This window comes from Lactuca saligna, chromosome 4 (genome assembly GCF_052625555.1).
Source record: "Lactuca saligna cultivar CGN05327 chromosome 4, ASM5262555v1, whole genome shotgun sequence".
Lineage (NCBI taxonomy): Eukaryota > Viridiplantae > Streptophyta > Magnoliopsida > Asterales > Asteraceae > Lactuca > Lactuca saligna.
In genome coordinates, this window is record NC_136420.1 from 58,114,085 (window position 1) to 58,175,032 (window position 60,948).

Consider the following 60,948-nt stretch of genomic DNA (forward strand, 5'->3'; position numbering starts at 1 on the left):
CTCAAACAATTAGTTTAGTTTTTATCTTTTTTATGTTACAATATTATTTTTATTGTTTTCTTCTGTTTAACTATGTCTGGCTAAAAACCCTAGTTTTCGGTTCTATAAAATACTTCGACCTTTTACGCTCTTGATTTAAGATTTGGTTTTAAATTTGTGTTTCTATATAGCGATTTCAGTTTTGTACTTCTTAAAGGTTTGATTTTTAATTTTTAAAGATTGAATACTTAATTTAGGATTAAATCATTCTAGTTAATCAACTGTTCAAATCCTTAATTGTTTTAATCAACTGGTAATAAGTAACAAACAACAAATTGGTTCCGTTTTGGGATTTAATTATGTTATAAACTTAAAATCACATATTTTTATGCTTCCAAGCTTGTGAGAAATATCAAATATCTCTAAGGATTAAGATAACAACATGTTTGGTGAATTAATTTGGTAAAAGATAACTTGATTGAGCTTATTAGTAGTTGTTGGATCGTAAATAATCAACAAGAAAAAAATAAACAAGAGAATTCACAAAATCTTAATCATAAACATATTTTAATTAAGGTTTTCACTAAGAAATTCTCACAAAAAGATAATACACAAAGCACGTGTTTTACAATAAACCCTGGCGTAACTTATATACTATGATAGAAACTAATATAAGGAAATCCCGACATATGAGGGATTTAAACAAAACTATACATAGATAAGATCTTAATCACTAAGATTGCAAATATGATACTTTGTGCATAATGTTACTTCATGCTGGTGATGATGAGCTTTATACAGTGTATGAGACGTTGTATGATGCTTAACATGGACCATTTGCCACTCATAAGATTATAAGGTTTTGGCCTTACAATCTCCCCTAATTGGATGATGTCAAAAACATTAGGGACTAATTATTCAAAGCTTTAAGCCAGAACTTTATCTGCATCATTGATAATCTCAGGCCTGATCCATTTGTAGTTGTCTGTGTAGTCCCACCCTTTTCTTACTAAGCTAAACATATAACAACCAATGGCAACAATCAACAATCTCTTTATACATGCAAACCATCCACAAATGGAATAAGTGATCAGTTGGAGCTTTGGGAATGTCAATAGATCGCATGAAGCATGTAATACCATTGTCATCCCTATAAAACATTCCATTGACTGGAGATTTGATAAAAATATGCTCTTCAGGGTTAACTCCTACTGGAAAGGAGTTGTTGATAAAAAATGAACCAAAGGGTAATAGATAACTTACATTCTTGAACCTTATTCTTTGCCTCATGAAATAGTGTGAGGATGCTTGGAAATAGATGTTGTAGCTAAGACATTTATAGAAGCACGGTTGAGATTAAGAACCTTATTCATCATTATGTTGAGTGCTAAGTTCAGCTCTTGGGAATGAATACCCTGATGCCCCTTTATGATGTTATCTATTTCAAGCCACTCGTTATATCCACACTTAATGAGATAAGGGACCAACACTTCTCAGGTTATTTGAATTTATCATCTTTCCTAAAGAGACACACCATCAAGATTTATTGACCTTTTGGCTTCGTACACCTTACTTACATGATTGGATCCTTGGAGAATCTCATTATAAACACATCGACGTATCAAGACAAGTTCATCTTGGTGTTAATCTCTTCTAACTTATTATTCTTCTCAACCACTGTATTAAATTGGTTTACTAGTTCCTTTTTTTAATCCACGGAACCCTCAACAATAATCATCCTTTTGACAACCTTGCCATCATGCATGTAAATAAAACGATTTTGCATGACAAGGTTGTATTTAACAACTAGGGATTTGAAGTTTTCTTTAGTTATTCCCTATTCAATAGTACGGGCCCATACTACTTGCCACATCTACCCATACTTTCCACACAGATCGTCCCAAATTTCCTAAGTAGCTGCTCAACCTTCTCGATCACCAATCCCGTTAAACCTGGTTGCTCCCCATTGAATACTCTCTTTTGTCAGCGTAATCATCTAACTAAGGTCACTCCCTAGGCTCTTCTTAGGTTCTCACGCTTCTATGCCATCAGCTGCTGAAGAACTCCTTATGATGCAAGGTATCTACCTCCTGAATATCATCATATTCACTTAGTACCTGACTCCTATCATCAAGAGTTCCACAAAGCACGAAGCAAGCAACATTCGGGCATCGAATAATCTCTACTAGCACGTAAAACCACTTTAGATTACAACTCTATTTGCTCTACTCACACTCAAAAAGTATCACCGAACTCAAGCAACCCTACCTCTCATAGATATCTAATGACTCCTTCAGTAGTCTTCTCCAATGCTCATCTAGGTATCTGTCCTAGATTACTCCTCTACTCAAATCTCTCTCTCTAAACGATTGTTGCTGGATACTCTTACTCCGCACATACTCAAAGCACATCACAAATAACAACAATTCCTAGGCTAAGGCATCACAAATCAGGCAACTCTAGTCCTAATATATGAAATACCTAGCCTATCTTCTAGCATGCATCACTAACATCTCAATAATAACTCATAACACAAATAAGTAAAGGTATTTTGGAAAATCACCGTTCGGGCTATGGCTGATTGTACACACTGCTCCTTCTCGTTTTCTCTTAGAAACTCTTGCTCTCTTTATAAAGATCATCTCTTTTAAAATTTTTTCTCAAATTCCCAGTTTGAGTCCAGACATACCCGAAGGTGCATCAAAATCCCTCAAACTAAGGCTCTGATACCAACTTGTAACACCGTAAATTTTCAAACAAAATTTTCATTTTAAAATCACATAATTCTCATAACACATTTCTCAAAAATCTCATTTGTTTAATTTACATAATGCGACTCTATAATTGTTTGATTAATAATCCAGGATCCTCAAAAGATAACTCTTTCTATGGTGTGTACAATTAAGCCGGTGCCTTCTCGCGATCCTGAGAAAAACCTTAAACACATATCACATAACACGGTAAGAAAGAAGCTTAGTGAGTTCCCCAAACTACCACACAAATATTAATAGCCTCTCATGGCTATACTCAGATAAGACCCTCCGGTCAATGTGTCTCCGTGGGACCCTCCGGTCCCAAAACTCGAGTGGACCCTCCGGTCCTAACTCAATAAGCTAATAATAATAATACTCAACATAAATATCAAAGACTAACTCAATAAGCTAATAATAATAATACTCAGCATAAATATCAAAGACATAATGCAGAATATCACAATACAGAGGTAAGCACGTAAGACATATCAATCACATAAAGATACCACTCATGGTAAGTATAGTGAGGAGACTCACCTCAGATGATGAACAACCCCTATAAATGTTGTTGTTGCGTACATGCCTCTATGTCTGAGCAAAACCCACAGTTAACCCAATTAGGAACTAAGTCTAAACTCTCACTCATTAGGTCTAAAGGTAGTCCACTATCCAGCCCATCAATAACCTAAAACCCATTGGGACCACCAAGGCCCAATAATAAATGGGCTCTTCCGAGGCCCAACTCTCAAATCTAAATGGCAAGCCCAACTTAAGGGCCCAAAGCACCTGTATATATCCCTCTGGACAAAAACTCTATTGCAACAAGTCTAAACTCCAGGCCCAACACTCAAGGCCCAAAATGAGACTTAGCCCAAAAAGTCTACAGTGAGGTTACACGGGGCGTACTTCCCTTGGTACGCTCAACATACTCACGATTCCAGATTAGCCATCAGGGACACTTGGTCAGTACGCGGGGCGTACTAGAATTATGATTAGCGTAATTCCCAGATTCACTATTTCTACTCATTTGGTCTGAATCCGTTAATACCTTGGCTCATATCACAGATTTGGACTCCCTAATAGCTCTTAGTCCATAAAGTTAGTGACTTTAAGCCTTGTCATGGCTGATAAGGTCACAAACACATAAAACTCTCGCTCTTCTATCACAAAATGCTCATATCTCATGCATGGCTTGATTCCAACGCCCTTAATTTTTATGACATTACACCTCTAAATACACTCAAAGGGGTTGATCAAAGTCTCTGGAGCTCAATATCTCATAAAGTCTCCAACTTTTAGGACAAAGCCCTAAAATACTCTACTAAGATGCACAAATCAAAATAGTGAGAAAGCATGAAGCTTTATACCTCTATATAAAGCTCCCAACATAACTATGCTCAGATCCAAGGGACTGGACTCCCACTCCTTCTTCACTCCAAGAACACACAAAACACTCAAAGGTTCTCAAATTCCCTCACAAGCTCCATGAATGAAAGTTTAGGGTTTAAGATGGTTTGCAATCTGAGGATGGTGGCCATGAATGAGGCCATCTCATTCTTTATATAGGGACACACCCAAAATTAGGGTTTTCACTCTGTGTCTAGTACGCCCAACATATGTGACATCCCCAATTTCACGGCCAGAAAAGACCGATTTGTTTATGCTTTGTTTTTAAAATCAGAGTAATCTTTTATAGAAAACAGTTGCGGAATTTGTTCCTAAAATAAAATATGATAAAACAAAATTTATCAAAGCATTTCTTAAAGAGACTGTACCTTTCATTAATTATAAAACCTCCGGATGTCATGTTCCGATACAGACCAAAAGCATAAACAATATAAAATAGACCTTACAACAGTTATTTATAACTACTGATCTATAATCCAAAATCTCTCGTCAAGTCCACCAACTTATACCCTTGTGCCATTACCTGTAATGCAAAGAAAACTAAGTGGGTCAGGCTTGGGAGCCTGGTGAGCATATAGGGTTTTCAACCCACAATAATATAATTATTATATTCAATCATCAAACAATCAACCCAATTACCCATCCCCATTATCTTCGTTTATTCTTAAGTACCTTCCCTAAGGAATTATCCTAAGGGTCATCTCCTACATCGTATTTACCTCTCATCTTCTTACATCACATTTCCTTTATATATATTCGTTCCTAAAGCATGAATACGCAGTTACAACATCGCCTGGAATCGTAACTCATAGTAAGGGTTAGGCTATCATCGCATGAATACGTAGTCACAACATCGCCTGGACTCGTAATTCATTGTAAGGGTTAGAGTGTCATCGCATGAATACGTAGTTACAACATCGCCTGAACTCGTAATTCATCACCTACAGGTTATGAGCCTGCTGGTGTTTCCACAGGGTCATCTAGAATAGTCCGTGGTCGCCATTTATACTCTGGTAGATGACTGCATCGCCAAATTGCCACATCGCTAGTCAAGGTTATGGTATCTCCTCTCATCTCACATCACCTATTTATTATCACCTATCTATCATCACCTAATTATCATCACCTTTCTATCACCACCTATCTCTCATCACCTAATTATTGTCACCTAATTATCATCACCTATTTCTCATCACCTAATTATCATCACATATCTCTCATCACCTAATTATCATCACTTATTTCTCATCACCTAATTATCATCACGTATTTCTCATCACCTAATTATCATCACGTATTTCTCATCACCTAATTATCATCACACATCATCTAATTTATCTACCCATGTTCTACCCAACATATTTGTAGATATAAAATACATATACAGATTAGCTCCTTTAACACCTATATAAAACATCCATTCCACACCCATCTCAAATAAACAACAATATATAAACACATAGCATGTCTTTCATATGAAATACTTAATATATATATGTTAGAAGAAAGTGATCACATACTTACCCAAAACATATACTTAATAAATTCAAACAATACTTGTATTAAAATCGTGTTATAAAAGGGACTATACACTCACCTGATCAGAAGATGATCGAGCAACACTACAGCTCTTCAAATAGTATTCTTCGTTGAAACCGGAATATCTTCACACACCGGTTTCTCGCGGACAGAGCTTCGTCTCTGAAACTCTTTTCTTCTCAGGATCTTCGGGCTTCGGGACTTGCTTCGGGTCTTGGGATGTTATAGGGGCTTCAGGGGGTTAAAATAGGGCTTAGAGGGTGAATCGGGAGTGGGAGAGAAGAGATGGAGCAACCCGAAACGGCTGGCCCTTCAAATCTATTTATAGGGCAAAATTTTCATTTTCCACGTCGTGGGCTTGATCATCACTGCATGCGTCATTGCAAGTTGCATCTGGGGGACTCCAGGAGGTTTCAGAAGACTTGCCACGTCGTGGTATCTGACAGTTTTGGAGTTTCGCGCCCCGAACGTCAGAAATTCATAACTTTCGCATACGAACTCCATTTTTGACGGTCTTTATATCGACGCGTAGGTAAAAACAATATCTACAACTTTCTTTTAGACTCCGTCGGCTAATTTTGACTATATTTTTATTATATTATTTTTAGTAGGCTGGGACAGAAAAACTCCGTTATAAACTCATAACTCCTTCGTTTGACGTCCGTTTTCGTCTGTCTTTCTGTCGTTGCACTATTATCGATGAGATCTTCAATTATCATTTAGATTGTTTTGGCTAAATATCACTCTAACGTAAATTCACTATTTACGTCGCGTTGTGTCGTGCCGGTTCTTTTGCGAAACTTCGATAGGTCATAACTTCTTCGTTATAACGCAGATTTCGGCGTTCTTTATATGCACGGAATCCTTGTAACATATACTATAACTTAGTTAAGATTAATCCTTCTAAATAATCTTCCATCAAAAAGTCACTTTTGATGTTTATCGTCTCTAAATTGACTAGCCCGAATCTACGGGCGTTACAACGTACTAGGTGGCTCCGCTTAAAAATCACACACATTAGTACGCTAAGCGTATACACACGTACGCCCAACATACTCAGCTGTCACCTTTCTTAAATAAGGGACTTATCCTGCCAAAACTTCAAACTTCCATTTCTTCCTCGATATAACTCTGTTTCCAATGTACCTCATATCTATGGAAAAATGACGAGATGCCCTACGCTTTTAGAAACTCGTTGTAACCCTGAGACTCCCTCATATCCGGGTTGCAGCCCATGAACCGTAATCACAAACGATCCGAAACAGGATGTTACAGTGATGCTCTTGAGGCATTTAATTAGTTTAAATAGAGTGGAAACCCCAAAAATTAGGATTTGCCTCAGGCTTGAGTACGCCGTGCATATGTATAGGCACACTCAACATACGTAGGGGCCATCCTGAAATGCACATGCATATGGAGTATGTCGTACGTACCTTATGTACGCGCAATGTACTATCGACTAGACTTTGATTCTAAATAACAAAAATGATTAAACTTATACCTGACGACTTAGGCATTACACATAACTTCATAAAAAGGCCAACAACTCATGCATGGGTGAACTATAACCCCCAAGATCCGATTTTTATGACTTAGTATCCTGAAAATGACCATAATTGATGCTCAAGGGTTCTAGAGTAACTTTTACTCACACGATCCAAGCCATGGAACCAAAACATAATCCAATTCTATATATAGTGAAATGAGTGATAAAGATTCAAACTTTATACATTATGAGGTTGAGGAGTGACAAATTAGTTCAAGTCCATGAGCTTGAGCTTCACCAATCTTTAATGATGGACTTCATATTCTTCAAGAGCTACCAAATGGGGCTAGGGTTTTGAGATGGATCTTTGGAGAGATGGAGGTTGAGTATGGAGAGGGTTTCCATAAGTTAAGTTGCTTAAATAGGGCTTAAACCCTAAAAATTAGGGTTTGCACCATGTGTAATTACGCCCAATGTAATCTACATATGCCCAACATATTGGGTAAAGTCCTACGTTTCATTTAATGAATTACGTCGTGCGTTCTCCCCATGTACACCCATCTAACTGCTAATTCCATATTCCCATCTAAACTTCAAATTTCCATACTTTCTTTGTTCCAACTCCGATTTCGACATTCTTTATACCCACAGAAAGGTCTTGAAGAACTCTACAGCCCTATCTTGTTAAAATTAGATTAACGCAAGTTGAAATCAAAACCATAATCCTTGCAAGATGTCACAACTAGCACTCTCGGCTAGGAAATTGTATCAATATGTAATCAAATTTTGATGTCTAAAAAAATGAGATTAATAATAACTTGACACATCATTATTGTATAAGGGTAATCTATGCACATTAACCCTCGTGTTTCTAGGTCCTAAATTGTTTAACCTACATGTGTTAACCACTTTGATCCTCTTTCCTTCTTCCTCTCTATTTGTGGCAGAGAATCACAAACCCACCACCACTCTCACCTCAACTTGAAACACATAAAACCTTTCCTCTCATATTCCTCCAAGAACTTGAATAAAATTCTTCCATTCCCTCTTCACAATTTTGTGTGTGCTAGAGGGTGTATCCAAGATTATTTCATCCAAGATTCACTCACATTGGTAAGCTACTTTCACCCAAGGGGTTTAGCTTCATGTTCTTGTTGAACCTACTTCTCTTAATATTTTATTTAATGCTTCATGCTTCTTAGAAACCCCATAAGTTCGAGGTCTACTCAAGGGAGCTTGCTAGGGCCGAAATCTCCTTTAATCTTCTCACCAAAACCGAAATCATCAACTAAAGTAAGTTCATACCCCTTTGTTTTTGGTTTTTACTATGTTTTGGGGTAGAATACAAGTTGCTTATGTGAATGATCTATGTATTTGTGCATGTTTAAGTGTGTTTTCTAGGTTATATGTTGTGATTATGTGATGAAACTTCATAAATCCTGAAAACTCTATCAAAAATTGACAATATTTGTAAACTAAAACACTTTCAACTTACCATAAAGATGAAAGTGTTAAACATGTTAAGGATGTTGAAAAACTAAACAAAATCTTGTAAAGGGACCATTTTTGACAAATAAACAAAAAGATGAAGCTTTTATGATACTTACGATTTTTCAAGGACCAATGAGTCATTTTTATATAAAACTGGGTCATTATGATATTCATGGTTTTAAAAGGGCCAAAAGAGTAAACTTTCACAAAGTGGGCTTAAATTGGGCATTCACGGTTTTATAGGCCAAATAGGAAAAATTATGACTTTTGTGGATTAAATTGTCATTTTAAACAAATTTGAGCCAAAGATGTTGTTTTTCGGTTAAAAAGGGCTGAAAATGTCAATTTCTATATAATTAAGCCAAAAATGTCAATTTCTGTATAATTAGGCTGAAAATGTCAACTTTTATATTATTAGGGTGAAGATGTCATCTTTCATGATATTGGGCCGAAAATGTTATTTTTAACAAAAGTGGGCTAAAGATGTTATTTTATTTGAAATAATCCCATAAATGTAAACTTTTGGTCTTAAGGGACCTAAAGTGTCAATCTTACCAATGCTTAAATTGTAAATTTACAACTTAATGGGCCAAAAATGTCATCATTACAAAATTGGGCTTTTTATGTCATTTTGGTAAACAATCAAGCTAAAACAAACAATGTAATAACAAACGAACTAAATACATCGATTACATGTTTATTGGACCTAATACTAACATTTCATGTTTATTGGGCCTTAGTGGTCCATTTACATGCTTACTGGGCCTAGATTATACATTACATGTTTATTGGGCCTTAGTGGTCAATTTACATGCTTATTGGGCTTGGATTATACATTACATATTTATTGGGCCTTAGTGGTCCATTTACATGCCTATTGGGCCTGGATTATACATTACATGTTTATTGGGCCTTAGTGGTCCATTTACATGCTTATTGGGCCTGGAAATAACTTACAGGTTTAGTGGGCCTTAGTTGTCCTTCTACATGTCTGTTGGGCCTCATATATTCACATACATACTCATTGAGCTTTGCAAATTTAAAATGTACACGAAAACATTATACACGATGTAATACAATATTCGCGTAAACCCAGTTAAGGATCTAGCGAGACATGTCGGTTGACACCTCTCGAGTGTACACTCGTTGCCTATAGTTATATCAAGAGTCTCCTGGAGGGAGAGCGACAGTTTATGTATAGATCTATACGGGGGTTACACCCTACACCTGAGTTGTTCGCTACAGTTAGACTAGGCCAATCTAGGGTGACAAACCTTACCTTAAACAACCCGACACCTGAAAACGCCATGACATGCAAACTAGTCATTATCAAGTATGGTTAAAATGACTCACATGGAGAGTAACTCCATCTTAAATTTATAGAATATATATACAATCTTGACGATATGAAAAGATACATACACTGATACTCATTCTTAGGGTTTTAAGACCACGATACTTTTATAAATAGAAAATATTGGATTTTCTAGGAAAACATACAGTTAAACAATACCTTCTACTTACAACATAATATACAGAATTTTCCGGATTACATTTTTAGATACATTTCCAAAGCAGAAAACACACATGCATTAATACTTGATTTTGATACATCACTTTCAAACCATTTTACAGAAAATATTGAATTTTCTAGTGTTTTACGAACAATACAAAACTTTTCATTCAAACATGCTTATGAATTTACCAACATTATATATGTTGACAATTTCAAAATAACTTGTATTCTTAGGGAATCATTAAGCAGAAAGGTCTATAAGAACATGTGGAATTTGTTGTTGGATTAGTTTCTAAGCCCGTAACTATATTTGGTAAATATTTGACCCGGTTGTGCATGGTCCTTTTCGGTTGCCTTCACCAAAGCAACTTGATAGGATGATTTATGAAGAGAGAGGTTAATTATGGCTTACTAATATATTATATGAATAATATATTAAAAGAGAAATCATATAGTTTAATTAATATTATACAATGATTAATTAAGAAATTAATTCTATGGCTAAAAGAGATTAATTAAACTTGCGGGACTGATATTGTAATTATAAGATAGTTGCATAAATGGGCTAATGGACCCCATAGAAGTTGGAGTGGACGAAATCTATGGGGAAGCCCATAAGAATTCGTCCAAGGATTCTAAGGAGGGATTCCATGAGTTGCTTAGAGCTTAAGAAGTCAAATTAGGGTTTCCTGATTTGATAACCCTAATAGCCTCACTATATAAGGAACCCCTAAGGACCCAAAAAAAACGTGAGGAAGGAATCCCTAAGGGTTCTTGGTCGTTTTTGGTACTCCTTCTCCATCTCTTAAGTCATTATCTTTTTCTTGGTGTTTGTGAGCCATTAGAGGTGTGACACTTGTGACGCTAAGCTTCTTGAAGATCAAAGAACTCTTGTAACCATTGAAAGGTAAGATCTAAGCCCAATTCTTATGTTAATATTGATTATCACATGCTAGATCTAGTGTTTATGAGCTTTAGATGATTATTTCATGTTCATTAGACAAACTAGATCCAAAGCTTTAGGGTTTGCATGTACACCATATGATTGGTGTTTTGCTTAAAACCCATCAGTGATATTAGAGTCTAGGCTGTTTGTTTAATGTATTTGATGCTTTACATAATCGTTCATGCTGAAAATCGCGAAAATATGCAATCTGGAGCCTGTACTCGCTGAGTTCATAGGTGAACTCGCCAAGTTCACTGGGAACTCGACGAGTCCATCCCTGACTCGACGAGTTTATAGGTCTGATTGCCGATTTTGCGAGATTTTGACCTGTTTTGGTTGTGGATAACTACCAAAAACATTTTTAATTAATAAAATTCGATTTTTATTGATTTTGTGTGATTATCCTTACCAAAATAGAAGATAATTGTCAAATTAACTAGATAACCATTGCCTTATATAATAAACTTGATTTATTTGATTAGATTATCTTGCAAGAAATTAATTTATGTCATATTTAGATAATCACCAATTATTTGATTAATTGTATTATTTGTAATTTGATCTAGATAGTTTTGAAAAGTCTCAAAACTTGCCCTAAAGTTTTGGAATTAATTTTTTTTGGTTAAAAGTTTAATTTTGAAAATTGTAAATTCTAAAACCCTAGTTGTTTGAAAAGTTCAAATTACAACCTTATGGTTTTATTAAGTTAATTAAATGTATAATTAAAGGAGATTTAATAAATCAATTATGATATGGTTTATATATAATTAAATTAAAAGTATAATTTTAATAAATTAGACCACCTAGTATTTTAAAAGTGTAAAATACACCCTTATACTATATATAAAATTAAAAGTCTAATATTATATATGTATGAGTAAAGATGTTAGTCTTACCGTTAGTAGGCCTCATTCACGAAGCCGATCTATAAGGGGGGTATAAGGTTATGGCCTATAAAATAGCCGTTTAATGGGTGTCCACTCTCACCCACCCCTTCCTTGATTGGTGGAGGGTCGTTAGCCGAACGGGTAGGATAAGGCAAACCCTTTCCATTATAAGTATAATGAAATTATAAAGTAACTAAATGTTTTACAAAATTCTAAATCTTAGTTACTTTAGGCAAAAGTGAATTTGATGCAATTTCATGAAATTACACTTTGTACCCTTGGTAAGACGATTAGTGGAACGTGTGTGGTTAACGGCACACTAAGTGGGCTCTAATAGAAGGTGGAAAATGGTGACTCTATGTTTGTCATAGATCGATGGAGTGTGTGTGGCTAACTGACACGTCTATTAAGTGGCTGTAATAGTGGGGGCATCGTGTATATTTGAATGGTTATTCAAACCCTGTTTTGTGATCCTCGGCATCCCAATCACAAACGAGGGGCATATCGACATTTAAAAATGCCATTGAAAAATTCAATGAATCTCAAAAGATCTAGGAGTTTCAATTCATTTAAAATTAAACTTCTTTTTTCGTTTTTCATTGTGGAAATTGGAAAATCGTCATTTACCTACCATCAAATGTTCTGCAATTTGGATTACGACATCCCTCTTCCAAATTGTAGAATATTGTGTTGGGACCTAGCCTTAATATCTCATTTAGGTGTTTTATTAAGGACTCAATCAACTAACTTGAATTTTCTCCCTTTTTGTAGATGTCAAAGTCTATCAACTTTGGTCTTCCTGAATCCATTGGAAAACGTTTTTCACATGAAGATGATGTTCCACAATTAGATTGTGAAAATGGAAATCATTCTTCACTTCCTTCATCTCCTCCAATAATTCTCCCTAACCCACGTGTTCGAAGATTATGTACTCATGTCTTGGATAAGAAGTTGCATATTGATAGACTGGAAATGTTAGGTGTCGATGTCTCGGAGAAGTTGGTTGTTGGCTTGGTTCATCGCTTACTTCGCAAATCATATGGTGAGTTCGTTAGAGAGTACTATATGATGGAACACTGTGTAACCTAATTGATTTGACTTATTTGCTTATTGCTGCTGAATCGGCAATGATTTGGCGTATTAGTCGAGAAAATTTTATTGGTAAATCAATATCCTAACCTTCTATGGTAAATGGCAACATTGGAAGTCCGGAAAAGTTTTCTCTACGCAAGAGAAAGGCTAAGTCTGATCGCGAAGAAATGGATTTCGATCGTATGATTTGATGATCGGATTTTTGGAGCTGCTACTTTTAGAGTTATGATAGATTGCTTAGGATTATGTAATAGCGTAGTTTTCATTTGATTTGAATTGTAAAGACAAGTTTTTCCGCACCTTTTTTAAATAAAATAAATTTTAGTTTTGTCTTATTTATATATTTCCTTGTAATGGCATGTATGAAAATTGGTGTTTATGTATTTCTAGTTTAAGCAACGATGAAATGGATGTGATTCTTAGTGGTAATGTCGAGAATTTACCAAATAGGGAAAGATTCTTGTCACCCAAGTTTCTATTGGATAGAAACTTGGAATCATACAACTTGTATTGTATGATGAATGAGAACCTTCATATTTGGAAAATTAAGACTTATTCCTTGACAAATAATCAAGTAAAGGACTAGGAGAACTGGTACACAATGTTGTGCACTGGTCAAGTCCACCACAAAGAATAACAAGATTATTCGTCATGCTTTACTAAAAGTCTAGTAAATATGGTTATGCTTACAAAATTAAGTATAATTTTGAATCATTAAAGTTTCAATGAATGGCAGAAGGAATAAGAAGAATCAATTAGGCAGAAAGATAAAGATTCTCCAATTTAAAAAGAAGGGGGGAGTACTTTTGTATTATGTTTTATGATTGTCTTATTGATTATGAAACCATATCACAATTAATCCTCCAAGGACATCTTAGTGCACTAGTGTGGCTAAGAAGAGGAATCAGAAATGGTTGAAATGGTTAAATCAAAAGGATGGGCCATACTTCGTTCCAAAATCAAGTCTTAGAGTCATACTCCAAGATTGTGACTTGAGTAACATGTCTTAAGAAGTTCTAACACACTCATCAAATGTGAAGTAGAAAAATGTTTTTCTTACTCTTGTACGTTTGAAATTGGTAAATTGTGATGTATTGGATAAGACAAAGACCAACTAATACCAATTATGTGTAGTGTTTGTCTTGATAAGAATCCACACTAACTCTTGAATATTTGTTTGTCAATAAATGTTTCTTGATAAGAGAATCTTATATGTCAAGAAGTCACTGAGAGTCCTAATGATCTTTAAAAGGTTCAAGAACAAATCAAGAATAAACCTAGTTAAACACTAGCACACGACTTGAGGTTTGTAACGTATCGTGTTGATGTATTCTTGTTTATGTGCCATTCTAGTTTAGTCAACCATGCATATGAGTTCTACGAGTTCTCAATAAATTGCATAAGGCAAGCACCTTGCTCAATGAAAGTACATTGACTAGTATAGGTGAGCTGCTAAATAACTTGGAAGCAATAGTGGGACCCTCGATGGCAAGAAATTAAGAATGAAAAAGTTCAGTCCAAATGAGTTTGGATTTGTCACAAAACATTATCTTACGATTATGGTTATGGCCAATTCACATGGATAGGAACACATACACCATAAAATCTAAGTGTCATAAGGTTTCTCTCATTCATGAAAATGATTGTGAGGAAACGCTTTCACTAAGAGAGATTTTAAGGAGGTAGCAATTATGTAAATTGCATTCTTAAATTCCATTATGATTACAACATCCCTCTTCATAGTTCAAATCGTGAGATTTGACGATTAGTCTGAACATTTGGGACTTAGTAATATAAGTTCTGAATTAGTTTAGACACACATGTGAGTTGTCTAAGTAAAGGTGTATGAGTTTGAGAAGCTTAGATAAAGGCTTATCGAAACATTTCGTATTAGAAATATGAACTTTGGAAATCAATAAGTACTGTCTTCTAGAAATCCAACTGTTTTCTGAATACGTGTCAAAGCTAGTGGGAGCATAAATGTTATGCTTGTATGGATATAATCATCATGTTAGTGGAGCATGATTATTATTTTAGTTGTTTCAAGTTATCAATATTAATTATAGAAAACTAAAGGTTTCATTTTGCAAAGTTGCAGGGGTTGAAAAGTTGTTTTTGCTATAATTAAGGGAGAGAATATTATAATTTGTTTTGAAATCTAAAATCTTAGATCGAGAAAGTTTAATCAAATTTAGTCAATGATATATATATATATATATATATATATATATATATATATATATATATATATATATATCAATTAATTACATTCTTAAAATTCTATTATGATTATGGCATCCTTTTTCGTAGTTCGAATTGTGAGAACGTTGCAAATAGAAATATTATGGCAAAAGACTGATAAAGTATCATGCCTTTATGTAAGACATTATGAATCGTGTCCCATACGCTTCTGGTATAGGATTGATTACATATGCTGTAATATTTGACCGTTCTAAAATTTTCCAGATGACTAGGGCATTAAGAGGGGAAAAGGACTAGAACCGGATTTGACTAAAATAATTAAACAACTGCCAGGGACGATCTAAGGTTTGCCAAGGATTGGTCGCTTGTGAACAGTTGGAAGTATAGTATTAGATGGCTCATATTGATATTATTATGAATAGATAAGACTCTATTTAGAATGAGTTGTCATATGGCAAATATGGAAATGTTTCCATACTGGGAGTTGGACATTAAGAATTTATGTCTAGATTAGAAACTTTTATGCAAGAATGATGTTCAAAGGAATGTACTTTGAATGTGAGACTTCACATCTATGAAATTGTATTCAAACAATCTTCGAATAGAGCACTTGGTAATTTCATTGGCCGAGTCTTGGTGAATTTTGTGACGTGACATTACAAAAGGATCATTGCATAAAATGTTAGAATCTAACATATTCAAATAGTGGGAAGAATTTGGTATTCTTACACTTATGATAAGGAATAGAAATTTTGAAATGAGTACCATTGGAAATGTGTTCAATTGATCTATTTCACAAAGTAAGGACCATAGGTAAACATAGTGTGCATGTTTGGTGCATGAGACAACTGTTGTTATAATTCAAGTAATAATTTGATTACTTGAAACAGCAAATAATGAGTAATTAATATGGTGATTAAATAAAAGTGTTTTATTTATACTCAAAAGTTTGGGGCCATATAGGATTAGTATTATTCTTGTGTTCCACTTTGCATGTTTTGACTTCCCGAATAATAAGATTATTCAAACCCTCCACAGTCGCTCATACTTTGGAAGTAGGTATGAAAGAATACTGTCATGAATCTGTCTGTAGATAGTCTAAAGTGTTTGGATATAGCACAAGTTTGCTGCAGAGTTCATGTGTGCTGCTATAAGATTAAAGTATTGTATTAAACCTACGCTCACTTGGATCGCTTCATGGATTTTATCACGAGTGATTGGTGAGATGATAATATCCTATATTCTTGAAATCGAGATGTTTGAGTTGTATTCTACAAGTCGGTTGCGCATTGATAATATGTAAACGCACCAGTAACTTGGTGTTATAAAACATATTGTTGTGTGTGATTTGATGAGTAGGTACAAGCGAGCATTTGAGTCGAAGTTTATCCGTTCCTTTTAGCCAAAATGGGATAAAAGCGATATCTGTGGGCCCCTCGATGATTTAGTGATGACACCCTAAGCGCTTAGCCAAGCCGGGACTAAGTTGATGTGTTCAATTGTAGTCTGTTGTCAGTGTCAAAAATCGGAAATCGGGAAACAAGAGATAGACTGAGAGAATGATTATAATCTATGTCTCATGTCTATACGATATCTAGAATGGAGGAACATATGACCCCTTATCTAAAGGAAAGGTTACTGATAAGATCAGAGTTTGATAGCGTCTTTGAGAGCTACGATTGCTAATCGGATAATACTTGCATTTATAGTTCCTAGACTTATCTAAGTGGGAGACTGTTGGATTACTGTCTAAGCCTGTAACTATATTTGGTAAGTATTTGACCCGGTTGTGCATGGTCCTTTTCGGTTACCTTCACCAAAGCAACTTAATAGGATGATTTATCAAGATAGAGGTTAATTATGGTTTATTAATATATATATATATAATATGAATAATATATTAAAAGAGAAATCATATAGTTTAATTAATATTAGATAAGGATTAATTAAGAAATTAATTCTATGGCTACAAGAGATTAATTAAACTTGGGGGACTGATATTATAATTATAAGATAGTTGCATAAATGAGTTAATGGACCCCATAGAAGTTGGAGTGGACGAAATCTATGGGGAAGCCCACAAGAATTCGGCCACGGTTTCTAAGGAGGGAGTCCATGGGCTGCTTAGAGCTTAAGAAGTCAAATTAGGGTTTCCTTGTTTGATAACCCTAATAGCATCACTATATAATGAAACCCTAAGGCCCCAAAAAAACGTGAGGAAGGAATCCCTAAGGTTTCTTGGTCGTTTTTTGGTACTCCTTCTCCTTCTCTTAAGTCATTCTCTTGCTCTTGGTGTTTGTGAGCCATTATAGGTGTGACACTTGTGACACTAAGCTTCTTGAAGATCAAAGAACTCTTGTAACCATTGAAAGGTAAGATCTAAACCCAATTCTTATGTTAATATGGATTATCACATACTAGATCTAGGATTTATGAGCTTTGGATGATTATTGCATGTTCATTAGACAAGTTAGATCCAAAGCTTTAGGGTTTGCATGTACACCATAGGATTGATGTTTTGCTTAAAACCCATCATTTGTCGTATTTTGTTATCATCATACATTGAATATTTTGACATGTAATTTATGATACTATACTTGATGTAAACAATGATGGTTGGTTGTATTTTGATATGTATGATGATGGTGTTGTCTTGTTTCAATTATATACACTGTGATGATATTACAAGATGAAGTCACTCGAGCCCCCGGACGTTTCCACTGTTTGGTTCGGGGGTGTGACACAAGTAGTTTGATAGCTATCCTTCCCCAGTTTACCCTTGGTTCATACTCACGATTCAAGGGCTTAGATCTCACAAACAAACTTGTCAACCTTCAATAAGGCGTAAACTTTACTTTCTCAAAACCCCAAAGTCTTTACATAAACGATTTACGGCCCACGAGTCCTGAATCACAAAATGATCCAAAACAGGATGTTACATACTGTTAGACTTGTTCAATGATATTGACTTAGCGAATGGATCGACAATATTTTCTTTCAGTATGATTCTACTGACTATCGTGTCTTCACATTCGAACAATTATCAAATGTGATGGTACTTAATAAGTATACATTATGTGAACCTGCGTGACTTGGGATCGAAACTCGAGGTAAGTTCACTCTTACAATCACAAGAACCTTCAAAAGGAACACAGATGATTGAATTTAAACAATAATGTCACTAATGAATCTCTTTTAGTCACATAACTTCCTTTGTATTCTAATTGATTCCATTATACTCTAAGTTTATTCTCAAATCCACTATGGTGTATTAATTAGTACGATTCCAAGCTAACACTTCACCATTTAGAAAAAAAAAAAAAACATGAATTATGAATGCAAACATAATCGTCTTTAATAGTGTGGAACTTAACATCAGTGTAACCCTTACATTGATCCTTCCATACCAAGATTATCTCATTTGCCCTCCTAGGACACTAAGAAACGTACTCGATTTTGATTCATCGATGCTCACCAAGTTGATCTGATCTGACTTGTCATACTCCAGTCATACGAGTCATCATATCTGGTATATGTCATGGCATACATGATCGATCCCTTAAGCAGAAACATGTGGGACATGACTCATTTCTTCCAGCTTAATAGTAGAACTAGGTTGTTAGCATCGCTCAAATGTCATGCCATACTTTATAACCATTTTTTAGATTTTGAAGATTAAAAAAATGACATGAAATAAAATAGCACAGGAAAAATGAAATGTAAGAACTAACCACACCCTTCCGCCCAAAGATATTTCATTTTCACTTGTAGTTTGGAAAATGGTAAATCATACATTTATATTGCCACATCATGAAAAAGATAAATCATTGGTAATATGAAGTAATCATTGGTAATATGACGTGTTTGAGATTGTTTTTCAAACTTGTTATTGGCTTTTTAGAAAACCAATACTTCTTGACTTTTGAAAAAACCATTTTTTTCACTTAAAATTTAGTTTTACTAAATATTTTTTTAACTTATTGATTTAAAAAATTAAGGGAATATGACTTATGAAGGTAATTAACTTTTCGGTATGTTCACATCTGGGTAACTATCTTTTTTTTTGTACACATTTGGGTAACAAATTTGTTGGAAGTGTTCACATATAACCATTATGACCTGCTATTGCAGGTTAAATCCTAGATGTAAACGCTTTCAACAAGTTCGTTACCTAGATGTGTAAAAAAAAATAGTTACCCAAATATGAACAAATCGAAAAGTAAAAATTAAATTACACGAATGGTCCCTATAGTTTGGGGGAATTTGTATTTTTGGTCCCTAACTTATTTTTTAAACTTGGATGGTCCCTACTATTTATTTTTGTTGCGCGTTTGGTCCCTGTCTTACCTAAAAAGACTATTGTGCCCTTATTAATTTATTGTTTAATTAATTTTCTTATTTATGTATTTATTTTTTACATATTTAAAAAAAATTAATAGACCACACATATTTGTATCTCCTCGGATGATCCCTACTATTTATTTTTTTAACTCGGATGGTCCTTACTGTTTAATTTTGTTACGAGCTTGGTCTATGTCTTACCTAAAAAGACTATTGTGCTCTTATTAATTTATTTTTTTAAATAATTTTCTTGTTTATGTACTTATACTTTATGTATTTAAGAAAAAATAGTAGACCCCGCATATATGTATCTCCTCACCATCCCGTCTCTCATCCTTCTCAGCTTCTATTTATTTTCCATTTTTAGTGATATCGACGTCTTCATCGTCACTTCTTTTTTCGGTCCTTTAACTCTGTCGAATCAATACCACAACCCACTAATGATGAAGAGACTGTAGGTTATGGTGTTGGTTCGCTAGAGTTGAAGTACCAAAAAAAGAAGGATGGTGAAGACGTCGATGTTACTAAAGATGGAAAAGAAATAGAAGTTGGGGAGGATAAGAGATGAGAAGGTGACCGGTAAGACTCAAATTAAAATTTTCAAATGTGGTTTCAGGATTACGGTGAGGAGATACAGATATGTGGGGTATATTATTTATTTTAAATATATAAAAAATAAATATATAAATAAGAAAATTAATTAAAAACAATTAATAAGGGCAAAATAGTCTTTTTAGGTAAAACATGAACCAAACGCGTAACAAAAATAAACAGTAGAGCCCTTCCGAGTTAAAAAAATAAATTAATTAAAAAATAAACAGTAGGGTGGTCTATTAATTTTTTTAAATATACAAAAAATAAATAGATAAATAAGAAAATTAATTAAAAATAAATTAATAAGGCACAATAGTCTCATTAGGTAAGACATGAACAAAACGCGCAATAAAAATAAACAATAAGGACCATCCAAGTTTAAAAAAAAAAATAAGTTAGGGACCAAAAACACAAATTACTCTAAACCATAGGGACCATTCGTGTAATTTATTTTTTACTTTTCGTTTTGTTCATATTTAGGTAACTATTTTTTTTGTACACATCTAGGTAACGAACTTATTGAAAACGTTTACATCTAGGATTTAACCTGCTATAGCAGGTCATAATGGTTATATGTAAACATTTCCAACAAGTTTGTTACCTAAATGTGTAAAAAAAAAAAGATAGGTACCCAGATGTGAACATACCAAAAAGTTAATTACCTTCATAAGTTATATTCCCAAAAATTAAATAAATACTCAATAAACCAAAAAAATTAGGAAGTTAAGCCATTTTAAGAAACATTCCCATACACCACTAAATATGTGAGTTTAAAACATAAACATCTTTTATGAAATTATATAATTAACTATTAAGCTCTCCAGCTCTCGTCACATGGGAGGTAATCGTCTCGATAAACTTAAAAGATGAGACTTTGTTTCATTTGATGAAAACAGCAATAACACGAATTTCAAATAATACAACTATTTTTCGGAACGAATATTTGAAATAATATATTGAAAATAAGCACAAAAATATAATATAATTAACTCCTTTTAAAAAAAAATATAATATATTCGCTTGAATACAACTTACCATTTTTTTAAAAAAAAAATATAACCATTTCAAACTTGCCTTTTAAAATAGAACTCTTTTAGACCATGTCTTGGGCATTATCCTTTTTGTAGCAATTCTAACTTTTGTCATAAATATATAAAACTTATTAAGAAATAACATGTTATAAAAATCACCTATTTGCTTTTGGGTTTTTCTTGTTTTTTAAATAATTGTAGACATATTAATTTCAAATAATAAAAAAAATTCGAAATAGCATTTTTTTTTTTTTTCATTTTTAAAATTTTAAATGTTTATATAGATTTAAAATGATTTGACTATCTGAAATTCCCAACATAAAATAATAATTGATAATAATGTTAGTATTTAACTAATAATTAATTATTTAAAAATATTTCCATAAGATAAAAAATAAGAAAACTTTGGAGCACTATCAACCTCATAAAGATTTTATATTTCAATTTGCAAGGTCAAATGTAGCTATCAAAATTTTGTAAAACCTAAAATCAAAAGTCAAATGTGAAGTGTTTGAAACGAATGTGCTATGTAGTGTTGTATAATATATAGTATATCATATTATGGAAATTTGTTTCTGGTTATGAGGATTATATTGATATTGTTGCTTTTAAGTATAAAATACCTTTGTCGTATTGTTCATGGTATATATATTCCTCATTATATAGTTATATTAAAAAAGAAACTGTAATTTATACCAATATATAATGAAAAAAATATTAATTAAAACATCAAACAACTCACCTTTTCAAGTAAGCATAAGAATAGATGGTTCTTAGACATGCGATCGACAATTAATTACAGGGAAAAATGCTAGTCGACCCCGAGAAGTATCTTAGATTCTTAGGAGGCATGGAAACAACTACTTATGCATTTCCTAAAAAAAATATGGGCAAATTAGTAATATCATATTTATATTTATTAAAGTCGCAAAATAAAATACTTTTTCCAAACCGCAAAAATGATATATATATATATATATATATATATATATATATATATATATATATATATATATATATATATATATATATATATATATATATATATATGGGTAAATTAGTAATATCATATTTATGTTTATTAATTACATCAGAAGAAAGCAACCTATGAACATAACCCAATTATTTTAGACCTAAATTCCACCTAATAAATAGTAAATAATGTAACTCCTCATAATCTTTAGAATTAGTTGCAACTAATGTTGAGAATTATAAAAGATATAATAATCGGTTGCAACAACTCTACATTTTTTTTTTGCCAATAATTCAACTTATTAATGATTGATTATCTTTTCAAATCAAATAAAAAAATATTTTTTATTTACATTTTTCAGAGCTCGCCTTATTTTGAGTTTTAATTAAAATAAAACCACTATATTGTTGAATTTTATGATACAAGTATTTTTAATCTATCACTCTTTAATAATTCAACTTGGGGTGTTATCGGAAAGTGTACATTCCACGTTATATTGAATCGATTAAGCAAATTAGTTTTCCGTCATTTAAATTTAAAGTAAGGAACTTCAAACTGTATTTATTATTATTATTATCATTATTATTATTATTATTATTATTAAATAAAACCTATAGTTACGTTCAGTTAAAATTGTTTCCAACATTTTTTAGACTGAGTATGTCATATATCATGTTTATTTGGTCCCTAACATGCCAATTATGTTGTGTTGTATTTTCTTTTCGCAAAATGAAATTTTAGAGACAAATGAATATTTTTGTTTGGTTTCATGGATACTGGCTTAATTAGTTGGGAAGTATGGTTAATTTTGGTACAACAAACCTACTTTATAAAAAGTTTCACTTTTTGTATACTTAAACTAACATTTTACGAGTTTATTGATTTTTTTCTTAATTCCTCCCAAATATATTTATTAATTATATAAAAAAACGATCTTCTATATGTTCTTATGTCAATTTATAATATTTCAGCAAGTTTAACAAATATTTTTGTTTGTTAACTAACATCTAATTTTTCAGCTAGTTAGAAAAAAACGTAATCTAGATATATATTTCAGATGATCTATGGAAGACTGATAAACACAAGGTCTGTTGGGATTTTAAAATTAAAAAATATTATTATTTTGTAATATTCCTTTGGCTTATATTTTTTTTAGGGTAAATTACACGGATGGTCCCTGTGGTATAGGGTAATCTGTATGGTTGGTCCCTAACAATTTTTTTTAACTCGGACCATCCCTACTTTATATTTTTGTTGCACGCTTAGTCCCTATCCGTTCTAAAAAGACTAATTTACCCTTACTGATTTTTTTTACTCTTTTTAAATTATCATTTAATTCAAAACATATTAATGAAAGTGGAAAAAATATTAATTTAATATATGTCAGCCTCTTTTATTCATTTGCTGGAGAAAACTCCTCACTCATCATCACCTTCTCTTCTATCTCTACGATTCACCACCAGAACAAAAGTTGCAACCCCTAACACCACAATCGGTTTACCTCCGACGAGTTTTGGAAACCCAAAGAAAAAAATCACCCCTAGATCTAGGTTAACGACAAACAGAAACACCTCCCCTGAAAATCGATCTCTCTCTATAGATCTTGTCTCATTCCATTGAAACCGACAGAGGTCAATTAGTCGAAGTGTTGTGTGATTTTTTCTTTGGGTTTATGCGACTCTTGGTGATAGACTGACGGGTCATTGGATGAAGCATTTACGATAATTGGATTTTAGATTTTGATTTCCAGATCTGGGTCTTATTTAGATATCAATTTTTCATTTTTGGTGTGTTTAGATGTGTTAGTCATTTGATTTTGGTTTTCATTTGGGTTCTAGTATGTGATTTTTGCTTGATTGATCTCACCGCTGATAGTGGTTCATACGAGGAGTACGATCAGAAGAAAATGAGAGGGAGGGGTGGTGTGAGTTGGTGGATGGGAGGGGGACCGATGTCATTTGAAGGTTTCCAAAGAGGGTGCAAATGGTCGTTAATGTAGGTTCTTGAGAGGAGATCGGATTTTTCCATTGGAGACTGACGTTTTCCGGCGGAGAGGAGTCTGATGGAATCTATTTTTTTTGAAGGAGTCCGGCGTTTTCCAGTGAGAGGAGTGAGATTTTCCGACGACTAAACACAAGGAGGAAAGGGAGGGGAGGAGGATTCGATGGTATGGGTTCTTGAATCGAAGGAGGTTTTGATTGGTTGGTGTTTATCGGGGATTTAACGAAGCCGCCGGAGTTGGGATGAAGGAATCGGAGATGGGAGAATGGTCGAGGGAAGAAGAAGGCTGAAGCGGAAGGAGGGAGGGGCCCACATGTATTTTTTTTATTTGAATAAGATTAAAATAAATAAATAAATAAAAATTTAATTAATAAAGAAATGGAAAAGGATAAATTAGTCTTTTTAGAACGGATAGGGACTAAGCGTGCAACAAAAACAAACATTAAGAACCTTCCGAGTTAAAAAAACTTCTTAGGGACCAACCACGCAGGTTACCCCAAACCACAGGGACCATTCGTGTAATTTACCCTTTTTTTTATTATCATTTTAATGATTAACGCTGTTTAAAGCAGCCATATATCATGAAATCAAACGACAAACATTACATATTTCGTTTGAAGTTAAAATCCAGGATAAGATAAAGCCGAGTTAGTTTGGTGTCCCACGTGGCAGAGATGAGACTGAGTGGGTTTACTTTGGGATGCCAACATGGCAGTAGTGAAGTTGAGAGGTCACTGTTTCCACGTAGGACAAAAGTGCCAGCAAGTCCAGTAGCTGGACAGAATGAAATTATTGATAGTACCTAGTGTCATAGAACCCAGGCTGTCCAAGATAGAAGGCCTTTGCAACAATTGCAACATATCACATGTTTCCTTTTCCATATTATTCATCAAACCTAAAAACTTTGTCTATTTGTTACATGTTAGAATCAAATCAAGAGTAAATTTCTTTCTAAACAATTTGTTTATTTAGTACATGTTGATTAAAATCATATGATATTTACATCTTTATAAATAACTCATATAATATGATGCATTTACAAGTATATAACAGAAAGTTGCGGATTTTTCTAAGGCATTCCAAAAAAAAAAGTTGTACATTTTGTATATTTATGGTAGCAAACCAATTATTAGGAGCAAAAATTTAAGAGGGTGTAACATCGAACGTTGGCGTGTTAGGTATACTTGGTACCAGGCAGTTATATGTTTGCTGACAAAGAATTTAAAATTATTGAAGGAATACACTGCATATACAGCATATATAGTACACAAACATATGGACAATATGAATCCAAATTTGTTAAAATTTATCTTGGTTTTTAAATACAAAATACTATTTTCTTAAGAAAAAGAAATACAATATATTAACTTTTTAATTATAACCTTTTTTACCTTATTAATAATTAATCATATGGTGAATGAGTGAATCTTTCTTATTAAGTTATTTGCAATCAATATTGTCTGCTATTTTTCACTTGATCAATGCATTGATGGCTTGAGAAGGAATAAGGAGTGGTGGCAGAGTGGGTACCACTCACCAAAACTATGTTTTGAATTTAAATCATCCGGTTTTAGTTTAATAGTCGTCCAAAGTCTATTCCAGTTACTCGTCAAAAACACAAAGCGGAATTATGTAAATATATTTCATCGAATCAATGCGAAAATCTTAGTTATGTACTTCTAAATTGGGATAATGACTTGAAAGGGTAACGAATTTTCGATTTTGTTCACATTTAGTCACTAAACTTTTTTTTGTTATCTATTTGCCATTGAACTATTGAAACTGTTCACATTTTACCCTTATGATCGGCTGTTACCGATCATAAGGGTAAAATGTGAACAGTTTCAATAGTTTAGTGGCAAATAGATAACGAAAAAAAGTTTAGTGACTAAATGTGAACAAAATCGAAAGTTCGTTTCCCTCTAAAAAGTTCAATGGCTAAATGTAAACAAACTTCCTATTGTATTATGTTTTAGCAAATTATTTATTTTTGTTTAATTGTAGCAACATTTGTTGACAAAGAAATCTATAAAATAAAAAAACAAAATGTAACATTCGGATTTCCAGGTATCATAATTTAAGTATTTTTCTTTTGAGTTAAGAAGAGAGACTCGATGAGTTGACGCCTCAACTCGTCGAGTAAGTTCGCGATTGATAACTCAGATTAATGAATGAACTTGACGAGTCGGTGAGGTGACTCGACGAGTCCGTGCTGTTGGCAGAAACCCTAAATCTTTGGGCCTAAGCCATATTTAAAGGCACTTATGGCCTTCAATTGCGACTACCTTTCCCATAGGTGAGAACCCTAGCGAGCTTGAGTGTATAGAGTGAGAGGAAGAGCTATCTTGAACTTTTTGGTGTGATTTTGCAAGAAAGGAGAAGAGTTCCAATAAGAGGGACCAAGGAAGGTTATTGTTCTGAGTTATTCAAGCAAGGAGCTTTATTCCGAGGTACAAAAATGAACCCCTTTCCTTCCCTAATGTGTAGATTCCATTTTAGGGTTAGGGCTTGAATCACTTCATCTTTGGGGTTTTGAATGCCTTAAACCCCTCTTGCAAGTTTGTGTTATAGATCTGGACCCTTCTAGGTCCAGAAAGCCGAGAATATGAAGCTTTAGTAGAGTAAACCTTAGGGTTTGAAGTTAGGAATCTAGACCCTTCTAGGTCCAAAGAGTCGAGAATATGAAGCTTTAGTAGAGTAAACCTTGGGGTTTGACGTTAGGAAGCATTTATGGGATTTTTATGGTATATATAGTTACTTTCATCTTACACATAGATATGAAGTATTTTATATAAATTACGTGTTATGTGTGCATATTATTTGAATACTTGTTGTCTATGCTAGATGAACGATTTTATACATGTTTTAAAAGATTTAAACGGTATATTATTTTATATCTACAAATATGTTGCGGATGAAACATGGGTAGATGAAATAGTTGGTGTGTGATGAAATAAAATTATGAGAGATAGGTGATGATAATTAGGTAAATAGATGATGATGAATAGGTGGTGTACGATGAAAGAAGATACCATAACCTTAACCGACAATGTAGCGATATAGTTATCTACCAGAGTATCGATGGCGACCACGGACTATTCTAGACAACCCAGTGGAAACACCAGCAGACCCATAACCTGTAGGTGATGAATTACGAGTTCAGACGATGTTGTAACTACGTATTCATGCGATGATACTCTAACCCCTTAGTATGAATTACGAGTTCAGACGATGTTGTAACTACGTATTCATGGGATGTCACAAATTCCATATGCCAAACCAATGATCATAATTCACATCAGTGAGAATGGTTCATTTTTTTGTAAAACCAAAATCAGATTGGAAATTTTGATTTGGTTTTTTATTTCGGTTTCGGTTTTTTATTTTTTTATAAATATATTTTCAGGTTTTTTTTTTCATAGATTTCTTCATCAACAAATGTTGCTACAATTTAACAAAAATAAATAATTTGCTAAAACATAATACAAGAGGAAGTTTGGTTACATTTAGTCATTGAACTTTTTAGAAGGAAACTAACTTTCAATTTTGTTCATATTTAGTCACTAAACTTTTTTTTTTGTTATCTATTTGCCATTGAACTATTGAAACTGTTCACATTTTACCCTTATGACCGGTAACAGCCGGTCATAAGGGTAAAATATGAACAGTTTTAATAGTTCAATGACAAATAGATAACGAAAAAAAGTTTAGTGACTAAATGTGAAAAAAGTCGAAAGTTCGTTACCCTTTCAAATCATTATCGCTTCTAAATTTTGTTTATGTACCAAATTCTACTCCTTTATAGATAGATAAAATTTTGTTTTCGTCGTACTGACATATCATAATTCTCCGTCTTCTAAAATCATTACAAATTACATGTATGCATGCATTATTTCTTTTATTCTTTCTTGGCTCTCATGAATGTGTCAGGGTTATTGATTATGTGCCCATGTATCCTATTGCTAAGATTATAAAAAGTATTAATTGGGTAGGGTGATTGCAAGACCTAATCCTAGCTATTCGTGGATGTATTTTTTGACTTCCGCTAGCTTCTAGCTAGTCCGCTTTCTTTAATTTATTTATCATCGTTCAAAAAGAGGACACCAAATGCATGTTCCATATATTTTCTAGATTTTTCTCGAGCTGCTTTAAACTTTATTCATTTTCATCTTTTGGACTTGTATGTGATTTGAAAAATACATAATGCTCGGAATAAACCCCACTAGCAAAAAAATAGAAAACAAAAACAGTTTACTTATATGATGCTCCATTCGCTTCAAACTGACACGTAAGTGTTCCATCATAGATGTAGTTAAATATCGACGATCGATCAAGAACGTTGATGTCATTGTTGGAACTGACAACAGAAACAATATATGTTAAATTCATTGATCATGTGAAGCTATTGATTCAAAAATTATCATTGATTGTTTATTGTTACTGTCACATCCTCGAACCGTCAGAAATAACGGCGGAATCGTCCGGGGGTGGGTGACGTCATGCGTACTATCACAACAGTCGTATTATAGTAATCAAAGTAAACACAATCATTACATTACAATATGAAAATTTACATTTGTTTGGAAACATAGTATGTACACATCAATATATAACAAAAGTAAAACACGCCACTCTAACGTGTTCCGTCTTCTCCAAAAGCTGGCAATGGTACCTGTCTATCGTTGTCCTAAGAATACAAGCGGTTTTGAAAACGTATCAACATAAAGCTGGTGAGTTCATAAGCATGTTTTTGTATTGAAAACTAGTTACTGAATTTGTACAAATGGTTTCTTTTCATTATAAGTAAAATACCGTTTGTATCGAAACCCTGGTCAATCACCAGTAAGTAAAATGTGTTACGTTGAAAACCCTGGCTACCACCAGTAAATGATGTATGTTATGTTGAAAACCCTGACTATCACCAGTTTGTAATGTACTTTTATTACTTAAAATAAAACAAAATGTTGTATCCCTGGAATACCCTCCAGTGTAGTAAGTAGGTAGTCTTATTAATTAAAATAAAACTATTGAAGAAGGAAAATATCGTAAACAAATGTTAGTTGATATTATTGTGAGTTCGTATAACCATGCTAATATGACTGATGACCTCCATGACGTTTCTTCAGGCGTTGGATGTTACAAAATTTGTCACCCCAGGCATGCATGCCTAACTGTAGCTAACAATTCAGGTGTGGGATTGTCGGTCCCGAATAGATCTATTCACAAATCTCACGCTCTCCCTCCAGGAGACTTTGGTTATACTAAAAGTAGAGGATTTATCAGTACCCCGAAGGGTACTAGGAAGAAGGTCTCACAATCCTGTATTAATTAGTTTACGTGTTGTTCTGATGTTCTCGTGTTCGAAATCGTTTGTATACAGTGTAGAGTATAAATAATTATACGCAAAATAATTATTTAGTAAGTTACTCCTGTTTCTGTATGTAATAATGGATAAACTAAATCTGTCATAGTTTATGTTTTTGACTTGGTACGTAGTTTGAATCTGTAAAACCGGTAATGAATTCCCCAAACTATATCTATTATAGTTTGACTGGTAAGTTGTGTTCATGTACTGTTCTGAAAACTATGCAATTATGTTTAGAAAGCGTCCTTTATGCTCCGCATATACAAAAGGGATAAAGTATTTAAATGGTTGATGTAAAACTTGTTGTAATTGCATTAGTTTTTAACTTGTAAAAACCTTATGTTCGCCTTGTATCCCCCCCCCCCCCCCCTGAAAATGTTATAAAAACTTATAAAAGCGTAGGGTATGAACTTAGTGTTTAACGTAAGATTCGAGTGTATGATCGGTATGGGTGTTGAGTGTTAACTGATGTTTCGTACGCAAGTGGATCCTAATAACATATGGTAACACGTATATGTATTAGATTAGGGTATTTCATGACTAAACATGACGGGAAACCACCCTAAGGACCTGGAAATGCTTGAACTAAGTGTCAAAACCATATATGATCGAATAAGGGAGGTGCACGGCCACCCTTTGGGTGTGTACGGCCATGGGTGTACGGCCAATGAGTGTATGGCCGTACACTCATGATGGGGAGTGTTTTTGAGGTGTTTCTAAGGTTCTACAAGCGTCCAAGGAGTGTTCTAGGTCCCATACTTAGTGGTTTTGCAAGTTGAAGGCCAAATATGAACATCAAAGTGGGTGTACGGCCTTGAGGATGTGTGTGCGGCCATACAGAGGGGTGTGCGGCTGTACACTCTCCATGTTCATGCCCAAGATGTCGATGTTGAGGTGTTTCAAGGCTTATATCAAGTCCAACTAGCAGATATGGGCCAAACTCTCACTTTGGAGAGCCTTTAAGGTGTGTATACGGTCACCTTATGAAGGTGTACGGTCGTACACCTTCAAAGGATGAAGAACAAGGCTAAAAACATGAAGAATCAGAGGATCTTTCAAGTATAACAAGCTAGGAGATGAATCACTTACATTTTTGAAGCCTTTGGAGGGTTCTTTGATGAAGATTCTAGAAAGAGAAAGTGGTGGAGTGCAGCCAAAAGAAGAAAAGAGTGAAAGAGAGGAAGTATCCTCATATTTATAGGGGTGGGTGACCCACCACCCTGGATGTGCGGTTGTGGGGCCACACACCCATGTGTAAGACCGTACACTCCTCCCAGGAGGGTGTATGGCCCGGTTGTTGTACTATGACTTGGTATTAGTCGACCTAGAACCCAAACTTTGTTTTTACCAGGCTTAGAATGCTTTAACAAGCCCTTAAACGGTGTTAAAAGATGACAGAATCGAGTTTAATATTGATATAATTGACCGATCGTACATAATAGAAGTTTCGGGTTGTCACAGTTACCTCGTTTGTATTGACAACCCCATGCATTAGAACAATTTGCCCATGCCCATGCCCAATTCAGTTAATCAATGTTTCATAGCATTCTAGAAAATTCATGGTTGTTTGCATGAGCCACATACACTGATGAATATCATTGAATATAGGTTACACAAACCAATTCCATGCATGTAAAGCCTAACAACATCTTTACAAAACTTATAAACACTTTCTCATGCGGCTTAGATGGACATATTTAAATATGCATCCTATGAATAAGATGCAGTGTCATATGCTAATTGACGAATTTCGGTTATGTATATTTGTAGTTGAGCAAAACCATTTCTACCTATTGCATATGATTTTAATAAGAAAAATTGAAACTCTTTCACCAAATCATCAACTATACATATGAATAAATGTATGTACATTTGGAGCTGTCGTCGTCAAACCTGGTATGATTCAAAAATAGAATCATTGGCAAACTAGCATTGTACAAGAAGATCGTAGGTAGATTTGCGGTCTCTCTGTGAAGCAGTTTTCCTCTCTCATACGTGTGCTTTTCGACTTTAGCATTTCTTAAAAAGTATGGTGTGTGTTTCATCATTTTCATGACTAGCATCTACCAAAGCAGCTATTTGTAGTTAATTAGAGCCCCAAAAAATAATATTTTGTCCCGCTAATGTTAGTGGTTGTATTTGTTTCAAAACACTACAAAATGCACTAATGTTGTTGTATTGGTTTCAAAACCCAAAATGTCATCCTATCAACTATATGCTTCCGCCCTCATTCGTCAGTACCACTGTCTAACCGTCTCCAAAACCTATATGAATGACGACGTAGCCAAAATTAAACAAACTTTCCGAAATCCGACATTTATTATAGTTTTCACTTTTTGCATTTTGGAAGAGATAAAGAATGTTCATTGCAAAAAAATGTGATATGTTTTATAATACTATCAAAAACTAATATTTGATCGGACGGTACTTATTTATTTACGACATTGACCAGGTACAAATATTTTTTGAAAAGTTTGTCATCTAAATTCTAAGAAGCACTTCGAGTCGATAACATAAGGTTTAAAGAAATTATAAAAATGCTAATCAGTTATAATCTCCGAATCGCATTGGAATTCCCTCCAAAAATAATCAACATGCTTTTAAAAAATCAAACACTTGGGGTTTTTATTACCTATAAAGTCCCTTAGTTTTCAATCATTTTTTAGTAATGACTAAAAATATACTAAATAGTACAAAGTTTTTTAACTAGTTTGCTGTTATGAAATTAAAAAAATTTAAAATATTTCCAGAGTTATCTTTGTATTTACTTGTGTCACAGCCCATAAATGTCACTATAAATGTTAGCGATCTAGAAACATTAATGTCAAAAATAGCAGCAAATTTATATAGTATAACCCAACCCGAACCAAATTTTTGTTGAAACTTCAAAATTTTACACGCAGACAATTTTCAAAAATTATTAACCATTTTGCAACCAAATTTAGTCAACAAAGTAATTCTTTTTTTTTTTTTTTGGAAAACTGCAAATATTCATTAAAGGCCACGCTAGCAAGTAACTAAGCGGGCAAAAAATACAGTACAAGGAAAGTTAAAGGATTGCAGAAGGATGTTAGAATTTGTAGAAATGAACATGATATACTCACGAACATACAAGGGTGATGGGATTGTTGTTTGGGTTAGGAATTATGGTACTATCCATCATTTCTTATTTACTTTAATTTCAAACTTTATATTTGTAAGACGTCGTCTCTAACAAAAAACAGGTTTTTGAATGAAGAAAATAACTTAATCATAACAAAAAGCATGATATTGCAGAGTACATTTTTAAGGTCTAAGACCAATCCAATAACATTTAGATTAACTTCAAAGTTCAATCCATGATCAAAGCTAATAGTAGCTTACAACTTAGCTTTTTATATTATTGTAAATCTTCTTGTTATTTACCAATGTGGGACGTGTTGTTATGAACTGTCTCACTTGAATATACAACGGATTGTTATAAACGTTATACTTTGCATGCACATTTTTATTACAAGATTTGCACATTTTGTTGGAAGTAATACTAATCTATGCTTGGTTGTTTTGTGTCTCTTTCAAAGACGGGTCTCGGCACATCAATATGAGACATGTTGATTACATTTCATACATCGATATCCACTAATTTAAATAGACGTGTAAAACTATAATAATATATCAATACCCAAACCCCCCGAAAAAAGAAAGCATTAAATTTGGATTTTACTATTGTTGCAAGCTAGGTTATAACCCGTAAAAACGACAGTTGACAACAAATCTATTTAGAATGGAATGTGGTTGTGAATTAAGGAGATGTAATTTAAGAAGAGGATCATATCTATATGGGTAATTACCATAATGTATTCTTGATTTTTTCGATACATTAAAAATCCGACATAATTAAAATCATATTGATTTTATTATATAAGAAAGAATTCAAAATTTATTGAGGATAGAATTTATGTTTACAATTTGAATGTGATTTGAAATCTATAAGTAAAATTAGGGGATTGCATTTAATTTAGGTGGAAAAATGATAAGGATTATAAGAGTGGCATGTTTCAAAAAATAGTATACAAAAAGGACATGTTGCATGGTTATGTTTTATTTACTAAGTGTGACACTCATGTATTATATGAGTTTATTTAAAAAAAAAAAAACTAAATATAAAATTCTAAACATTTGATAAGTATGAATTTATAAGAAAAGTCAAAAAATATTGAATTATAAAACTTAAAGTGTTTTTTTTTCTTTTAAATTTAAACAAATAATTTAGATAAATAAATAAAGAAAATTAATGAATCTTTAATTTAATAATTTTGAAATTAGAAGGAAACTCCATTAATGAAATTCATATTCATTTATTATTGTATTTAAATACTATCTAGAATTTAATAAAATAAAAAAAAACCATAAAATGACATGTGGAATAAACATTAATTTAAAATAACTATAAAGTTACATGTGGCAAAATAAATAAGAATTTGACATGTGGTAAAAATATCTTTATTTATCAGGGAGGATTACAATAAATAGATATTAAAAATTGACTTTTGCTTAAAAAATGTTAAAGAAAAAGTTGTTATATCAAATAAAAAGTGAAAACCCCATAAAATTCAACGTCTCAAACACACATCAAATGATCGAGGATTGAATAAAAACTTTTTTTTTCTTACCAAAAATGGTTTAAATTGTTATAATAGTTGCACGAAATACAATATATATATATATATATATATATATATATATATATATATATATATATATATATAATACTTTGGCATATGGTCTTTGGCTAAGTATATAGTGAGATACCTTTCTTCCAAAAGCTTGAGGTTCGAATCTCATCCGGGACATTAATGGAATTACGAAATAGTTTTATGAGTAGATTAGAGTGTGTACGTGCGTCCACCCTCTGAGATCATATTCCACCCAAACCTTAGCCTCATTGTGTGTGTTTAGAGTATGGGAGCCTATATTGTGAATGTTGAAGGAAGAAAGAGCATTTCTTGTGGCTTGTATGCTTGGTTACAGCTGAGATCTAGCATCTTCATCACATTTCTGACCATTTAGAGGTATAAAGTTTATATCTTGCTCATCACTTCTCTAGATCTCTTGTTATGTGATTTTATGAGTTTTTTGGTCCAAATCTTCTTGTTCTTAGAGTTTGAGTGAAATTCTGAACCCTTGAGCTTACTATATGGCTTATGGACCATGGTGGTGGTTAGAAAAATGGTATGCATGACTTAGTTTGGTGTACAAGCCTTTGGTGGATCCATTAAGACCCTAGCTTTAGAGATCTTGACTTATTGGGATGGATTAATGGATAAAGTTGAAAACTTTATCCATCAAGACCTTAGGAAGGATCAGATATGAGCTTTTGAGCTCTAGAAATTATGGTTAAGACCTTAATCCATTAAGTGATTGGAATCAGTTCCCACGATGTGCGATTTGCTTGCCATGATGTTGTAACCAGTGTCGCCACGGTTGTTTTAGCGTGTAGCTACCACAACGTGGTGAATCGACCGTAGACTTTTTGACCTAGTTGAGTTTTTGGTCAAACATGAGAGTTATAGGTTGTAGACTGAGGAATTACCTTTAATTGATGTATAGGCGGTTCGTAATGCCAACCTTTACTTCCATGTAAACTGTGGTTTGGTATGTCCGTCTGTGAGATGAGTTTTCTCACTATATTTTGTACTATAGTATGTATCCTTGGTGTGTTAGGATGTTGTTATGTTGTAGTAATATGTTAGATTGGTATATCTGTTATAATTACCTATGTTTGTTGGTTATTGTTTTTGTTTGCATATGTCGACATATTGTGGTTAGGTTAAGGTGGTCTTGCTCTGTGTTGTTGGTCAAGATAATCGGACGGTATGGTTGTTACTGTAGGCCTAAGGTGAACGGTCTAGCTATATGTTGTAGGCTTAGGAGAGGAATCCAATTGATATTGTAGGTTCAAAGGAGTGGTCCAACCATACAGTATAGGCTCAGGAGGCGGTCCAACCATGTGCTGTAGGCCTGGTATGCATGCATTGTATGTGTATTGTTGTCTGAAGTATTTTAGGGGAACTCACTAAGCTTTGGCTTACACTTGTGTATTTAAATTGTTCAAGTACTTCTGACGACCAGGGTAAAGCAAAGGCATGCATGTACACATTATCCAGTGGTCATTATGTTTTGAGAGATACTATGAGTTGATACTCTGGTTTTATGATATGGTTGTGAAATAATGTTTTAGTGATTTATGTTTTATGGAAAAATGGTTTATTGTCTTTTAAAAATGGAAAACTTAACTATAGTTTATGGGACGTTACACAAAACCAAAAACAATTATGAAAATCAAGTAAACCTATTGCTATTGAATGACAAAGAGAACATGACTTGATAGAGTAACAAAAGTTTAGTACCGTTCACAAAAGATCATTAAAGTTTCTAAAATTTTAGTGTATATATATATATATATATATATATATATATATATATATATATATATATATATATATATATATATATATATATATATATATATATATATGGTAGTAAGTTTAGTCATTTTTAGCAAAAAAATGTGAAATATTGACATGGATATAACGTGGCATGGAGATTGTCTAATAAGTTATAATAAAGTTTCATTTTAAAAAATACTATTAAACTTACTAAAATGTCAAAAAAATGAGTTTGACCCTTAGATTTTTTGGAAAATTGGAAATATCTCTTTCTTCTCTTTATCTATCTCTCTCTCTCTATATATATATATATATATATATATATATATATATATATATATATATATATATATATATATATTCTTTTTTTCTCTCTCTATTCAAGTGTTTAAGTGTCTAGAGAAATGCATTATAGATAAAGACAATTATTATTAGAAAATAAACAAAAAACATTAAACTTTCTTATTAATATCAACATAAAGGGCATGTTGCTTCTTATGATCTCCAAATCTTGTAAGAACACATTCAAAGGACTTTACAGTTTCATAAACGCTTAGGTTATCTTCAACAAGATATATTATAAACAATCATCGGTTTCACTAACACATGCAACCTAAAAGATCTTGTATGTCCAAAAATCATTATAAAATGATATTGTTAATGACATATGATTGTATAGGGTCACATATTATAGCAAGTTACTACCAATTTATTATTTGTTGATATAATTTGATTATTAATAAATATAATCAAGAACTGTATTTAATTGGAAAAACATTATTTTATGAAAATAATATTTTACCAGTATAGTGAGAATTATTATTTCTAGAAATTAATAATAAAGAGAACAAAACTAGTAATATATCATATGATATGATTATTTAAGTTGTGTACAAACTCTTGGATACTTAAAGTGACCAACTAAGTTCATTTCCAACAAACTAGTTAAGATAATGTTCCAAACACTTTCATTCTTTGACTTTTTGGCACTATGGCTGAAAATTACAAAGAGATGGAAAGAGGAGTATGGTCTTCGATCTTAATCTTACATACTCTTTCCTTCATTCCATACCATCATTAAATGGTTAATTTGACTTTGATATTTGGTGTTGGTATATAAAGTAACCAAAAACTTAGAGATTTTGCATGAGATTTCTTCTTTTTTTGGCTGTCCAAAACCAAGAGTAAGACCTTCTAAAAGGGATGCCGAATTTTGAAGTTTACAACCCCCTCTCCCTTCTTCCTTTCTTGTAAATGTTGTATGGAATGAAGACTAATATGTTGCTTTCTGTTAAGACTTATTTAGATATGTCTTAATAGCTTAAGAGTAACTTAGTAACAATTAAGGTGTAATGGTGAGTAGCTTAAGAGTAACTTATTTAGATATGTCCATTAAGACGTATTTAGTATTGAGGTGAGTCTTCTCACCACATTCGTGGGTCAAAGGCACCAAGGCCGACCCATTAATTGATATAAGATGTTTTGTTTTGGAGCGTGTAATGGTTTGCTATTTGATTTATGTATGGGTTCATGTAACAACCATGGGGGGCGCCCATGACATTCCATTGAAGATCATGGAGGGAGTCCATGGAAAACTTGTTTATATATGTATGAGCACGACATTATGTGATTAGGAAACTCACTAAGATTGTGCCTACAGTTTTATTGAATGTGTCAGGTACTTCTATTGATAAGGGCAATGGCCCAGCTTGATAACCTGGCGTGTATTTTCCAGTGTTTTCACATTTAGCTCTTTGTACTCTGAATTCAAAAATAATATGGCTGTGTATTGGGATTTTTTTTACTTCCTATGGATGCTGTTTATGAAATTAAAAGTTTAAAAATTTTCTTAAAAATTGAGTTGTTACATTTCAAAACCTGAATAACCTAAAATCCGATTAACATCCCTACAAGGAGTGGTGCCACACTTTTGTTTTCTTTTGTTTTATTTATAATTTAATTTAAATAAAACTTTATTTTTTATAAAGAAACCATAAATTTTCATTCCTTCAAAAAAACATTACATTGCATTATTTAAAATTAAATAATAATAATAGTAACAAGACGATTAAAATAACTTAACAAAACACAAATAAAATAATTAAAATATACTACATAAAGTCGTTCTTCGAGAACTCGTCTTCCGAGTCATTTTGGGGATCAAAATTAAGGTTAATGTGTTGAATCTCGTAAATGTATTCCACCAAGTCCGTGCGAAGATCATGCAATATTACAGTGTAACGTATCTCTACTCTCCTGTTTGTATACTCGTCGTCACTGGTTTCTATTAATTGTGTCTCGAGGATGGTTTTTTGCTCGCCATACACACATATTGCTCTTCCCCCTTCGTCTTTAATAATCATATTATGCAATATGATACATGTGTACATGATTTCTTAAAGTTTTTCCTCGCTGAAATAAATTGTTGGTTTTTTCAATATGTATCAATGTTTTCTAAGAGCTCCAAAAGCTATCTCGACATTCTTCCTAGTTCTTTCTTAAGCCCTCTTGAATATTTTTTGTCTAGAACCGTGTGGACACGTAAACGATTTAACAAACTCATAATAGATCCCATCAATAAGATAATAATCATACTTATATGGTGTTCCATGAACTTCAAAAGATGAATTTGGTGCATATTCATCATATATGTTGTTAAATCTAAGTGAACGATTAAGAACGTTGATGTCGTTAATCGAACCGGGAGAAACAAAAAAACATGCTAAATCCACAGATCATGTGACACCACCACTTCAAGAATGATCGTTGGGTGACCATGATCACCTCAGGTAAATTGACCATGGTGTGAGGTAGGGCAATTTTCTCATGTCCAATGGAGACAATCTAAACTAACTATCATTCCAGGAAAGTCATGTACGCTAGCATGATGAACTTGCAATTGTAAAATGTCATTGCGTGTAGGCTTACGTAAATATTTTGGACCATACAACTGAATCGCCATTTTGCAAAAGTAATGGAGACTATCTCGTGTGGTCTTAGCGAACATCCTAAAACTCTCGTCCAACGCATTAGGCGTGATGTCATATGCTAATTGCGAAGTGCAGTTGTGCATTTTTGTAAGGGAGTGAAACCGGATGTACCTCTAGCATCAAAACATTGTTGGAAAAAACTACGCTCTATCGTTAAATCTTCGACTATATGTTTGTATAAACGTTTGAACATTTTGAAACATCTGTGAAAGTAATACCCTTGATAAGTGTCATTATCATGAAAGTAGTCTTGTATCAAACATTGGTTGACTTCTTCACAATTTATGTAAATATCTTTGTGTTCTCTGTTGAGCATTTTCGGTTGTGTTATTGCATAAAGCATTATTCATTTGTTTCGTCATTTGAGCACAAGCAATAACAACATCAAAAATAACTTGAAATTATTTAGAAGACGAAGAGGATGATATTTTTACTAATTTTGAGAAAAAAAGCAATAGAAAGATATAAAAATATGGTTTTTGTTTGAAGAAATGAAGGTAAATAGTTTATTTTACAGGTAATTTTTTTTTTAAAGGTTTTGACCGTTCAACGATGAAATATTTCATCCACCAATCAGCAAACGCAGTTAAAAGAGGGAGAGATACGGTCAAACCGTAGGGCGGTGTTCCACTGTCTATGTGGCAAAATAAAGCATGATAATTTTTAAAAAATCGATAAGATTAATGGTGTTTTTGGAACAAAATCAAAAGTTTGTTATAACGTTCATCCGTATCGGTATTTATTTTTTACTAAAAACAAACTAAACTTGCTACATTATTTTTAACATTAAAAACGTATCTAAAAAAAACTTTAATGGTTTCTTTTTTAACAAAATTAAAATTTTATTACCTTTATAAGTCATTTTATTCCTAAGAAGAAATATTGTTTTAACAACAAAAGATACAAAATTAAGTTTTAATATGTTATTTGATAGAAAAGTTTTAGATTTTGATGTACAAGAAAATAAATTTACAAAGTGATCATTATAAAGTCATTTTATTTATTTCTTGTAGAGACAATCAAAAATATTCTTTTTAGGATGGACGGAACCCAAAAAACCAAAATGGCAACACCTTTCATGATGTACCAATTTGAAAACCACCCCCAATGGATTTTAAGTATAAAAAAATTCAAGTCTCCACTAAGATTCAAACTGCCTGCACCAAAATAGCTCAGCCTCTCACCCCAACCCACACCCCTCCCCTCCCGCCACCAACCCCACCCCACAACTTCACACCTATATATAAATGTCTGACACAAATTTATAATAAGATCACACACATTTTCTGATTTCTCACCCATTTATCCATTTCTATACGGAGATTCTTAAGTTTTCACCTCGATCCCTCCATGTCTCCATGCCCCCCCTCTTTCTCTGCAAAACACCATGAAGACAAGAAATAATAACAAAAGGCTTCTTTTCCTCTAATTTTCTTCTTCATCTTTCAATGGCGATTTCGAAAAGTGTGAACAACAACAAGAAGCATCATCATCAATGTTACATATCCGTACCTTCAGAGATCATAAACTCTCTCTCATCTAATTCACTCCAGTCTCTCCTTGTTTCACCAAAGAAAGCTTCAAAGACTGGAGCTTTTTCGAGGTCAAAGCTCCTCAAGAACCCTAAAACATGGTTTATGTTCCTTTTTTTGAGTGGGTTTCTTCTTATGTTGAAGATGTGGTATAATTTTGACCCTTTTTTGCCAAACCCATGTGGGAATGGGAGTGGGAGTGGGAGTGGGAGTGGGAGTGGGGTTATCCTTACCCCTCAGAAGGACAGTTTAAGCATAATCCCAAATGGGGTTTTAAATTATGAGACAAAAGATGAAGAAACAAATGATTTTTGGAAACAACCTGATGGGTTTGGATATAGGCCTTGTTTGGATTTCAGCAAAGAGTATAAGAAATCAAGCGTTGAGATTTTAAAAGACAGAACAAAGTATTTGGTTGTGGTGGTTTCCGGTGGCATGAATCAACAAAGAAATCAAATTGTTGATGCTGTTGTGATTGCTAGAATCCTTGGTGCTGCTCTTGTTGTACCAATCTTACAAGTCAATGTTATTTGGGGAGACGAAAGGTATTATTCATCATTTCTTTATTCTTTTTTGGTAAACTCCTCCCCTTTTCAAATTTCTATTCTGACACAATCTTGAAATAACTCATGATTAATGTAAAGAAAGTCTTCCTGCAAAATTACACAAATCCTCTATCTTTTGAGTTAATGACAAGATTTCTCTCACATGGGGTTTGGGTTTTTTCGTAAATTTCTTCCCTTCCAGTTCCAATTTTGGTCCGACTCTTAACGTACCAAGTTTCCGAAACAATCTTTAATGACAATATTGACCTTCTTATAATTCCGATTACAATCTTGATAACTTATTTCAATCTTCAATCTTTTTGGTGCAGTGAATTTTCTGATATATTTGATGTGGATCACTTTAAGGAAGCTTTAGCAGATGACGTCAGAATTTTATCATCGTTGCCATCTAACCATTTAATGTCCAGACCGGTGGAAGAGAAACACACACCCCTTCATGTTTCTCCTCAATGGATACGCGCCCGTTACCTCAAAAGGGTAATCAACTTTCACAAATGCATTGTTTGTCTCTTTGGTTTGGTCAATTCGGTTGTTTACCGAGTCAACTAGTCAACATAGATGATTCCAAGATCCGAAATTTTTAACCAAAAAGCATCAAACCTTGTTGCATTTAGTCATCTATGAGCCGTTCGTTGACTTGTCAAAGTGATTTAACAATTCGGGTTATTTTTTGTTCGTTTGTGGATACAGATGAGAAGAGAAGGCGTTCTTTTGTTGCGTGGTTTAGACTCGAGGCTCTCCAAAGATCTTCCTTCTGATCTCCAGAAGCTTCGATGCAAGGTATCATCGGTCTTTATCCTTGTTTTTAACAAAAAAAAACTAGACCTAGACCTAGGCGGGCCCAAAAAATCCAAACCCGGTCAAAATCTGGTCAATGTCAATCCAAAAAATACCTAATTCAAATCGGTCCATATTTTAAATGGATATGCATCGGTCCATATTCTGTGGAAATGGACCGGTCTATTGTCTAAATGGACTGGGCCGGTTCAAATTATTTGAAGCGGTTTTTGGTCCAAATTTGGACCAGTATATCAAACTATGGACCGGTTCAAATTATTTGAACCAGTTCGAATCGAAACTGTTTAATCCAAATTTGGACCTGTATATCAAACTACAGAATCTAATGTAAGTTTTTGACTTGCTTAGGTGGCGTTTCATGCTTTGCGGTTTGCACCATCGATTCGTGAACTAGGAGACAAGCTAACAGAAAGAATGAGAAGCAAAGGGCCTTATCTTGCGCTTCATCTTCGAATGGAGAAAGATGTATGGGTTAGAACGGGTTGTCTTCCGGGCTTGAGCCCGGAATATGATGAGATAATTTATAAGGAACGGAAAAGTCGTCCGGAGCTTTTAACATCAAGATCAAACATGACATACCATGACCGAAAACTTGCTGGTCTTTGCCCGTTAAATGCCTTGGAAGTCACTCGGTAAGCTTCTCTTTTTCTTGTTATGATTTTATGAAGGGTTAAATGCAAAAAACAACATACATTCCTATAATTGTTTTTTTATTGCATCCTCTTTTTTTTTTTTTTTATTACATTATTTTGCTTTGAAAACTCTACTCAATTATAAGTTTATAACAATGTCAATTAAATATACAACAATTTTCATTGCTATAGTTGGGTGTAGAGTGTTCAAATTACAATGTCCTAATAAGAAAAAAAAAAAAAAAAGTACAATGATATGATTGGGTAATAAGTAAGAATGCAACGTTTTAATAGAAGAAAAAAATGAAACTATGATGTTATAATAAACAAATAAATGCAAGTAGTTAAATTGACATTGTTATCGGCCTAAAATTGGGTAGAATTTTCAAAACAAAGTGTTTTAATAAGAAAGAAGAAATGAAATTAGTTGGATGCTAAAATAATCAAATCAATGATTATGAACATAAGTTGCTATTTCTTAGATAAAAACGGATGTGGAAATATGGATATGATCACATACATTCTATATACGATCAGTTTACATCTCTAAATCCTTACTGACGAATTTGATATTTTTATAGGCTCTTGAAAGCTCTAGGAGTGCCCAAAAACGGTCAGATTTTTTGGGCAGGTGGGAACCCATTAGGTGGTCCACAAGCTTTATTACCATTAGTAACCGAATTCCCTCATTTCTACAACAAAAAAGACCTCGGGTTAGCCAAAGAACTCGAGCCGTTTGCAAAGAAAGCTTCAATCATGGCTGCCCTTGACTACATTGTGTCTGAAAATAGCGATGTGTTCATGGCTTCACATGGTGGGAACATGGGTCATGCGATCCAAGGGCATAGGGCATATTTAGGGCACAAAAAGACTATTACGCCCAACAAACGACAAATGCTAACACATTTTCTTAAAACTTCTCTAAATGAAAATGAATTTAACAAAATCATATTGGATTTGCATCGCGATTCTATGGGTCAACCAGAACTTAGAACTAGCAAAGTGGGACGTGATGTTACAAAGTTTCCTATCCCGGAGTGTATGCGGAATGATTCTTCTTCTTCTTACTGAAAAGTATACAACATGATTTAAAGATAACATCGGTTTTAATAATACTTGAAGCTGGGGAGGCACGGGTCCGTGGATAATTCATTGTATTGTTTAGTATTTATAAAGATGTATACTAAATTAGTAAAATGTAGATAGAAATTATACACTAATGTATAGAGAAATGGTCATATAGTTTATCATTGTTTGGTGCAACTTTCCTGACTCGAATGAGCTATTGAAGATGTAAGGATGTAAACAAATAAAGTATTGTAATTGCAATACAATTAAGCTAAAATAAAAAATGATTAGCAATGACACAAAGAAGACACCATGCTTTTGTGTAGAAAATGTTGGTGATTTTAGTATCACCATGTCATTTTAAGTAACTGGAACTAACATGTGAGCTAAGAGGCTTCATGATTTGTACTCTAATACATGTATGGAGTTGTGCGGAGTGCACGCATGTATAAGATCGAGTCAGAAGCCGGTTCGACGACTAATCGGGGGGTCCGGGGGACAGAGCCCCCGGGGTCTGGGGTTTCCAAAGGGGCAGCGCCCCTTTGGCGGGGTTTAGGGGCAGCGCCCCTAGCGGGGTCTAAGGGGCAGAGCCCCTGGCTGGGGTGATTATGGTAAAACTAACGGAAAATTCAATTTCTTAAGGGTGATTATGGTAAAACTAACGAAACTCGTTAGTTTTTGGTAACCCTAATCCGGATTAATATTACTTGCTTTCAAAGCAAGTAATGATGGTCCAACCCTAATGAAACCCTAATCGTGTTTAGTATATAAACAACTCTTCCTTTCCAGAAGACGGATGTTCTTTAGCTCTCGTTTTATATCACACATTTACAGAACCTTTTAGCATAATAGCTTACGTTTTCTGTGCCTAGAAACGTAGGTGTCCGCTTGGATTATCTTACGTAGAATTTCTTGTAACCCAGGCATAGGGTAGAAATATTAATTCGGAAAGTAGTATCACGATCCAAGCTGGTATCCAGATCTCCACCACAAACACTAATTTTCCCAACAGAAAACCTCTTTCAAGGCGAGAGTAAAAACCATGGAACCTTAAGCTGCCTCGAATCCACTATTTACCAATAAGAGAGCAGAATATGAGTTTTTTCTAGACGAAACTACAAGTATAAAATAACTATCGTACACTTAATAAAAGCAATCAAGATGTATGGAAACACACTAAAAACAAACAAAGACTTATCGAATAATCAAAACCATGCCAAGCCAAGAAATCCAAATATCATACCCAATGATATCCATGATTGAAAGCGCAACATTACTAGCAAGTCAACAACAACAGACTCCAAGAATCTCATTAGAAATGATAGAGGAAGATAGATGTCAACATTCATGCTTCTATAAGGAGTAGAGAGATTGTGTTGCATAGATGACCTATGACAAAGCAAACATGGAAAAGTAAATCAAAGTGATAAACTTAAGGCAAAAACAACCCCAATAAATAATTCCATTACAATTGAAAGCGTAAAATTTTCGAATAATGTCAACAAAATTAGCTCAAACGTGGAGGTTCATCCCGTTTTCCTGCCACCCAAAAGAAATGAACTCTCCCCAGTGCCTATAAATAAAAGTATAAAATCATATAATACCACATCATAAACATATTGTATCGTACTCCTTTTGGTCCATTTAAATATTTCTAATGGGCTGCAACCATAAAACTAAGTAATAGACCCATCGGGCCTAACTCTTAAACGTTAGTAAATTAAGATAATATTTAAGGGTGTCAAACTTTCAAAGCAACAATCATATCGTGTTGTTTTTGTTTGACATAAAATAAAACGATAAAGTTTTATGTAACACGAAAACGACACGACGTGATGTGTTTTTCTCATTAACAAGAAAACGAATCAACTAAAACATGACATAACACGATAAAGATAACATAAAATAACTATCAGTTTATTTAATCCATACTTAATTATACATAACACAACAAACATGACAAACAATGCTAAATCTTATCAATTCGATTTCCAATTTTAAAAACGAATTCAAATTTCAATATCATCTCAATTTCATTTTATATCGTGTAGTGTCATTGATCGACACCTTATAAAAAAGTAATTGAACGGCAAAGAGGGAAATATATAAAAAGAAAAAACTAGCAAGAAACCATTGGAAAAAGGTATAATAAGGGGGAAACAAAAAGGAAAACAAACTAGGATTTTGAAGTCAACCCACCTGGTCAATATCAACATGCCTATTCCTATTATTAGACCAATAAAATGCCTTCGAGACATTATCATCAAACAAAAGAGCTTTCTTCAGTTGGGTTTTACTGTAGAGAATTTTATCCCTGAACAACCAAATACACCACATCATCACAAAGAAACACCCTCCAAATACTCCTTCACACCTTTAGCAAGATGATATTAGAACATGTTTAACCAATCTTCATAAAAAAAACATAATGGGAGGTAACTCCCATCAACGCAACACCTGTTACAATAGTAGTGTCACATTTTTTTACTTTCATGTTATCCATTAATAAAACAATGTGTGTTATATTTTATTTTTACCAAATCTAATGTATATGACAATTTAGCTACAAATAATAAAACTACCAAGAGTAAGTCCATTACTATCAATGCAAATGTCATTTATCTTTCAAACACGTCACTTCAACTATTGTAATTATTTATACGTCAATGCAATGTTACTTGTCTTTCAAGGGTGGTCATCACTTACACATCAACAATTACCTTTTTTTAATATACATCTTAAATATTAACCTATATTAGTTATCTATAATTAATATATATTCGATAAAATATAAATATAAATATATTAGTTTAGATGGAAAATATAATGTGTTATTTTAAGAAAAAAATAATATCAATTTATTAGTTAATACAATGTATACATTTTAACTATGTTGACGTTTTAGAATAAATATGCGTTTTAAATATGTCAAGTCTATGCCACTAAACTTCTTTTTTTTAATTTATATTATAATATAGAAATTAGTAATAAGTATTAGTGATAACATAAAAGTGTCCATGTTAAAATTTAACAACTTTAATATTGCAACATAAAGTAGAGTTATTTTAAGAAAATAAAGAAAAATCTGCCATGAAACGAAAGACAAAATTGCAAGAATGGTTCATGTGTATGTTAAAACTAGCAACTTTGGTTTGGTTTGCAAGGATGATCCAATAGTTTCGTTTTGTTGTAAGTTTAGTCCAATTTCCTATGAACTTTTTTATAATAATGGATTTGCCCTTCTTATTTTATTTTTTATATTTCTTTTATTACAATAATTAAAAAAACAATTAAAAATAAAACAAAAATAATCTCTCTCTCTCTCTCTCTCTCTCTCTCTCTCTCTTGATTCATCTTCTTTCTTCCTTCCATCCTTGTTTCACAAACAAAGAATGGAGCACCAGTGGTTTTGACACTGGTGGTGTTGTTGTGGTGACCACCGTGAACATCCACCACCTCTTCGCCTCTCATAGCACCACCACGACCACCATAAACTCCACTTTAGTTGTATGCAAACATCACCACTAACTTACCGGTGTTCCACCATATCCAGTCCGAGCCACCACAGTCGGCGACGGGGGAAGGTAGTCGCTGACTGCCACCGTTAATCACTGCCTTTCCCGAATTTCGCCATCCACCCCCCCCCCCCCCCTTTTGAATCTGCAACGATGACAAAAGAAGGAGACGGATGTGAGCTCGTCGACTGCCAACCTTGTTCCGGCCATCCCATTCGCTCAACGCCACCTCTCACCACCATACATGACCTCTCCACCCTCGTTACATCTCTCCATTCATACCACACCACTAAGGAGGAAACCCTGCTCCTCCGGTCGCTCTACCACCCAAACAGCTTGCTGCAACCGCTGTTGTTGTGAGTTCCGGCCACCAAATATTGCCACTCCCTCCGACCACAAGCTTCCTTTCTCTTCATTCTCGCCGGCAGGAAAGAAAAACAGGAGTGAACAAGTGTAGTGATTTATTTAAGATCCAAAATCAATGGTGGGTTTTCATTTCTCTTCAAATCGATGGTGGGTTTTCGTTTCAGGTAAGGTTTTGTGTGTAGATTTTGTTTCAGATCTACCCTTCAACTTCAACTTTTGGATTTGGATTTTATTTCAGATCCAAAATCAAGAACGAAAAACACCCATTGTGGATTTGGATTTGGGATGTTGGATAGTCGTGGGTCACGACTGGGGGAGGCGGAGAAGCTGCCATAATCTACTGTGGTGGATCTCTTCGCCGGAGAAGTGAGAAACGAAGGAGATAGACAAGTTGGAGATGAAAATGAGGTCGAGGAAAGGGAGATTGTATGATATATATATATATATATATATATATATATATATATATATATATATATATATATTATTACTGTAATAAAAAAATTGAAAAATGGAAAATACCAAGGGCAAATCCGTTATTATAAAAAGTTTTAAAAATTTTGGACTAAACTCGCAACAAATCGAAACTATTGGACCATCCTTGCGAACCAAACTCATTTGACCAAAGTTGTTAGTTTTGACATACCACAAGGACCATTCTTGCAATTTTGTTATAAGTTAACAAATACCTGCAAAATGCGCGTAACCGATCATTTCCTCCTCCGGCTGTCCGTTATCGTCTTCATCCATTAATCCAGGCTCTTCCGAAACCCCAACTTCCTTTTATCTGCTTTAGGGTTTCAATTGCGATCAGAATATCTCGAGCAGCAAGGCGAGCAAGATTAGCTCGCCTCCGTCACCATGTCGCACGAATCTCTCTTCCTCCCTTTTTTCATCATTTTCGTGGTAGTAATCGCTTTGGCCCTCCCTAGCACGGCCAATCGAGATTTCCTTCGGCTACCATCCGATGACGTATCAGCCTCTCTCTGCGCCGACCCAATTACTCCCGGGTCATGCCCAGTGAAGTGCTTCAGAACGGCTCCCGTGTGTGGCGTAAATAATGTCACCTATTGGTGCGGATGTGCTGAGGCGGTCTGTGCCGGTACACGGGTGGCCAAGTTAGGGTTTTGTGAGTTTGAAAATGGAGGCAGCGGGCCGGTATCAGGTCAGGCACTTCTGTTGGTTCACATTCTTTGGCTTATTCTCCTTGGATTCTTCGTCTTATTAGGCCTCTTCTAAGCCTTAGCCTCAGGAATGGATCCATCATCCAACATTCATGTTGATTATAATGGTTTGAAGTATTCTTGTATTCTTTGTATATTTGGATTTGTATATAATACATGAGGAACGATAGGAAGTAGTTTTTGATGTTTGGTATCATTCTTCTGAATCAGGATAAGATAGTCCTTACTCTTTGTGTACGTGTGTGTTGTAGCAGACATGAGATATTGCATCTTTGAGTATATGTCGTGGCGTAATTTGGGTAGGTAGTTAGTTGTATGTATCTACCTGGTCCTCTTAATTAATAGGCTTAAATTTCAAACAGCCTAGGATGTTAGGTTTCGTCCATTTAAACCTCTAGCCCTTACTCATTAATCATTTAGATGTATGCAAGTAAGTATAGGTATATTATTAAATATGATAAAAACCTACGCAACTCCACCTAGGGATGAGCATTTCGATCGAGGAACAGGTCGGAACCGGTAACCGGATTGAACCGATCGGGCCGGGGTCGGGAACGGGACGATATTTTTGTGGATTTTTGGAACCGGTAGAACCGGCAAAAACCAGAATCGTATTTTTCTATTTCTCACGGACCGGTTCCAAAATTGAAGATATGGCAAGAGCCGGTAGAAACCGGAACCAGTAGAACAGGCAGTTTGGTTCGGTTCCTATTTTCCACCAAGTTCGGTTCCTAAGCTAGTTCCGATGCTCATCACTAACTCCACTCCTTCCAAGCATGAAGTTTGAATTCTTGATTTTGTTTTCCCAAATTCCTTTCAGTAGATATAGAGGAACCAACGCGAAAAGAATGAATGAACCATGCATCATGCATGGGTGTCAAAGAGTTGTACTAGCACAGGTTAAGTTGGCTTTTATAGATAGAATAAAAAGAATGTTTCCTTGTCTTGAATGGAGGTGGGATATTAGGGAAGTGTTGGTTTTGGCTTTGGCCATGAAAATACTTTCACGGTTGGGTTCACCTCAATCTTCATCTTCTACCAGCTTACGTGAAGTGAATTTGTGATAGGGTGTTTTAACATTTTTTGAGTAAATTACACGAATCGTCCCTCGTGCATGTGCCAAATAACACGTTCAGTCCCTAATTTCAAAAATTAACTCGTACAGTCCCTCGTTTGGTTAAAAGTTACACGTTTCATTCCTTGTTATCTTAAATTTACACGCTTAGTCCCTTGCGAGACATGAAATGACTAAAATTCCCTTTTCAATTTTATTTTTTATTTATTTTTAACATTTCTTATTAAAACAAAATAAAATAAAAATAAAATAAAAAAAAACCCACCCCGTACTATCCACATTTCTTTGCTCCCTCTTCAACTGCTCACCCACCTCAATTTTTCACAAATTCATCTAGGATGCTTAACAGATACGACCAGATCATCCAAGAATGATCTCCTTTAACACATTTCTACAACTACTTCTATCGACATTTTTGTTTTCTTTCGCAATCACCTACGACATAAAATCCAGAGGAGATGTCGGCATACACTGCTTGCTTCAATTTCCTCCCTGATGGTAATCTTTGTCTCAGATCATCTGGCAGTCTAATACAGTCGGTCGTGGTGTCATAGTAGTTGCACTTGACGATTAGGTAACTTTGTTTTCGACCACCACCACTAAAACGATCTCCATTGAAAATCCACACACACGGAAATTTACCCTCGCCACACTCCACCCCCGCTTTCAAACTATCTAGGAAAAACTAAAAACCTAAATCTACTCTGAATTAGGGCAAAATTAGTTTGGTTAAATCCAAAACCCAAAATCATTTTGCTCAAATCTATTGAGAAAAAACACAGCCCCTCAACCAGAGTTGGAATCTAGGTTTACTATGGAGGATTATTTCAAACATAGAAAAGAGAAATTGAATCCTCTATCGGAAATCAAAACATAGCCCCTCACATCTTTCGCAAAATAACTGATATCGGAGGGATTGGGAACAAAGGCGACGTCGACTTTAGAGTTGCAGGTTTCCAGCAACGTTGACAACTCCAACGAGGGCTTGATGTGTAGATCGATGGGTTTAAGGCTGAGTTTAAAGGAGAGATCAGTGGCTTCATGTCGGTAAGGTAATCGTCACTACGGCCTCCTCGTTATCATCTTTCTCGTCGGTCTCATCTTCATGTCCACAATTTTGTTTAACGAGAGAGCTGGGGGAACAAAAGTAATTAGGGGGGCAAGGGAAGGGTTGAAGTCTGAGGATGAAGTGGAGATGTTAATTTGTTTTATATTTCTTTTTTGTTTAATTTAAAGTTGATAAACAAATAAAAGAAAATTAAAAAATAAATTATTAAGGGTAAAATAGTTTTTTTATCCGGAGGGATGAAGCGTGCAAAGTTACATAAAACGAGGGACAGTTCGAGTTAATTTTTGAAAATAGAAACTGAACGTGTCATTTGGTACATGCACGAGGGACTATACTCACATTTTTTTTTTTTGTAGTTAAACCATATGTTCCTTTTAAGCTCGTACTACCAACCAAGCACGCCCCTGTACTCTACTCTCGAGTCTAGACTAGGGATGTTATTCGAATCGGAACCGAACCGAACCGACCCGAACCCGAATAAACCGAAAACCGAATAAGGGTAATTGTATGAACCGAAAACCGAACCAAATAAGCAATACGGGTTCGGTTCGGTTCGGGTATTATTCGGTTCGGTTCGGTTCCAACCCGAATAACTCAAATAACATGTAGAAGATGATTAAGGAACCAAATAACCCGAATAAACCGAATAACATTTACAAATAACATTTACAATGTGATTATAAATATTGTATTTTGTATGACTTGAATGGAGTTTGATCATAGTAGAAACTAGAAAACAACGATGATTAGACGATTATTTTTTCCAGACGCAAGGGCCGACTTTTTTAACTTATCGTGAATGGACTTTGAAGTTTGAACTTTGAACCGGTGATGATCGATCAATGAGTCCAGGTTATCGTAAGTCGCAAGGGCAGTAGCCGCAACTGTCGATCAAAGAGGAATGTCGCAAGGATGAGAAAACCTCAATCGATCAAAGAGTAATGTCGTCGACTCGTCGATTTGGTGTAATACGGATGATCGAATTCGATTGCGTTGATTTTTTTGGTGTATTACGTGGGTTTTGTTGGGTAACGATCGATAGAAAAGAAGATCGAATAAGCAATCATGTTAGAAAAAAAAATGTAACTTTTCATATTCGGTTCGGTCCTTTTGGACCGAATAAGCCCTTATTCGGGTAACCCGAACCGAATAACCCGAAAACCGAATAAGCCTTATATAGATACCCGAAAACCGAATCAAATTGCTTATTCGGGTCTAATTCGGTTCGGTCCGGTTCGGTTTTTGGTTCGGTTCGGGTTTTCGGGCCAAATTCTCATCCCTAGTCTAGACTACGTTTTTTAACAATTTTAACATCAATAATTCTTTCAACGATAATTCATAATTCTCATTTGCAAAAAGGCTCGTGTGTGCAAGGGATGGGTATAAATGTCAATAAATAATATTTTCAGTGGTAGAATAAAAAATTTCCGTGGAAGAATCAGGCCCTTGTTTGAAAGACTTGCAAAAGAAAAGTTGTTTGAAAGACTTGCAACAGTTAAAACGAAAATGATCAGGTGGCTTTCAAAATTTTTATGCAAGACACGATACAGAGGCTCTAATTATCGAACAAACTTACACTTGCAGGTTGAAAAATATACTTGATTATTTACAACTTCATTAAATTGTTTTGATCTAATTTTTGTGATCATGTTTAGTATGAGTTAAGAAATTGGAACACAAATAAACAAAAAGTGCTGACAGTTTTGGGAGACTCTTTTGTAAACAGTTTTCGGAATGTTGGTAATATTTTTAAGAGAATTTTAAAGATAAATATAGTATTTGTTAAATAAAGTTAATGAAAATATCATTTGATAATTGGGTTCGACTCTTGGAAGATTCACTGCAATTCTTGGAGGGTTCTTCAAACATTGATATTTGATAATCGTTATTCTCAGTTACCTATTCAAAGTTCATAACCATTTATGGGAAATTGCTCAAAGTACATCGGTTTTCTCGGTTATCTGAACTTCTGGCAGGTGCCTCAAAGTACACCATTAACCCAAAAGAAACAATTCTAACTCAAAATTTTACATTTCTCGCTCTACAGCCTTTGTTCACATTAATTTTTTCCCCATTAAAGAACTTGATTGAATAATCAGTAAGCCACCAGTCACTGTTCTCATGAGCCCACATCCACCATTTTCTTAGTGAAGGAAGCAAAGCAATGAAGAAGATTCAGACATGGCCCATTAGATGTGAATCCTTTTTAGAAGAAGAAGAAGAAGAAGAAGCTTGTGATTGTGGCCATAAAGGTGAAAGAGCAACAACTCTTCCAATAAAGATCAGAGTTGGTGACACAAGCTGTTCTGATGCAATTTTATCACCAAGATCCTTTAGCTCTGCCAATACCTACATAATTTTACAACAAATTAGGAACAAAATTCAAGTTTTCACCTCAAATTAACAAACTTTACTCTTACAATGCGTTGTTGTGGTGTGGTACCACGTTCTACTGCAGCTGCTGGTGTATCGGGTGGTAAACCATGGTGGATTAATTTTAAGATGAGTGAAGGGAGAGTAGAGAGACCCATGTAAACAACCAGAGTCGAATCAGGGTCAGCTGCATTTTCTGCTACAAAAAGAGGATCTGCTCCTCCTTTTCTCGAGTGTCCAGTTAAAAACCGGACACTGTTCGCTACTCCTCTGTGTGTCAATGGGACACCCAATTCTGCTGCGATTCCAGAGGCAGCAGTTATACCTACAAAAAAGTACAATTATTGAAATGTCTAATATACCCTTTGTTGGGACGCATTTTGGGTGCAGTTTTGTCCCATTGAGAACGGACAAAAATGTCTAGTTTACCTGGAATAACTTTTACTTGAATGCCTTGTTGTTGGAGAAAATCCATTTCCTCTCCACCTCTTCCAAAGACCTAAGAAACCCAAAACCCGTTTCGAAAATTAGTAACCAGATAATTGTTGTTAAGATCTATGAATGCTAATTTTATTTATGAAAACCTCACCAATGGATCTCCGCCTTTAAGCCTCACAACGTTTGCCCCAACTTCAGCAAAGCTCAGAAGCAACTCGTGGATTTCCTCCTGCATGCATATCATAACCGTGTGTTATTATTAAACGCAATTAGGAAACAATAATATGTGATTCAGCAAGCTAAATTGTCACGTTAGTGATGTTTTAACTACGAAATTGAAATACGACAACTTATTTTGCATTAAGAGATTCATAATCGTATACAACTATAAAGGAAGTTCTATAACGTAAATGGTTTAGAGCAATGAAGCTTAAAGGACTCGATATAAGTTTTGAATTTAATACAAGATTCAACTCCAATCCAGCAAATATCAAGATTATTACAACTGCAGGATAAGCAACCCAAATTTCACAAATCTTTCATGATTTCGATAAGCCCTTAACAAAAATATTAAGAAATCTAAATGAAAATTTAAAAACTGCGTGTATTAATGAACAAAAAACTAAAGGTTAAGCAACCCAGAGCCCTAATTTCAAAAGCCTTTCAAGATTCCCAAGCCACATTACAAAAAATGAAGTTAATTTGAATAAGAACGAAAATTTATTGTCTTCATGAACGGAATTATAAGAAAATGTAAGAAATGACTAACCTGGGTTCTGCTATGGTACCCAGCAGTCTTGCCAACATAGAGAAGTCTAGCGTCAGGACGCACCAAATCTAGCACGTCATTTGACACCAATCTATCGTACAACAACAAATCGGCACTCTGAATCACCTTCAATGCCTTCAATGTCAACAGCTCTGGATCACCAGGACCTGTACCCACCAAGAACACATTCCCAGGTCCCCCTTTTCCACTCTCCGCATCGCCACCTTTCTCTCTCTTCTCCCTCAAAACTTGAAGCAATTTCTTCAGTTCTGGGAGCTGAAGAGCAATTTCATAATCCCTAGTTGAGAAATTGGAATGATTTTCAGGTGGGTTTTGATCTAATTGATTCTTGAACACCCATTTGTCCCTTTGGTATCTTTCAACTGAATGTTTTTCAGTGAAAGGAGAGGCGGAACATGACGTTCTTGTAAAATGTATGTAATTGGCGGGTTTCAGAGAGGGATTTAAGGGCTTTCTGAATTGGGTTAGGGAAGATGACGATGAAGATGAAGGAAGTTTGCTCACGAGAGCCATGGGAATTTAAAGAAATGAAGACAAATGGCGATATCACACATTAATTCTACAAAAGTGCGTATATATATGTAGTTGGATGATCAGAAGAGAAATTGTGATTGAACTGGAAGTGTGGTGGTGCTTGGAAGCTTTTGGGGAAAATGAGAAGGCAAAGACAAAGGCGATGGCAAGAAAGGGAGTAGCTTTTGGGGTTGCGAGAGAGGCGGCTGTGTTGGAGATTTTGACCAGGGAGATTTAATAGTGTGTAGTGGGTTCTACGGTAAGCGATGTGTTCATCTTAAACAACGGTCTGGATCGGTTGAGATTTAAGCATTTAGCTTTTTGATGACACGTGGCGTCAATCTGGGTTCTTGATCTATCACCGTATTTGGACGGAAAACAGGGAAGGGGAAAGAATGGAACCTGCCCAACTAAGCTAAGTCAGCTGGATCGGTTTAAATCCTGTTAAATTCATTAGTTATCTTATTTTTGTAAGTTTGGTAGTTTTTCTTTGGAAAAGTGTTTTTTGGGAAGGTTTTTTTACTGGAAAATAAATCTAATTGTTTGATTGTACATTTTATTTATTGTATATTTTAGTGAGTGTGATGTAATAAAAAATGATTATATTACTTTGTTGTTTGTTGTTTTATATTGTGATGGATAAAATTATAGAATAATTATAAAACATGTAAATTGTCATATAAAATCAAAATTACACAATAATCATTTGAAAATCCAAATACAACTTGTCATATAAAATAATTAAACACAAGTCAATTAAAATCGTGTCATATAAAGTAACTAAACACAAATCAATTAAAATCCAAATATAAAATCAATTATGTTGTTTTTATTTTATTGTTTTTCAAGTTGATGTTATGTTGTTATTTTATAACCCAACCTTCTTGACCCGATTTATTTCTGATAGTGGTGGATGGATAAAAAATTTTAAAATAAATTAGGATGGTGGTGGTCTTGTCCAAAAAAAAAAATTAATCCAATAAAAATGATTAAAAAATAATTAAAAGAAACTAATAATACAATAAAGTAATATTTATTAATATATAAATATTATATATTATAAATAATAGTATTTATTAATATATAATAACCTAGCAAAAAAAATAATCCATTAAAAAAGAAATTAAAAAATATATATTTAAAATAATAGTAATCCAAGAAAGAAAGAGACAAGGTTTGGTGCACAATTGTTTTTCGAACTCATTCAGTCAGAAATATATGGTTTTGTGGCTTTCTGGAAAAGACATATTTTATTGGGAAAGATCATTTTATGTGCAAATCAAACAGTCTTTTCGGCTCATTCAGTCAGAAAGATCTGTTTGGACCTAGAAGGATGTCTATCAAACATTCAAACACAACCCCTAAAGCCCAACATACTTAGGCATGATTTTTAGTAAAATAGTAAGGCTATATGGAGTGGGTGAGATGTTTTTATGCAGGTGAGATGGCCACATCAGCCATTTATCAACTCCACTAGCTTTTTACAAGCATTAAGAAATGGTGTTTTTGTAGTAGGGAAGAAGTGAGGAAAGGCATAGAAGAGAGAGATAGACACAGAAGGAGGAAGAAAGAGATTGTGGAGAAGAGTAAGTTTGGCTACGAAAGCTCACAATTAAGCAAGATGGGGGTGGTGTTTGTCAGATTCTAATGCGTGAGTTACAGGTGTCATGTCATCTCACATGTCAAAAAAATGACCACTTTGTATTAGGGGTGTGCATGGGTCGGTTTGGGTCGGTTTTGGACTCAAATCCAACCTAACCCATAAATGGTCGGTTTCTGGTTTTTAGAACCCAATAGGATCGGTTTTTGGTCGGTTCGGTTTCTTGGGTTCTGAGGTCGGTTTGGGCGGTTTTTCGGTTTCTTGGGTTCAACCCATACACTCACGGGTTCTGGGTTTAAACCCATGGATTTAAGGTTTTAACCCATTTTCCATAAATGAAGCAACAAGTTAGATACTTCAAAAAATAATAAATTTAAGTTAAGTACTTCAAAAAACATGAGTCTTACACAAATAGTCAATTACAAGTTACAACTAAAGCCCGAAATAGTCTATTACAACTAAAACACAATCAAGTATGGGTGGTTTCTCGGGTTGGATGGGTCGGTTTCTTGGGGCAGTTTGTCGGTTTTAAGTATGAGTCGGTTTCTTGGGTTGGATGGGTCGGTTTCTGGTTAGAAACCGAACCCGAACCCGATTTTTCGGTTTCTAAAAATATCAAACCCAAACCGTCGGTTTTGCTTCGGTTTCGGTTTTGTCGGTTTTAGTCGGTTTCTCGGTTTTTTGGTTTGGGTTTGCTCACCCCTACTTTGTATAGCCTTAAGGGTATAAACACATCGATTTATTTGTAAGTTATTCGAGATCGATTCAAGCTCTAGTTAAATGAGTTCAAGCCGAGTTTAAGTTTAGTTTCAGGCTTATTTATTAAACGAACTCGAGCGCGGGCCTCATCTACCCAGTTCGATTAAGTTCGCGAGCCTATGCAAATTTATATAAGATAACTTTTATTTTTCATTTTATATATTAATTATAAATTAAATATTAAATATTAAATATCAAATAATGATAAACGAGCTTTTTAACAAGCATAAAAACACAAACGAACTCTATATTTGACTACTAACCGAGCCAAGCTTAGGCTCATTTAGGCTCATCTGACGCCCGAGCCAAGCTCGATTTGGAGTAGATTTGGAACAGACAACCTGCAAATGCAAAATGAGCCAAGACAAGGGGGAGTAAGTGAGTAAGTCATCGTGAGCATTAAAACAATACATGGATAAGTTAAGATACAAGGATATGTGTAGGGATGTAAACGAACCAAACGAACACGTACGGGGCTTGTTCATTTAAGTTAGCCAAACAAATGAACAAACACGAACGGATAAATGAACGAGTTTTCTTGTTCACGTTCATTCGTTTAACAAATTACATTGTTCATGTTCGTTTGTTTATGTTCGTGAACAAGTTAAACAAACGTACACGAACAAAGATATAAAAAACAAAATTGGACATATATGAACATAAATGAACATATAATATAGTAATGTAATCAAACACGATTAAGCATATATGGATATAAAATAAACTTATATGAACAAACATAAATGAACTTAAATGGACAACATAAACGAACGTTCACGAACATAATTGAACGAACGAGAACATTGTTCATGTTCGTTCATTTAACTAAATGAACGAGAATTTATGTTCGTGTTCGTCCATTTATTAAATAAACGAACATAAAAGAACTTCCCGCCGAACGGTTCATGAACTGTTTACTGAATGTTCAGTTCGTTTACAGCCCTATGTGCATGAAATTTGTATTAACAATACAGAACAACAACATAGAGGTGTGATGCTACCCGTTTATATGTAGTCACACAACGTCCTATCTAAAGTAATCACACAACCATTATTACCAATAACTACACTAACCAATAAGAAAACTATTTGAATAACTAATCGTAACATAATATTTAGCAACCAAAAGGTAAAGTAGACTAATATATAAATCTAGTTTGCTTCAAGTGTTATTATTCATGTGAGAACATTAGATATATATGTTCTATTCAAATTAACATGTGGTTAGTCTACTTTAATGAATAAATAAGTCACCTCCTCCCCACCCCCACCCACACACACACCAAAAACTATTTCAAGAACCTAAATTTTCAACTATTACTTATTTCTCTCTTTAAACATAAATACATGAATTTGCAAAATGAGAAAGATATAGAACAATGTTATTCTGGCTTTATCATTTTGCAAGGTCCCATTTTACCAACAAAACAACTACGATATGACAGAAGGTGACGCATGCATTAGACAGAAGCTGAAAAAAATGGAACAAAGGGTCGAGAGCTTGTCTCACAAAAGACACAAATACCCTTTTCACTCTCGTCATAAAAAATATCCCTAGAAATTTTGTCACACGCGACAAACACAATGTTTCATTATACTGTAATAGTTAAAGTTGATGAGATAGAAATGAAAGAACTATAGACAAATGACATAAAACAAAATGATCAAAAAGACACCATAGAAACAAAGCTCGATGAAGAGATATCAACTACAATCCCGAATCTTTTAACATTTCAAAGTCATATCTAACGCGATAATTATACAAAAAACAAAAGCCCACAAGTTCTTGATCAGTACACTTATGCTTTATTTACTCTAATCTTCTGGCCTTCAAGCACCTACAACCACAAACATATCACAAAACTTATATCTCAAGCACCCAAATCGAAACTACAAGAATACAATCAAACATGCAAAAAGTACAACTTACAGCATCATTGAAAGATGAGACTGCAGCCTCTACCTCCTCTTCTGAAGCAAATGAAACAAACCCAAATCCACTTGATTTTGAAGTCCCTGGAACACGTGATACTTTTGCACCAAGAACATTTCCCTTTTCTGCAAAAAAGCTTTTGAGTGATTCTGATGTCACGTTTTTTGCAAGATTCCCCACATAAAGTTTGTAAGGGCTATCAACAAACGGGGTTTCCTCTGCTTCAAGAATTGAGACCACTCCGTTCAAAGGCTTCTCTGTTACATTTACTTTTATTTTACGCCCTCCAATTTCCTGTTAATATTAGTCAATTGTTTACAGGTTAAATGCATATAATTGAGTAGATTTTTTAAAGGTACAATATTGTGATAGAAATGAAAGTAGGAATGTAGGATGATATAATACAGAGAAAAAAAAAAGTACTATTTCTTGTAATTAAGTTAATGTCTAAAAAAAATGCCTCACCGTGTCATTTAGCTTTTCAATAGCTGCATTTGCATCATCAACAGTCTTCATTGTGACAAAACCAAATCTTCGACTCCTTCCTGAGTATTTATCATACATTACCTACAAAATTTAAGTTGTTCAAAGGCATCACTTTATGATTGATGTTAAAGAGTTGCTGCAAGAAAACAGATTATTGACAAAAATGAAAAATTACTTAACAATCCTTGACTTTCTTAATATAATGATCTAAGTAACACATTCTGATGTTTAAGTGACAATAATCACTTTGAGTACACACATCCAAACATACTCTTAAGACTGGCTAATAGGAGATGGTATTTTCTCAAGAATTCAAGCAAATTTTTTCAATCCTGTGCATCAAATTTCAAAATTTGTACAACTTTTATTAGATTTAATTGAAGGGATTTATATTATCCGGAATCTTTCAAGAATTTATATGAATGTTTTTAAGTTGAAGTCTAGCCATTAGACCTTAAAAGTAAAAATTCCAACATATATAAAATTTCTACAGAAACCGACTGGAAGAAACAAATTCAGCCCTGAAATTTTATAATTCTTTCGTAGTATATAAAAATTCCCCACAAATGATATACCTCAACTTTCTCAACGGCACCATGTTCTTCAAAAACCTTCTGGAGTTCATCATTGTTTGTTGTGCGAGGGATGTTACCGACGTACAGTCGTCTGGCGGCTTCCGACGACGGGTCCACAGTAACCACCGCCACCGGCGTTTCCTCGGCAACAGACAGAAGTCTTGTTGGTTGTCTAGGATTAGAAACGATAGGTGAAATTGTAAATCTGAGAGAAGTTTGAGAAAGGTTGGGGTTTAATTTAAAAGAATTGGGTAGTTGGGTTTTGAAGGATTTAGAGGTTGGGTGGTGATGGAGATAACTGGTTGATGATATCATGGCTGATGAAATTGTGGCCATTTTTCAAGAATCCTAGCAATCTGTGTTGGGAGACAGAGCAATGCTGAAATTATGGGTAGGGGTTTATCCAGTTGAGCAAAGATGAACGAAAACAGAAAGAGGATAGATCCTTTAACAAAAATGTAAAATCCCACTATAGGAGGGACTCATATTTTATTTTAAGTAAACTACAGTTTTGGTCCATGTGGTTTTCCAAAATTTTCACTTTTGGTCCTATATTGGCTTTTTCTCATGGGCGATTCCTATGGAGGGTTTTGGTATCATCGGTATACTTTTAAATATAACAATTTTGCCCTTACACTAAATCAGAAATAAAAAA

The 60,948-nt window shown here is 34.1% G+C and overlaps 3 protein-coding genes across 3 annotated transcripts; 1 reads left to right on the forward strand and 2 right to left on the reverse strand.

The window, feature by feature from the left end:
* Nucleotides 1-40,222: 40,222 nt before the first annotated feature.
* Nucleotides 40,223-43,812, forward strand: LOC145041941 (O-fucosyltransferase 20-like). Its single transcript, XM_078990193.1, has 5 exons — nucleotides 40,223-41,098; nucleotides 41,428-41,596; nucleotides 41,810-41,899; nucleotides 42,266-42,549; nucleotides 43,131-43,812. Exons 1-5 carry the CDS (start codon nucleotides 40,470-40,472, stop codon nucleotides 43,618-43,620), a joined length of 1,662 nt encoding a protein of 553 aa, XP_078846319.1. The 5' UTR covers nucleotides 40,223-40,469; the 3' UTR covers nucleotides 43,621-43,812.
* An 8,914-nt stretch (nucleotides 43,813-52,726) lies between these two features.
* Nucleotides 52,727-55,137, reverse strand: UPM1 (urophorphyrin methylase 1). The gene is made up of 5 exons (XM_078990194.1): nucleotides 54,407-55,137; nucleotides 53,789-53,866; nucleotides 53,629-53,698; nucleotides 53,247-53,524; nucleotides 52,727-53,175 (listed from the first exon to the last, which is right to left on the reverse strand). The coding sequence occupies exons 1-5, from the start codon at nucleotides 54,938-54,940 to the stop codon at nucleotides 53,002-53,004; spliced, it is 1,134 nt and encodes a 377-aa protein (XP_078846320.1). The 5' UTR covers nucleotides 54,941-55,137; the 3' UTR covers nucleotides 52,727-53,001.
* Nucleotides 55,138-58,960: 3,823 nt separating this feature from the next.
* On the reverse strand, nucleotides 58,961-60,737 carry PSRP2 (RNA-binding (RRM/RBD/RNP motifs) family protein). Its single transcript, XM_078990195.1, has 4 exons — nucleotides 60,294-60,737; nucleotides 59,698-59,799; nucleotides 59,230-59,526; nucleotides 58,961-59,137 (listed from the first exon to the last, which is right to left on the reverse strand). Exons 1-4 carry the CDS (start codon nucleotides 60,627-60,629, stop codon nucleotides 59,099-59,101), a joined length of 774 nt encoding a protein of 257 aa, XP_078846321.1. The 5' UTR covers nucleotides 60,630-60,737; the 3' UTR covers nucleotides 58,961-59,098.
* Between the last annotated feature and the right edge of the window lie 211 nt (nucleotides 60,738-60,948).

Coding starts and splice junctions, on each gene's coding strand:
- UPM1 (XM_078990194.1), bottom strand. CDS start 54,940: ATGGCTCTCGTGAGCAAACTTCCTTCATCTTCATCGTCATCTTCCCTA. Junction 53,525..53,628: donor TCAAGTAAAAGTTATTCCAG/GTAAACTAGACA, acceptor ACTTTTTTGTAG/GTATAACTGCTGCCTCTGGA. Junction 53,176..53,246: donor CCACACCACAACAACGCATT/GTAAGAGTAAAG, acceptor AAAATTATGTAG/GTATTGGCAGAGCTAAAGGA.
- PSRP2 (XM_078990195.1), bottom strand. CDS start 60,629: ATGGCCACAATTTCATCAGCCATGATATCATCAACCAGTTATCTCCAT. Junction 59,800..60,293: donor GTGCCGTTGAGAAAGTTGAG/GTATATCATTTG, acceptor TAAATTTTGTAG/GTAATGTATGATAAATACTC. Junction 59,527..59,697: donor TTGAAAAGCTAAATGACACG/GTGAGGCATTTT, acceptor TAATATTAACAG/GAAATTGGAGGGCGTAAAAT.
- LOC145041941 (XM_078990193.1), top strand. CDS start 40,470: ATGGCGATTTCGAAAAGTGTGAACAACAACAAGAAGCATCATCATCAA. Junction 41,597..41,809: donor GCGCCCGTTACCTCAAAAGG/GTAATCAACTTT, acceptor TTGTGGATACAG/ATGAGAAGAGAAGGCGTTCT. Junction 41,900..42,265: donor TCCAGAAGCTTCGATGCAAG/GTATCATCGGTC, acceptor TGACTTGCTTAG/GTGGCGTTTCATGCTTTGCG.